The 72089-nt window shown below is 44.4% G+C and overlaps 1 protein-coding gene across 1 annotated transcript; it reads left to right on the top strand.

The window, feature by feature from the left end:
• Positions 1-33213: 33213 nt before the first annotated feature.
• LOC122941923 (oocyte zinc finger protein XlCOF22-like) lies at positions 33214-71487 on the top strand. The gene is made up of 3 exons (XM_044299422.1): positions 33214-34052; positions 69052-69256; positions 70595-71487. The coding sequence occupies exons 1-3, from the start codon at positions 33261-33263 to the stop codon at positions 71371-71373; spliced, it is 1776 nt and encodes a 591-aa protein (XP_044155357.1). The 5' UTR covers positions 33214-33260; the 3' UTR covers positions 71374-71487.
• Positions 71488-72089: the final 602 nt, after the last annotated feature.

The raw sequence follows: 72089 nt of genomic DNA, 5'->3' as shown, positions 1-72089 counted from the left end.
TAAAATGTGGGCAACTCTGCTGTCGTTGCGCAGGCACTGCAGCATGTAGTCGCTCATGTGTGCCAGGCTGCCCAGGGATAAGGACAAGCTGTCCTCTGTGGGAGGCGTATCGTCATCGTCCTGCCTTTCCCCCCAGCCACGCACCAGTGATGGACCCGAGCTGCGTTGGGTGCCACCCCGCTGTGACCATGCTTCATCCTCATCCTCCTCCACCTCCTCCTCATCCTCGTCCTCCTCGTCCTCCAGTAGTGGGCCCTGGCTGGCCACATTTGTACCTGGCCTCTGCTGTTGCCAAAAACCTCCCTCTGAGTCACTTCGAAGAGACTGGCCTGAAAGTGCTAAAAATGACCCCTCTTCCTCCTCCTCCTCCTCCTCCTCCTGGGCCACCTCCTCTTCCATCATCGCCCTAAGTGTTTTCTCAAGGAGACATAGAAGTGGTATTGTAACGCTGATAACGGTGTCATCGCCACTGGCCATGTTGGTGGAGTACTCGAAACAGCGCAACAGGGCACACAGGTCTCGCATGGAGGCCCAGTCATTGGTGGTGAAGTGGTGCTGTTCTGTAGTGCGACTGACCCGTGCGTGCTGCAGCTGAAACTCCACTATGGCCTGCTGCTGCTCGCACAGTCTGTCCAGCATGTGCAAGGTGGAGTTCCACCTGGTGGGCACGTCGCATATGAGGCGGTGAGCGGGAAGGCCGAAGTTACGCTGTAGCGCAGACAGGCGAGCAGCAGCAGGATGTGAACGCCGGAAGCGCGAACAGACGGCCCGCACTTTATGCAGCAGCTCTGACATGTCGGGGTAGTTGTGAATGAACTTCTGCACCACCAAATTCAGCACATGCGCCAAGCAAGGGATGTGCGTCAAATTGGCTAGTCCCAGAGCTGCAACGAGATTTCGCCCATTATCACACACCACCAGGCCGGGCTTGAGGCTCACCGGCAGCAACCACTCGTCGGTCTGTTGTTCTATACCCCGCCACAACTCCTGTGCGGTGTGGGGCCTGTCCCCCAAACATATGAGTTTCAGAATGGCCTGCTGACGTTTACCCCGGGCTGTGCTGAAGTTGGTGGTGAAGGTGTGTGGCTGACTGGATGAGCAGGTGGAAGAAGAGGAGGAGGAAGCCGAGAAGGAGGAGGTGGCAACAGGAGGCAAAGAATGTTGCCCTGCGATCCTTGGCGGCGGAAGGACGTGCGCCAAACAGCTCTCCGCCTGGGGCCCAGCTGCCACTACATTTACCCAGTGTGCAGTTAGGGAGATATAGCGTCCCTGGCCGTGCTTACTGGTCCACGTATCTGTGGTTAGGTGGACCTTGCCACAGATGGCGTTGCGCAGTGCACACTTGATTTTATCGGATACTTGGTTGTGCAGGGAAGGCACGGCTCTCTTGGAGAAGTAGTGCCGGCTGGGAACAACATACTGTGGGACAGCAAGCGACATGAGCTGTTTGAAGCTGTCTGTGTCCACCAGCCTAAATGACAGCATTTCATAGGCCAGTAGTTTAGAAATGCTGGCATTCAGGGCCAGGGATCGAGGGTGGCTAGGTGGGAATTTACGCTTTCTATCAAATGTTTGTGAGATGGAGAGCTGAACGCTGGCGTGTGACATGGTTGAGACGCTTGGTGACGGAGGTGGTGGTGGTGGTGTTGGTGGTACATCCCCTGTTTGCTGGGCGGCAGGTGCCAACGTTCCTCCAGAGGCGGAGGAAGAGGCCGAGGCGGCAGCAGCAGAATAGGCCGAGGCGGCAGCAGCAGAAGAGGTAGCAGGGGGAGCCTGAGTGACTTCCTTGGTTTTAAGGTGTTTACTCCACTGCAGTTCATGCTTTGCATGCAGGTGCCTGGTCATGCAGGTTGTGCTCAGGTTCAGAACGTTAATGCCTCGCTTCAGGCTCTGATGGCACAGCGTGCAAACCACTCGGGTCTTGTCGTCAGCACATTGTTTAAAGAAGTGCCATGCCAGGGAACTCCTTGAAGCTGCCTTTGGGGTGCTCGGTCCCAGATGGCGGCGGTCAGTAGCAGGCGGAGTCTCTTGGCGGCGGGTGTTCTGCTTTTGCCCACTGCTCCCTCTTTTGCTACGCTGTTGGCTCGGTCTCACCACTGCCTCTTCCTCCGAACTGTGAAAGTCAGTGGCACGACCTTCATTCCATGTGGGGTCTAGGACCTCATCGTCCCCTGCATCGTCTTCCACCCAGTCTTGATCCCTGACCTCCTGTTCAGTCTGCACACTGCAGAAAGACGCAGCAGTTGGCACCTGTGTTTCGTCATCATCAGAGACATGCTGAGGTGGTATTCCCATGTCCTCATCATCAGGAAACATAAGTGGTTGTGCGTCAGTGCATTCTATGTCTTTCACCGCTGGGGAAGGGCTAGGTGGATGCCCTTGGGAAACCCTGCCAGCGGAGTCTTCAAACAGCATAAGAGACTGCTGCATAACTTGAGGCTGAGACAGTTTCCCTGGTATGCATGGGGGTGATGTGACAGACTGATGGGGTTGGTTTTCAGGCGCCATCTGTGCGCTTTCTGCAGAAGACTGGGTGGGAGATAATGTGAACGTGCTGGATCCACTGTCGGCCACCCAATTGACTAATGCCTGTACCTGCTCAGGCCTTACCATCCTTAGAACGGCATTGGGCCCCACCATATATCGCTGTAAATTCTGGCGGCTACTGGGACCTGAGGTAGTTGGTACACTAGGACGTGTGGATGTGGCAGAACGGCCACGTCCTCTCCCAGCACCAGAGGGTCCACTAACACCACCACGACCATGTCCACGTCCGCGTCCCTTACTAGATGTTTTTCTCATTGTTATGGTTCACCACAACAACAAATATATTATTTGGCCCAATGTATTGTATTCAAATTCAGCGGGATATAAATTTGAGGCCTAGTATTTAGGCGCTGGGTGACCGGTATGGATTTAGTGACAGAATTAGACTTGGAAATGCACAGAAGCGTGTGTGTGAAGTTATTCTGAATGACCCTATGTGCACCTTCAATATGATCTACCCTTTTAGGGATAGATTTCAAATAGCTCTGATATAGCAGAAACGACTAAATTATGAAATTGCTAAATTGGGAATTGTATTTCAACCCAGAACAAAAAATGTGCTTTGACGGACACTAAATAACTTTCCCAGCCACAACAGGACAGCGGTAACGAGAGATTTAGCGGGATATAAATTTGAGGCCTAGTATTTAGGCGCTGGGTGACAGGTATGGGTTTAGTGACAGAATTAGATTTGGAAATGCACAGTAGCGGGTGTGTGAAGTTATTCTGAATGACCCTATGTGCACCTTGAATATTATATACCCTTTTAGGGATAGATTTCAAATAGCTCTGATATAGCAGAAACCACTAAATTATGAAATTGCTAAATTGGGAATTGTATTTCAACCCAGAACAAGAAATGTGCTTGAACGGACACTAAATAACTCGCCCAGCTACAGCACTAGGGACAGATTTAGCGGGATATAAATTTGAGGCCTAGTATTTAGGCGCTGGGTGACAGGTATGGGTTTAGTGCCAGAATTAGACTTGGAAATACACAGTAGCGGGTGTGTGTGAAGTTATTCTGAATGACCCAATGTGCACCTTGAATATTATATACCCTTTTAGGGATAGATTTCAAATAGCTCTGATATAGCAGAAACCACTAAATTATGAAATTGCTAAATTGGGAATTGTATTTCAACCCAGAACAAGAAATGTGCTTGAACGGACACTAAATAACTCGCCCAGCTACAGCACTAGGGACAGATTTAGCGGGATATAAATTTGAGGCCTAGTATTTAGGCGCTGGGTGACAGGTATGGGTTTAGTGCCAGAATTAGACTTGGAAATACACAGTAGCGGGTGTGTGTGAAGTTATTCTGAATGACCCAATGTGCACCTTGAATATTATATACCCTTTTAGGGATAGATTTCAAATAGCTCTGATATAGCAGAAACCACTAAATTATGAAATTGCTAAATTGGGAATTGTATTTCAACCCAGAACAAGAAATGTGCTTGAACGGACACTAAATAACTCGCCCAGCTACAGCACTAAGGACAGATTTAGCGGGATATAAATTTGAGGCCTAGTATTTAGGCGCTGGGTGACAGGTATGGGTTTAGTGCCAGAATTAGACTTGGAAATACACAGTAGCGGGTGTGTGTGAAGTTATTCTGAATGACCCAATGTGCACCTTCAATATGATCTACCCTTTTAGGGATAGATTTCAAATAGCTCTGATATAGCAGAAACGACTAAATTATGAAATTGCTAAATTGGGAATTGTATTTCAACCCAGAACAAAAAATGTGCTTTGACGGACACTAAATAACTTCCCAGCCACAACAGGACAGCGGTAACGAGAGATTTAGCGGGATATAAATTTGAGGCCTAGTATTTAGGCGCTGGGTGACAGGTATGGGTTTAGTGACAGAATTAGATTTGGAAATGCACAGTAGCGGGTGTGTGAAGTTATTCTGAATGACCCTATGTGCACCTTGAATATTATATACCCTTTTAGGGATAGATTTCAAATAGCTCTGATATAGCAGAAACCACTAAATTATGAAATTGCTAAATTGGGAATTGTATTTCAACCCAGAACAAGAAATGTGCTTGAACGGACACTAAATAACTCGCCCAGCTACAGCACTAGGGACAGATTTAGCGGGATATAAATTTGAGGCCTAGTATTTAGGCGCTGGGTGACAGGTATGGGTTTAGTGCCAGAATTAGACTTGGAAATACACAGTAGCGGGTGTGTGTGAAGTTATTCTGAATGACCCAATGTGCACCTTGAATATTATATACCCTTTTAGGGATAGATTTCAAATAGCTCTGATATAGCAGAAACCACTAAATTATGAAATTGCTAAATTGGGAATTGTATTTCAACCCAGAACAAGAAATGTGCTTGAACGGACACTAAATAACTCGCCCAGCTACAGCACTAGGGACAGATTTAGCGGGATATAAATTTGAGGCCTAGTATTTAGGCGCTGGGTGACAGGTATGGGTTTAGTGCCAGAATTAGACTTGGAAATACACAGTAGCGGGTGTGTGTGAAGTTATTCTGAATGACCCAATGTGCACCTTGAATATTATATACCCTTTTAGGGATAGATTTCAAATAGCTCTGATATAGCAGAAACCACTAAATTATGAAATTGCTAAATTGGGAATTGTATTTCAACCCAGAACAAGAAATGTGCTTGAACGGACACTAAATAACTCGCCCAGCTACAGCACTAAGGACAGATTTAGCGGGATATAAATTTGAGGCCTAGTATTTAGGCGCTGGGTGACAGGTATGGGTTTAGTGCCAGAATTAGACTTGGAAATACACAGTAGCGGGTGTGTGTGAAGTTATTCTGAATGACCCAATGTGCACCTTGAATATTATATACCCTTTTAGGGATAGATTTCAAATAGCTCTGATATAGCAGAAACCACTAAATTATGAAATTGCTAAATTGGGAATTGTATTTCAACCCAGAACAAGAAATGTGCTTGAACGGACACTAAATAACTCGCCCAGCTACAGCACTAAGGACAGATTTAGCGGGATATAAATTTGAGGCCTAGTATTTAGGCGCTGGGTGACAGGTATGGGTTTAGTGCCAGAATTAGACTTGGAAATACACAGTAGCGGGTGTGTGTGAAGTTATTCTGAATGACCCAATGTGCACCTTGAATATTATATACCCTTTTAGGGATAGATTTCAAATAGCTCTGATATAGCAGAAACCACTAAATTATGAAATTGCTAAATTGGGAATTGTATTTCAACCCAGAACAAGAAATGTGCTTGAACGGACACTAAATAACTCGCCCAGCTACAGCACTAGGGACAGATTTAGCGGGATATAAATTTGAGGCCTAGTATTTAGGCGCTGGGTGACAGGTATGGGTTTAGTGCCAGAATTAGACTTGGAAATACACAGTAGCGGGTGTGTGTGAAGTTATTCTGAATGACCCAATGTGCACCTTGAATATTATATACCCTTTTAGGGATAGATTTCAAATAGCTCTGATATAGCAGAAACCACTAAATTATGAAATTGCTAAATTGGGAATTGTATTTCAACCCAGAACAAGAAATGTGCTTGAACGGACACTAAATAACTCGCCCAGCTACAGCACTAGGGACAGATTTAGCGGGATATAAATTTGAGGCCTAGTATTTAGGCGCTGGGTGACAGGTATGGGTTTAGTGCCAGAATTAGACTTGGAAATACACAGTAGCGGGTGTGTGTGAAGTTATTCTGAATGACCCAATGTGCACCTTGAATATTATATACCCTTTTAGGGATAGATTTCAAATAGCTCTGATATAGCAGAAACCACTAAATTATGAAATTGCTAAATTGGGAATTGTATTTCAACCCAGAACAAGAAATGTGCTTGAACGGACACTAAATAACTCGCCCAGCTACAGCACTAGGGACAGATTTAGCGGGATATAAATTTGAGGCCTAGTATTTAGGCGCTGGGTGACAGGTATGGGTTTAGTGCCAGAATTAGACTTGGAAATACACAGTAGCGGGTGTGTGTGAAGTTATTCTGAATGACCCAATGTGCACCTTGAATATTATATACCCTTTTAGGGATAGATTTCAAATAGCTCTGATATAGCAGAAACCACTAAATTATGAAATTGCTAAATTGGGAATTGTATTTCAACCCAGAACAAGAAATGTGCTTGAACGGACACTAAATAACTCGCCCAGCTACAGCACTAAGGACATATTTAGCGGGATATAAATTTGAGGCCTAGTATTTAGGCGCTGGGTGACAGGTATGGGTTTAGTGCCAGAATTAGACTTGGAAATACACAGTAGCGGGTGTGTGTGAAGTTATTCTGAATGACCCAATGTGCACCTTGAATATTATATACCCTTTTAGGGATAGATTTCAAATAGCTCTGATATAGCAGAAACCACTAAATTATGAAATTGCTAAATTGGGAATTGTATTTCAACCCAGAACAAGAAATGTGCTTGAACGGACACTAAATAACTCGCCCAGCTACAGCACTAAGGACAGATTTAGCGGGATATAAATTTGAGGCCTAGTATTTAGGCGCTGGGTGACAGGTATGGGTTTAGTGCCAGAATTAGACTTGGAAATACACAGTAGCGGGTGTGTGTGAAGTTATTCTGAATGACCCAATGTGCACCTTGAATATTATATACCCTTTTAGGGATAGATTTCAAATAGCTCTGATATAGCAGAAACCACTAAATTATGAAATTGCTAAATTGGGAATTGTATTTCAACCCAGAACAAGAAATGTGCTTGAACGGACACTAAATAACTCGCCCAGCTACAGCACTAAGGACAGATTTAGCGGGATATAAATTTGAGGCCTAGTATTTAGGCGCTGGGTGACAGGTATGGGTTTAGTGCCAGAATTAGACTTGGAAATACACAGTAGCGGGTGTGTGTGAAGTTATTCTGAATGACCCAATGTGCACCTTGAATATTATATACCCTTTTAGGGATAGATTTCAAATAGCTCTGATATAGCAGAAACCACTAAATTATGAAATTGCTAAATTGGGAATTGTATTTCAACCCAGAACAAGAAATGTGCTTGAACGGACACTAAATAACTCGCCCAGCTACAGCACTAAGGACAGATTTAGCGGGATATAAATTTGAGGCCTAGTATTTAGGCGCTGGGTGACAGGTATGGGTTTAGTGCCAGAATTAGACTTGGAAATACACAGTAGCGGGTGTGTGTGAAGTTATTCTGAATGACCCAATGTGCACCTTGAATATTATATACCCTTTTAGGGATAGATTTCAAATAGCTCTGATATAGCAGAAACCACTAAATTATGAAATTGCTAAATTGGGAATTGTATTTCAACCCAGAACAAGAAATGTGCTTGAACGGACACTAAATAACTCGCCCAGCTACAGCACTAGGGACAGATTTAGCGGGATATAAATTTGAGGCCTAGTATTTAGGCGCTGCGTGACAGGTATGGGTTTAGTGCCAGAATTAGACTTGGAAATACACAGTAGCGGGTGTGTGTGAAGTTATTCTGAATGACCCAATGTGCACCTTGAATATTATATACCCTTTTAGGGATAGATTTCAAATAGCTCTGATATAGCAGAAACCACTAAATTATGAAATTGCTAAATTGGGAATTGTATTTCAACCCAGAACAAGAAATGTGCTTGAACGGACACTAAATAACTCGCCCAGCTACAGCACTAGGGACAGATTTAGCTGGATATAAATTTGAGGCCTAGTATTTAGGCGCTGGGTGACCGGTATGGATTTAGTGACAGAATTAGACTGGGATATGGCCAAAAAATAAACAGACTATTGCTGGTTAAATGCACTTGGTGTGACAGCTTCACCCTGATGTAGGCTTTAGCCAAAAAACAACCACACCATTGAGGGTTAAATGCACTTGGTGACAGGCGCAGCTTGCCCCTGATTTAGTATATGGCCAAAAAATGAACAGACTATTGCTGGTTAAATGCACTTGGTGTGACAGCTTCACCCTGATGTAGGCTTTAGCCAAAAAACAACCACACCATTGAGGGTTAAATGCACTTGGTGACAGGCGCAGCTTGCCCCTGATTTTGTATATGGCCAAAAAATGAACAGACTATTGCTGGTTAAATGCACTTGGTGTGACAGCTTCACCCTGATGTAGGCTTTAGCCAAAAAACAACCACACCATTGAGGGTTAAATGCACTTGGTCGCAGCTTGTGCTGGCGCACCACAAGACACAAAATGGCCGCCGATCACCCCAGAAAAATGTGACTGACAAACGGTCTGTGCAGCCTAAAAACAGTGAGCAATTGAGGATCAGCAGCTCAATGATCCACAGCTGCAGATCGATCAGTTAATCAAGTCCTTTGGAGGAGTTAATCTGCCTAATCTCGCCCTACTGTCGCAGCCGCAACCTCTCCCTACGCTAATCAGAGCAGAGTGACGGGCGGCGCTATGTGACTCCAGCTTAAATAGAGGCTGGGTCACATGGTGCTCTGGCCAATCACAGCCATGCCAATAGTAGGCATGGCTGTGATGGCCTCTTGGGGCAAGTAGTATGACGCTTGTTGATTGGCTGCTTTGCAGCCTTTCAAAAAGCGCCAAGAAAGCGTCACAAAAGCGCGAAGAAAGCGACGAACACCGAACCCGAACCCGGACTTTTACGAAAATGTCCGGGTTCGGGTCCGTGTCACGGACACCCCAAAATTCGGTACGAACCCGAACTATACAGTTCGAGTTCGCTCATCCCTAGTCATAATGCCCTGGTACTTAAGGACACATGATGTACGTCATGTGTATTTACGATCACCCCCCGTATCGGTAATTGCAGCAAACCGGAGGTCAATTCAGACCTGTGGTTTGCTGCGTTTCTGGTTTATTCGGGTCTCTGTTGACCCGATAACCCGGAATAGGATGGTGATCGGTGGTGTGATAATACACCACCAATAACCATCCTTAGATCCTGAGAGGTGGTGGTGACATCACCTCTCAGGATCGCATCCTATTGGCAGGACGGGCGGTAGGTGGTTAACTTCCCCCAGCTCTGCTCTCCTTGTACATTCTGCGTCCAGGAGCGAGGAGCGAGAGCAGCTTGCAATGGATCTGACCCAGCACCCCCATCTGTGCCCAGCACCCCCCTTCTGACCCTCCACAGTGCCATCTGGCACTAAAAGGTACTTTAGGGACAGGTTAGGGAAAGGTTAGGTTAGGCAGGGATATTCAGGGAAAGTTTAGGGGGGAAAAAAAACAAGTTATACTGTTGCATCACCCTGATTGGGTGTCTGGGGTCCACAGCACAGCTGTGTGACCCTAGACCCCCCCCCAGGGGTGCTGCAGTTTACCCCCCTTCCCACCCCCACCACACACATTTTTGGGGGCATAAGCGTTGTTTTTTTTTGCGTACGCTGACTGTGGCCAGCACTCTTAGTGTCCGGCCACTGTTAGCACAGCGCTGATAAGCAAGTTTGAATCTTTTTTTTTTTGCTTTCTTTTGGGTTTTCACTTTTTTTATTTAGTTTTTTTTTTCTGTTAAGTTTAGGGCAAAGTCTGCGAACACCCGTGCCCCCACACACGCACACGAAATAAAGTTGTTGACGCACACACACACTCCCCTATGGCCCGTTGGATGTTCTCGGCCGAGGAGGCATATGCCCAGCTGGCCTCCGACTCAGAGAGCCCTAGTGAGGACGAGGATGACCCCACTTTCCTCTTGTCATCCACGTCCTCCTCATCATCTAGCGATGATGATGAGCCCCCAAGGCAAAGGAGCAAGGGGACCGCCATGCCAGGGGCCCTGTGGCCCACACTAGTGCGAGCAGCTCTGGGGCTCATACTAGTTTTACGACCCACCAGATAAGTCCACCTGAGCCCCCTACCGGTGAACTTGCAGAGGATTTTGAGCCTGTGATTCCTGATTTTGTTGGCCAACCAGGAATCCAGATTTCCACAGTGGGCTTCACTGAATATGATTATTTTAGTCTTTTTTTCAGTGACCACTTTGTGAATCTGATGGTGGAACAAACAAACTTGTACACCCAACAGTTCATTGCTCAACACCCGGGCTCCTTTTTGGCAAGGTCCGGTGGCTAGACTCCGGTCAGTGCAGCCAAGATGAGGACGTTTTGGGGCCTCGTGCTGGACATGGGCCTAGTCAAAAAACCTAGTGTCAGGCATTACTGGAGTGGGGACAGTCCTCTACCAGACCCCACTTTACAGTACGGCCATGACACGCTCCCGGTTTGAGGCCATCCGGAAATGCCTGCATTATGCAGATAATGCAGCATGTCCCCCCCTAGGTGATCCTGCCTATGACCGCCTGTACAAAAATTGTGAGAGTACCTCAGGGTACACTTACAAGTTTCATGTGTACGAGGGGCGAGATTCCCGTATTAAACCCCCAGAATGTCCCCCCACTCTGGGTGTTCGCAGGAAACTTGTGTGGGACCTTATGCACCCACTGCTAAATAAGGGTTACCCCCTGTACATGGATAACTTTTATACTAGTATCCCCTTGTTCCAGTCCCTCGCCGCCAGATCCACGTCTGCTTGTAGGATCATGCGGAAAAATCAATGCGGCCTTCCTACCCTTCCCCTCCAGGTACCTATTCCCAGGGGTGAGACCTGTGCCCTTCCCAGTGGAAACCTGTTGCTGGTCAGATATAAGGACAAGAGGGATGTCCTTGTACTGTCCACAATTCACCGTAACGGCATCACCCCTGTCCCTGTGCGAGGTACCGCGGCAACGGTCCTCAAGCTCGATTGTATCGTTGACTACAATCGGTATATGGGAGGAGTTGATCTCTCTGATCAAGTCCTCAAGCCATATAACGCCATGCGCAAAACCCGGGCATGGTACAAAAAAGTTGAGGTCTACTTGGTACAGGTTGCCTTGTACATATCTTTTGTGCTATTCCACAGAGCTGGCAACACAGGGAAATTCCTTCAGTTCTATGAAGCAGTCCTTAAGGACCTGATCTTTTCTGACCGGGAAAGAGCAGGCCGGAGTACCTTGGGAACTGGAGGCGCCCGGATCGTCCCTGGCCAATACTTTTCAGGTGTGGTCTCCCATACTGGAAAGAAAGGACGGACCCCAAAAAAATTGCAGAGTGTGTCACAGGAGGGGGATATGGAAGGACACCACCACTCAGTGTGACACGTGCCCCGATCATCCAGGCCTCTGCATTATTGGTTGCTTCAGGAAGTACCACACTTCCATGGAGTACTAAATTTATAATCCTCTTCCCCAATTTTAATTCCATTTAGCCACTGACAATCGGAAAAAAACTATGGTTCTCAGACTTGAGACAGCAAAAAAAAAATGTAATTTGTAAAACTAAAATAAATAAAAAAGTAGACTTATTAGGTATCGCCGCGTCCGTAAGAATCTGCTCTATAAAAATTCCCCATGACCTAACCCCTCAGATGAACACGGTCAAAAAAATAAAATAAAAACGGTGCAAAAAAAGGTATTTTTTGTCACCTTACATCACAAAAAGTGTAATAGTAAGCGATCAAAAAGTCATAAGCCCCCTAAAATAGTGCCAATAAAACCGTCCTCTCATCCCTAAAAAAATTTGCCTATAGCTAAGACAATCGGCTAAAACCTAAAAAAAAATGACTCTCAGACTATGGTGATACTAAATTGTCTTTTTTTGTTTAAAAAAGGATAATATAGTGTAAAACCTAAATAAATTTCAAAAAATTTGACATATTAGGTATTGCCGCATCCGTAGGAATCTTCTATATAAAAATACACCATGACCTAACCCCTCAGGTGAACACTGTTCAAAAAATTTAATAAAAACTGTGCAAAAAAAAGTTTCATTTTTATCCATTTTTTCCAGTAAAAAAGCAAGGGTTAACAGCCAAACAAAACTTAATATTTATTACCCTGATTCTGAAGTTTACAGAAACACCCCATATGTGGTCGTAAACTGCTGTATGACCAAACGGCAAGGCGCAGAAGGAAAGGAACGCCATATGGTTTCTGGAAGGCGGATTTTGATGGCAATTTTTTGGGGCACCATGTCCCATTTGAAGAACCCCTGATGCACCCCTAGAGTAGAAACTCCATAAAATTGACCCCATCTAAGAAACTAAACCCATCAAGGTATTCAAAACAAACTGATTTTACTAACTTTATTAACCCTTTAGGTGTTCCTCAACAGTTTATGGAAAATGGAGATTAATTTTCAGAATTTCTATTTTTGGTAGCCTTGCCTCACAAAAATGTAATATAAAGCAACCAAAAATCATATGTACCCTAAAAATAGTCCCAAGAAAACTGCCACCTTATCCCGTAGTTTCCAAAATGGGGTCACTTTTATGGAGTTTCTACTCTAGGGGGGCTTCAAATGGGACATGGTGTAACTGAACCAGCCCAGCAAAATCTGCCTTCCAAAAACCACACGGCGCTCCTTTCCCTCTTCGCCCTACCGTGTGCTCGTACAGTAGTTTACGACCACATATGGGGTGTTTCTAAAAACTACAGAATCAGGGCAATAAATATTGAGTTTTGATTGGCTGTTAACCTTGCTTTGTTATTGGAAAAAAATGGATTAAAATGGAAAATTTGGCAAAAAATCTAAATTCTGAAATTTTATCTCCATTTGCCATTAAATCTTGAGGAACACCTAAAGGGTAAATGACGTTTGTAAAATCAGTTTTGAATACCTTGAGGGGTGTAGTTTCTAGAATGGCTTAATGTTTGGGTAGTTTCTATTATGTAAGGCTCACAAAGTGACTTCAGACCTGAACTAGTCCTTAAAAAGTGGGTTTTGGAAAATTTCTGAAAAATTTCAAGATTTCCTTCTAAACTTCTAAGCCTTCTAAATCCCCAAAAAATGAAATGGCATTCCCAAATTGATCCAAACATGAAGTAGACATATGGGGAATGTAAAGTAATAACTATTTTTGGAGTTATTACTATTAGAGTTGAGCGGACACCTGGATGTTCGGGTTCGAGAAGTTCGGCCGAACTTCCCGGAAATGTTCGGGTTCGGGATCCGAACCCGATCCGAACTTCGTCCCGAACCCGAACCCCTTTGAAGTCAATGGGGACCCGAACTTTTCGGCACTAAAAAGGCTGTAAAACAGCCCAGGAAAGGGCTAGAGGGCTGCAAAAGGCAGCAACATGTAGGTAAATCCCATGCAAACAAATGTGGATAGGGAAATGAATTAAAATAAAAATAAAATAAATAAAAATTAACCAATATCAATTGGAGAGAGGTCCCATAGCAGAGAATCAGGCTTCACGTCAGCCACCACTGCAACAGTCCATTGTCAGATATTTAGGCCCAGCACCCAGGCAGAGGAGAGAGGTCCCATAACAGAGAATCTGTCTTCATGTCAGCAGAGAATCAGTCTGCATGTCATAGCAGAGAATGAGGCTTCACGTCAGCCACCAGTGCAACAGTCCATTGTCATATATTTAGGCCCAGCACCCAGGCAGAGGAGAGAGGTCCCGTAACAGAGGATCTGGCTTCATGTCAGCAGAGAATCAGTCTGCATGTCATAGCAGAGAATCAGGCTTCACGTCAGCCACCACTGCAACAGTCCATTGGCATATATTTAGGCCCAGCACCCAGGCAGAGGAGAGAGGTCCCGTAACAGAGGATCTGGCTTCATGTCAGCAGAGAATCAGTCTGCATGTCATAGCAGAGAATCAGGCTTCACGTCAGCCACCACTGCAACAGTCCATTGGCATATATTTAGGCCCAGCACACAGGCAGAGGAGAGAGGTCCCGTAACAGAGAATCTGTCTTCATGTCAGCAGAGAATTAGTCTGCATGTCATAGCAGAGAATCAGGCTTCACGTCAGCCACCACTGCAACAGTCCATTGGCATATATTTAGGCCCAGCACACAGGCAGAGGAGAGAGGTCCCGTAACAGAGAATCTGTCTTCATGTCAGCAGAGAATTAGTCTGCATGTCATAGCAGAGAATCAGGCTTCACGTCAGCCACCACTGCAACAGTCCATTGTCAGATATTTAGGCCCAGCACCCAGGCAGAGGAGAGAGGTCCCGTAACAGAGAATCTGGCTTCATGTCAGCAGAGAATCAGTCTGCATGTCATAGCAGAGAATCAGGCTTCACGTCACCCACCACTGTAACAGTCCATTGTCATATATTTAGGCCCAGCACCCAGGCAGAGGAGAGAGGTCCCGTAACAGAGGATCTGGCTTCATGTCAGCAGAGAATCAGTATGCATGTCATAGCAGAGAATCGGGCTTCACGTCAGCCACCACTGCAACAGTCCATTGTCAGATATTTAGGCCCAGCACCCAGGCAGAGGAGAGAGGTCCCGTAACAGAGGATCTGGCTTCATGTCAGCAGAGAATCAGTCTGCATGTCATAGCAGAGAATCAAATAGAAGTGATGGCTGGCACTCCACTAAATGGTATCTTCGGTGCTCAGTGATGGAGATTACCTCCGATAATATCATAGAATAATTCACGGCACTCGAATTGAAATGAATGAAATAATAATATTTATTATATAGAATTTTGCCACCAATAGACGTCAGTTATATGGGCCAACGTTTCGGTCCTCCCGGACCTTGGTCACGGCCTATTAATTATAATAGCATACAATCAGTACAATATGGAAATAATTTTAAAAAAAATAATATTAGAAAATTTTGACTAAAGAGAAAATATATATATACATCTAGGGGCAAGTCTTACGTATATCTATATGCATAGTATAATACAATACTGATATAATAATCAAAGCTGCAACTGCATATAAAGAATCAATCGATCAATGAACTGATAGTGGGATAGTACTCACAGAAATTAATCAATGAATAGTCTATTTCAAGAACATTAAGGACCATCAAAGTGGTAAAAGCAAGTACATGAAACCACTGAAATTAACATCAGAGATATTCACAATAAAGATATAGTATGGTTATGGATGTATTGAATATAGTATCAGGTATAGAAGCTCCATGGAACAATCACAATCTAAACATTTGTATATAAGGAAAACAGAGAAGCTGCAAATTAAATCATTACGTCTATATGGGTGTCAGTACAACAATAGTATAACCTGCTAGACGAAAACTGATTCAGTAATTGATTTATGAAGGAAAAAGTACTGAACCCACATAGAGAATAATTCACAAAATAAACTGCATACGTACATATCACTTACATACCTTGAGATAAACTGGTTAGAGGAGAGTGGCATTGCGCTGGGTGGCCTGCGCATGTCCGATATTTGTACTGTGTCTGGTCTCGCGATACTGGGAGGACGTCATAGAACTGGAAGTCCGCATTCGCGATCGGAATAACGGAAGTCCGGTTATCGGAAAAAATTCGCAAAAAAATTCGCAAAGGAGAAAAATTCGCAACTGCATAAAATTCGCAGGTAAGAAAAAATCGCAATTGGTAAAAATTCGCAAATAGTGAAAAATCGCAATATATGAAAAAATCGCAAATATATATAATTTTTTGAAACATCCAAAAAAAAAAAAAAAAAGGAAGAGGTCGGGTCAAAAAAACAAGACCATCGACTCCTAATGCGAGAATTACACAAAGTTCATTTAGAATACTCGGTCAAAATATATATAATTAGATATCAACCCAGCATCGGAGGGCAGACTACAGACATAATCAGTAAATCAGTAGACAAATAATAATAATTATTACAGACATATAGTTATATTGATATATTAGTATATTAGATGTTCATATTTGAAATATATTAATTGACATTAATATTAATAGATTAGTTAATTAAATCAAACGAGCATGATCAAGAAACTGTAGTTCCATAAAAAATAATAGATAATAATCCTACCTTCGGACATTATCATTTAGTCTGCAATAGTCATATAGAAAAGAAAGAAAAGAAAATGTTATAATTCATTGTATATAAAATTCAAAATCACGATTTAAACCTAAGGGAGCTAGTGTCTTTAATTCATGGATCCAATATGATTCACGATTTTGAAGTGTCAGTTTGCGATTTCCGCCTCGACGTGATAAGGGAATATGTTCGATAATTTGGAATCTGAGTTGACTTATGTGATGACCGGCCTGAATAAAATGATGAGGTATCGGAAGTTCTGTTTTCCTACAGCGAATATCAGATTTATGTTTACTGATGCGATCTCTCGCACATTGGGATGTCTCCCCAACGTAAGCGAGGCCACATGGGCATTTGATGAGATAAATAACAAAGGATATAGCACATGTGAAAAAGCCTGTTATCTTATATGTCTTGCCCGTATGTGGATGCGTGAAGGTACTCCCCTTCATGACATGTGTACACTGTGCACAATTTAAACAGGGAAAAGTGCCCATTTTTGGACTGGACAACATAGTCTGTCTTAATGGCTTCTTCTCAGGGCCAATATCCGCTTTAATAAGAGTATCGCGTAAGTTTTTTGGACGCTTGTAACACATTCTAAATGGATTATTGAATTCCTTAATATCAGGGTAGAATTTACTCAATAGCGGCCAGTGTTTCTGTATAATCCGCTGAATTTTTGGTACAAATGGATGATATGTCACTACCAGTGGAATTCTAGGTGTACAATGTTGTGTTCTTTGAGGTCTCAACTCCTGGGTCCCCTGGGTAATCAATTTAATCTCCTTCTCTAGGAGGCCACGAGGATACCCACGTGCTTTAAACTTATCCGACATCTCTATCAAACGTTGTTTTTGCACTATTGGATCACTAACTATTCTTGACACCCTAGTAAACTGTGACCGAGGTAATGAGGCTTTCGTGTTCCTAGGATGACAACTGCATGTCATAGCAGAGAATCAGGCTTCACGTCAGCCACCACTGCAACAGTCCATTGGCATATATTTAGGCCCAGGCACCCAGGCAGAGGAGAGAGGTACCGTAACAGAGGATCTGGCTTCATGTCAGCAGAGAATCAGTCTGCATGTCATAGCAGAGAATCAGGCTTCACGTCAGCCACCACTGCAACAGTCCATTGGCATATATTTAGGCCCAGGCACCCAGGCAGAGGAGAGAGGTACCGTAACAGAGGATCTGGCTTCATGTCAGCAGAGAATCAGTCTGCATGTCATAGCAGAGAATGAGGCTTCACGTCAGCCACCACTGCAACAGTCCATTGGCATATATTTAGGCCCAGCACACAGGCAGAGGAGAGAGGTCCCGTAACAGAGAATCTGGCTTCATGTCAGCAGAGAATCAGTCTGCATGTCATAGCAGAGAATCAGGCTTCACGTCAGCCACCACTGCAACAGTCCATTGTCATATATTTAGGCCCAGCACCCAGGCAGAGGAGAGAGGTCCCGTAACAGAGAATCTGGCTTCATGTCAGCAGAGAATCAGTCTGCATGTCATAGCAGAGAATCAGGCTTCACGTCAGCCACCACTGCAACAGTCCATTGGCATATATTTAGGCCCAGCACACAGGCAGAGGAGAGAGGTCCCGTAACAGAGAATCTGGCTTCATGTCAGCAGAGAATCAGTCTGCATGTCATAGCAGAGAATCAGGCTTCACGTCAGCCACCACTGCAACAGTCCATTGTCATATATTTAGGCCCAGCACCCAGGCAGAGGAGAGAGGTCCCGTAACAGAGAATCTGGCTTCATGTCAGCAGAGAATCAGTCTGCATGTCATAGCAGAGAATCAGGCTTCATGTCAGCCACCAGTGCAATAGTCCATTGGCATATATTTAGGCCCAGCACACAGGCAGAGGAGAGAGGTCCCGTAACAGAGAATCTGTCTTCATGTCAGCAGAGAATTAGTCTGCATGTCATAGCAGAGAATCAGGCTTCACGTCACCCAACATTGGAACAGTCCATTGTCATATTTAGGCCCCGGCACCCAGACAGAGGAGAGGTTCATTCAACTTTGGGTAGCCTCGCAATATAATGGTAAAATAAAAATAGGATTGATTGAGGAAGTGCCCTGGAGTACAATAATATATGGTTAAGGGGAGGTAGTTAATGTCTAATCTGCACAAGGGACGGACAGGTCCTGTGGGATCCATGCCTGGTTCATTTTTATGAACGTCAGCTTGTCCACATTGGCTGTAGACAGGCGGCTGCGTTTGTCTGTAATGACGCCCCCTGCCGTGCTGAATACACGTTCAGACAAAACGCTGGCCGCCGGGCAGGCCAGCACCTCCAAGGCATAAAAGGCTAGCTCTGGCCACGTGGACAATTTAGAGACCCAGAAGTTGAATGGGGCCGAACCATCAGTCAGTACGTGGAGGGGTGTGCACACGTACTGTTCCACCATGTTAGTGAAATGTTGCCTCCTGCTAACACGTTGCGTATCAGGTGGTGGTGCAGTTAGCTGTGGCGTGTTGACAAAACTTTTCCATATCTCTGCCATGCTAACCCTGCCCTTAGAGGAGCTGGCCGTGACACAGCTGCCTTGGCGACCTCTTGCTCCTCCTCTGCCTTGGCCTTGGGCTTCCACTTGTTCCCCTGTGACATTTGGGAATGCTCTCAGTAGCGCGTCTACCAACGTGCGCGTGTACTCGCGCATCTTCCTATCACGCTCCAGTGCAGGAAGTAAGGTGGGCACATTGTCTTTGTACCGTGGATCCAGCAGGGTGGCAACCCAGTAGTCCGCACACGTTAAAATGTGGGCAACTCTGCTGTCGTTGCGCAGGCACTGCAGCATGTAGTCGCTCATGTGTGCCAGGCTGCCCAGGGGTAAGGACAAGCTGTCCACTGTCGAGGCGTATCTTCATCGTCCTGCCTTTCCCCCAGCCACGCACCAGTGATGGGCCCGAGCTGCGTTGGGTGCCACCCCGCTGTGACCATGCTTCATCCTCATCCTCCTCCACCTCCTCCTCATCCTCGTCCTCCAGTAGTGGGCCCTGGCTGGCCACATTTGTACCTGGCCTCTGCTGTTGCAAAAAACCTCCCTCTGAGTCACTTCGAAGAGACTGGCCTGAAAGTGCTAAAAATGACCCCTCTTCCTCCTCCTCCTCCTCCTCCTGGGCCACCTCCTCTTCCATCATCGCCCTAAGTGTTTTCTCAAGGAGACATAGAAGTGGTATTGTAACGCTGATAACGGCGTCATCGCCACTGGCCATGTTGGTGGAGTACTCGAAACAGCGCAACAGGGCACACAGGTCTCGCATGGAGGCCCAATCATTGGTGGTGAAGTGGTGCTGTTCCGCAGTGCGACTGACCCGTGCGTGCTGCAGCTGAAACTCCACTATGGCCTGCTGCTGCTCGCACAGTCTGTCCAGCATGTGCAAGGTGGAGTTCCACCTGGTGGGCACGTCGCATATGAGGCGGTGAGCGGGAAGGCCAAAGTTACGCTGTAGCACAGACAGGCGAGCAGCGGCAGAATGTGAACGCCGGAAGCGCGAACAGACGGCCCGCACTTTATGCAGCAGCTCTGACATGTCGGGGTAGTTGTGAATGAACTTCTGCACCACCAAATTCAGCACATGCGCCAGGCAAGGGATGTGCGTCAAACCGGCTAGTCCCAGAGCTGCAACGAGATTTCGCCCATTATCGCACACCACCAGGCCGCTTGTTTGAGGCTCACCGGCAGCAACCACTCGTCGGTCTGTTGTTCTATACCACGGCACAACTCCTGTGCGGTGTGGGGCCTGTCCCCCAAACATATGAGTTTCAGAATGGCCTGCTGACGTTTACCCCGGGCTGTGCTGAAGTTGGTGGTGAAGGTGTGTGGCTGACTGGATGAGCAGGTGGAAGAAGAGGAGGAGGAAGCCGAGAAGGAGGAGGTGGCAACAGGAGGCAAAGAATGTTGCCCTGCGATCCTTGGCGGCGGAAGGACGTGCGCCAAACAGCTCTCTGCCTGGGGCCCAGCTGCCACTACATTTACCCAGTGTGCAGTTAGGGAGATATAGCGTCCCTGGCCGTGCTTACTGGTCCACGTATCTGTGGTTAGGTGGACCTTGCTACAGATGGCGTTGCGCAGTGCACACTTGATTTTATCGGATACTTGGTTGTGCAGGGAAGGCACGGCTCTCTTGGAGAAGTAGTGGCGGCTGGGAACAACATACTGTGGGACAGCAAGCGACATGAGCTGTTTGAAGCTGTCTGTGTCCACCAGCCTAAATGACAGCATTTCATAGGCCAGTAGTTTAGAAATGCTGGCATTCAGGGCCAGGGATCGAGGGTGGCTAGGTGGGAATTTACGCTTTCTCTCAAATGTTTGTGAGCTGGAGAGCTGAACGCTGCCGTGTGACATGGTTGAGATGCTTGGTGACGGAGGTGGTGGTGGTGTTGGTGGTACATCCCCTGTTTGCTGGGCGGCAGGTGCCAACGTTCCTCCAGAGGCGGAGGAAGAGGCCGAGGCGGCAGCAGCAGAAGAGGCCGAGGCGGCAGCAGCAGAAGAGGTAGCAGGGGGAGCCTGAGTGACTTCCTTGTTTTTAAGGTGTTTACTCCACTGCAGTTCATGCTTTGCATGCAGGTGCCTGGTCATGCAGGTTGTGCTAAGGTTCAGAACGTTAATGCCTCGCTTCAGGCTCTGATGGCACAGCGTGCAAACCACTCGGGTCTTGTCGTCAGCACATTGTTTGAAGAAGTGCCATGCCAGGGAACTCCTTGAAGCTGCCTTTGGGGTGCTCGGTCCCAGATGGCGGCGGTCAGTAGCAGGCGGAGTCTCTTGGCGGCGGGTGTTCTGCTTTTGCCCACTGCTCCCTCTTTTGCTACGCTGTTGGCTCGGTCTCACCACTGCCTCTTCCTCCGAACTGTGAAAGTCAGTGGCACGACCTTCATTCCATGTGGGGTCTAGGACCTCATCGTCTTCCACCCAGTCTTGATCCCTGACCTCCTGTTCAGTCTGCACACTGCAGAAAGACGCAGCAGTTGGCACCTGTGTTTCGTCATCATCAGAGACTTGCTGAGGTCGTATTCTCATGTCCTCATCATCAGGAAACATAAGTGGTTGTGCGTCAGTGCATTCTATGTCTTCCACCGCTGGGGAAGGGCTAGGTGGATGCCCTTGGGAAACCCTGCCAGCAGAGTCTTCAAACAGCATAAGAGACTGCTGCATAACTTGAGGCTCAGACAGTTTCCCTGATATGCATGGGGGTGATGTGACAGACTGATGGGGTTGGTTTTCAGGCGCCATCTGTGCGCTTTCTGCAGAAGACTGGGTGGGAGATAATGTGAACGTGCTGGATCCACTGTCGGCCACCCAATTGACTAATGCCTGGACCTGCTCAGGCCTTACCATCCTTAGAACGGCATTGGGCCCCACCATATATCGCTGTAAATTCTGGCGGCTACTGGGACCTGAGGTAGTTGGTACACTAGGACGTGTGGATGTGGCAGAACGGCCACGTCCTCTCCCAGCACCAGAGGGTCCACTAACACCACCACGACAATGTCCACGTCCGCGTCCCTTAATAGATGTTTTCCTCATTGTTATCGTTCACCACAACAACAAAAATATTATTTGGCCCAATGTATTGTATTCAAATTCAGCTGAATATAAATTTGAGGCCTAGTATTTAGGCGCTGGGTGACAGGTATAGGTTTACTGACAGAATTAGACTTGGAAATGCACAGTAGCGGGTGTGTGAAGTTATTCAGAATGACCCTATGTGCACCTTGAATATGATATACCCTTTTAGGGATAGATTTCAAATAGCTCTGATACAGCAGAAACCACTAAATTATGAAATTGCTAAATTGGGAATTGTATTTCAACCCAGAACAAAAACTGTGCTTTGACGAACACTAAATAACTTGCCCAGCCACAACAGTACAGCAGTAACAACAGATTTAGCAGGATATAAATTTGAGGCCTAGTATTTAGGCGCTGGGTGACAGGTATAGGTTTACCGACAGAATTAGACTGGGATATGCACAGTAGCGTGTGTGTGAAGTTATTCAGAATGACCCTATCAGCACCTTGATTCTGATATACCTTTTTAGGGATGTATTTAAAGTAGGCCTGATACAGCAGAAACCACTAAATTAGGAAATTGCTAAATTGGGAATTGTATTTCAACCCAGAACAAAAACTGTGCTTTGACGGACACTAAATAACTTGCCCAGCCACAACAGTACAGCAGTAACGACAGATTTAGCAGGATATAAATTTGAGGCCTAGTATTTAGGCGCTGGGTGACAGGTATACGTTTACTGACAGAATTAGACTTGGAAATGCACTGTAGTGTGTGTGTGAAGTTATTCAGAATGACCCTATGTGCACCTTGAATATTATATACCCTTTTAGGGATAGATTTCAAATAGCTCTGATACAGCAGAAACCACTAAATTAGGAAATTGCTAAATTGGGAATTGTATTTCAACCCAGAACAAAAACTGTGCTTGGACGGACACCAAATAACTTGCCCAGCCACAGCAATAACCACAGATTTAGCTGGATATAAATTTGAGGCCTAGTATTTAGGCGCTGGGTGACAGGTATAGGTTTACTGACAGAATTAGACTTGGAAATGCACAGTAGCGGGTGTGTGAAGTTATTCTGAATGACCCTATGTGCACCTTGAATATGATATACCCTTTTAAGGATAGATTTCAAATAGCTCTGATACAGCAGAAACCACTAAATTATGAAATTGCTAAATTGGGAATTGTATATCAACCCAGAACAAAAAATGTGCTTTGACGGACACTAAATAACTTGACCAGCCACACCAGTAACGACAGATTTAGCTGGATATAAATTTGAGGCCTAGTATTTAGGCGCTGGGTGACAGGTATACGAAGAATTAGACTGGGATATGGCCAAAAAATAACCACACTATTGATGGTTAAATGCACTTGGTGTGACAGCTTGACCAACCACACTACTGAGGGTTAAATGCACTTGGTGACAGGCGCAGCTTGCCCCTGATGTAGTTTATGGCCAAAAAATAAACAGACTATTGCTGGTTAAATGCACTTGGTGTGACAGCTTCACCCTGATGTAGGCTTTAGCCAAAAAACAACCACACCATTGATGGTTAAATGCACTTGGTGACAGGCGCAGCTTGCCCCTGATGTAGTATATGGCCAAAAAATAAACAGACTATTGCTGGTTAAATGCACTTGGTGTGACAGCTTCACCCTGATGTAGGCTTTAGCCAAAAAACAACCACACCATTGAGGGTTAAATGCACTTGGTGACGGGCGCAGCTTGCCCCTGATGTAGTATATGGCCAAAAAATAAACAGACTATTGCTGGTTAAATGCACTTGGTGTGACAGCTTCACCCTGATGTAGGATTTAGCCAAAAAACAACCACACCATTGAGGGTTAAATGCACTTGGTCGCAGCTTGTGCTGGCACACCACAAGACACAAAATGGCCGCCGATCACCCCAGAAAAAAGTGACTGACAAACGGTCTGGGCAGCCTAAAAACAGTGAGCATTTGAATTTCAGCAGCTCAATGATCCACAGCTGCAGATCGATCAATTAATCAAGTCCTTTGGAGGAGTTAATCTGCCTAATCTCGCCCTACTGTCGCAGCCGCAACCTCTCCCTATGCTAATCAGAGCAGAGTGACGGGCGGCGCTATGTGACTCCAGCTTAAATAGAGGCTGGGTCACATGGTGCTCTGGCCAATCACAGCCATGCCAATAGTAGGCATGGCTGTGATGGCCTCTTGGGGCAAGTAGTATGACGCTTGTTGATTGGCTGCTTTGCAGCCTTTCAAAAAGCGCCAAGAAAGCGACGAACACCGAACCCGAACCCGGGTTCGCTCATCCCTAATTACTATGTATTATAGAAGTAGAGAAATTGAAACTTGGAAATTTGCAAATTTTCCCAAATTGTTGGTAAATTTGGTATTTTTTTTATAAATAATTTTTTTTTTTTTAACTCCATTTTACCAGTGTCATGAAGTACAATATGTGATGAAAAAAACTATCTCAGAATGGCCTGGATAAGTAAAAGCATATTAAAGTTATTCACACATAAAGTGACACTGGTCAGATTTTCAAAAAATGGCCTGGTCCTTAACCGCTCCAGGACCGCCTAACGCACGGATGCGTCCTGGAGGCGGTCGATTCATTCCTCCTGGACGCATCCGTGCGTCATCTCGCGAGAGGCGAGATTTCCTGTGAACGCGCGCACACAGGCGCGCGCGTTCACAGGATCGGCCGGTAAGAGACTGGATCTACAGTCTGCCAGAGGCGATTGTTCGCTGGCAGGCTTTAGATGCGATTTTTTTAAACCCCTAACAGGTATATTAGACGCTGTTTTGATAACAGCGTCTAATATACCTGCTACCTGGTCCTCTAAGGGTCCCTTTTGCTTGGATCGACCACCAGAGAACACAGGTAACATAGTAACATAGTACATAAGGCCGAAAAAAGACATTTGTCCATCCAGTTCGGCCTGTCATCCTGCAAGTTGATCCAGAGGAAGGCAAAAAAACCCTGTGAGGTAGAAGCCAATTTTCCTCACTTTAGGGGAATAAAAATTCCTTCCCGACTCCAATCAGGCAATCGGAATAACTCCCTGGATCAACGACCCCTCTCTAGTAGCTAAAGCCTGTAATATTATTACGCTCCAGAAATACATCCAGGCCCCTCTTGAATTCCTTTATTGTACTCACCATCACCACCTCCTCAGGCAGAGAGTTCCATAGTCTCACTACTCTTACCGTAAAGCATCCTCTTCTATGTTTGTGTTCAAACCTTCTTTATACATATTAATTAGATCTCCTCTCAGTCGTCTTTTTTCTAAAGTGAATAACCCTAATTTTGATAATCTTTCAGGGTACTGTAGTTGCCCCATTCCAGTTATTACTTTAGTTGCCCTCCTCTGCACCCTCTCCAGCTCTGCTATGTCTGCCTTGTTCACTGGAGCCCAGAACTGTACACAGTACTCCATGTGTGGTCTGACTAGCGACTTGTAAAGTGGTAGGACTATGTTCTCATCACGGGCATCTATGCCCCTTTTGATGCAACCCATTATCTTATTGGCCTTGGCAGCAGCTGCCTGACACTAGGTTTTTGCAGCTTAGTTTGCTGTTTATTAAAATTCCTAGATCTTTTTCCATGTCAGTGTTACCGAGTGTTATACCATTTAATAAGTACGGGTGACTTGCATTATTCCTTCCCATGTGCATAACTTTACATTTGTCAGTGTTAAACCTCATCTGCCACTTATCTGCCCAAGCCTGCAATCTATCCAGATCCCTCTGTAGCAGTATACTGTCCTCTTCAGTGTTAATTACTTTACACAGTTTAGTGTCATCTGCGAAAATTGATACTTTACTATGCAAGCCTTGTACAAGATCATTAATAAATATATTGAAGAGAATAGGGCCCAATACTGACCCCTGAGGTACTCCACTAGTGACAGTGACCCAATCTGAGTGTGTACCGTTAATAACCACCCTCTGTCTTCTATCATTGAGCCAGTTACTTACCCACTTACAGACGTTTTCTCCCAGTCCGAGCATTCTCATTTTATATACTAACCTTTTATGTGGTACAGTGTCAAATGCTTTGGAGAAGTCCAGATACACAACATCCATTGATTCGCCGCTGTCAAGTCTAGAACTTACCTCCTCATAGAAACTGATTAAATTTGTTTGACATGATCGATCCCTCACGAAGCCATGCTGATATGGCGTTATTTGCTTATTTCCGTTAAGATGCTCTAACATAGCATCTCTCAGAAAACCTTCAAACAGTTTACCTACAACAGATGTTAAACTTACCGGCCTATAGTTTCCAGGCTCTGTTTTTGGACCCTTTTTGAATATTGGCACCACATTTGCCATGCGCCAATCCTGTGGGACATTCCCTGTCAGTATAGAGTCAGCAAATATCAGAAATAAGGGTCTGGTTATGACATTACTTAATTCCCTTAGGATACGGGGGTGTATGCCATCCGGTCCTGGCGATTTGTAGCTCTGTAATATGGCACCAACCACCACTACACTACACTACACCCCCCCCATCACTTATTAACCCCTTATGAACCCCTGATCACCCCATATAGACTCCCTGATCACCCCCTCTCATTGATCACCCCCCTGTAAGGCTCCATTCAGATGTTCGTATGTGTTTTACGGATCCACGCATCCATGGATCGGATCCGCAAAACACATACAGACGTCTGAATGGAGCCTTACCAGGGGGGTGATCACCTCATATACACTCCATGATCACCCCCTGTCATTGATCACCCCCCTGCCATTGATCACCCCCCTGTAAGGCTCCATTCAGACGCCCGTATGTGTTTTACGGATCCACAGATCCATGGATCGGATCCGCAAAACACATACGGACGTCTGAATGGAGCCTTACAGGGGGGTGATCAATGACAGAGGGGTGATCACCCCATATACACTCCCTGATCACCCCCTGTCATTGATCATCCCCCTGTAAGGCTCCATTCAGACACCCATATGTGTTTCACGGATCCACGCATCCATACATCGGATCCGCAAAACACATACGGACGTCTGAATGGAGCCTTACAGGGGGTGATCAGGGAGTCTATATGGGATGATCACCCCCCGTAAGGCTCCATTCAGACGTCCGTATGTGTTTTACAGATCCACGCATCCATGGATCGGATCCGCAAAACACATACGGATGTCTGAATGGAGCCTTACCAGGGGGGTGATCACCCCATATACACTCCCTGATCACTTCCCTGTCATTGATCACCCCCCTGTCATTGATCACCTCCCTGTAAGGCTCCATTCAGACGTCCGTATGTGTTTTACGGATCCACGCATCCATGGATCGGATACGCAAAACACATACGGACGTCTGAATGGAGCCTTACAGGGGGGTGATCAATGACAGGGTGGTGATCACCCCATATAGACTCCCTGATCACCCCCCTGTCATTGATCACCCCCCTGTAAGGCTCCATTCAGACATTTTTTTGGCATAAGTTAGCGGAAATTGTTTTGTTTTTTAGTTTTTTCTTACAAAGTCTCATATTCCACTAACTTGTGTAAAAAAAAAAAATCTCACATGAACTCACCATACCCCTCACGGAATCCAAATGCGTAAAAAATTTTAGACATTTATATTCCAGACTTCTTCTCACGCTTTAGGGCCCCTAAAATGCCAGGGCAGTATAAATACCCCACATGTGACCCCATTTCGGAAAGAAGACACCCCAAGGTATTCCGTGAGGGGCATATTGAGTCCATGAAAGATTTACATTTTTGTCCCAAGTTAGCGGAAAGGGAGACTTTGTGAGAAAAACTTTTTCCACTAACTTGTGCCAAAAAAAATAAAAATTCTATGAACTTGCCATGCCCCTCATTGAATACCTTGGGGTGTCTTCTTTCCAAAATGGGGTCACATGTGGGGTATTTATACTGCCCTGGCTTTTTAGGGGTCCTAAAACGTGAGAAGAAGTCTGGGATCCAAATGTCTAAAAATGCCCTCCTAAAAGGAATTTGGGCCCCTTTGCGCATCTAGGCTGCAAAAAAGTGTCACACATGTGGCATCGCCGTACTCAGGAGAAGTTGGGGAATGTGTTTTGGGGTGTTATTTTACATATACCCATGCTGGGTGAGATAAATATCTTGGTCAAATGCCAACTTTGTATAAAAAAATGGGAAAAGTTGTCTTTTGCCGAGATATTTCTCTCACCCAGCATGGGTATATGTAAAATGACACCCCAAAACACATTCCCCAACTTCTTCTGGTACGGTGATACCACATGTGTGACACTTTTTTGCAGCCTAGGTGGGCAAAGGGGCCCACATTCCAAAGAGCACCTTTCGGATTTTACAGGGCATTTTTTACAGATTTTGATTTCAAACTACTTCTCACGCATTTGGGCACCTAAAATGCCAGCGCAGTATAACTACACCACAAGTGACCCCATTTTGGAAAGAAGAACCCCAAGGTATTCTGTGAGGGGCATGGCGAGTTCCTAGAATTTTTTATTTTTTGTCACAAGTTCGCGGAAAATTATGATTTTTTTTTTCTTACAAAGTCTCATATTCCACTAACTTGTGACAAAAAATAAAAACTTCCATGAACTCACTATACCCCTCACGGAATACCTTGGGGTGTCTTCTTTCCAAAATGGGGTCACTTGTGGTGTAGTTATACTGACCTAGCATTTTAGGGGCCCATATGCGTGAGAAGTAGTTTGCAATCAAAATCTGTAAAAAATGACCGGTGAAATCCGAAAGGTGCTCTTTGGAATGTGGGCCCCTTTGCCCACCTAGGCTGCAAAAAAGTGTCACACATGTGGTATCGCCATACTCAGGAGAAGTTGAGGAATATGTTTTGGGGTGTCATTTTACATATACCTATGCTGGGTGAGAGAAATATCTCGGCAAAAGACAACTTTTCCCCTTTTTTTATACAAAGTTGGCATTTGACCAAGATATTTATCTCACCCAGCATAGGTATATGTAAAATGACACCCCAAAACACATTCCCCAACTTCTCCTGAGCACAGCGATACCACATGTGTGACACTTTTTTGCAGCCTAGGTGGGCAAAGGGGCCCACATTCCAAAGAGCACCTTTCGGATTTCACCGGCCATTTTTTACAGATTTTGATTTCAAACTACTTCGCACGCATTTGGGCACCTAAAATGCCAGCGCAGTATAACTACACCACAAGTGACCCCATTTTGGAAAGAAGAACCCCAAGGTATTCCGTGAGGGGCATGGCGAGTTCCTAGAATTTTTTATTTTTTGTCACAAGTTTGCGGAAAATTATGATTTTTTTTTTCTTACAAAGTCTCATATTCCACTAACTTGTGACAAAAAATAAAAACTTCCATGAACTCACTATACCCCTCACGGAATACCTTGGGGTGTCTTCTTTCCAAAATGGGGTTACTTGTGGTGTAGTTATACTGACCTAGCATTTTAGGGGCCCATATGCGTGAGAAGTAGTTTGCAATCAAAATCTGTAAAAAATGACCGGTGAAATCCGAAAGGTGCTCTTTGGAATGTGGGCCCCTTTGCCCACCTAGGCTGCAAAAAAGTGTCACACATGTGGTATCGCCGTACTCAGGAGAAGTTGAGGAATATGTTTTGGGGTGTCATTTTACATATACCTATGCTGGGTGAGAGAAATATCTCGGCAAAAGACAACTTTTCCCCTTTTTTTATACAAAGTTGGCATTTGACCAAGATATTTATCTCACCCAGCATAGGTATATGTAAAATGACACCCCAAAACACATTCCCCAACTTCTCCTGAGCACAACGATACCACATGTGTGACACTTTTTTGCAGCCTAGGTGGGCAAAGGGGCCCACATTCCAAAGAGCACCTTTCGGATTTCACCGGCCATTTTTTACAGATTTTGATTTCAAACTACTTCGCACGCATTTGGGCACCTAAAATGCCAGCGCAGTATAACTACACCACAAGTGACCCCATTTTGGAAAGAAGAACCCCAAGGTATTCCGTGAGGGGCATGGCGAGTTCCTAGAATTTTTTATTTTTTGTCACAAGTTCGCGGAAAATTATGATTTTTTTTTTCTTACAAAGTCTCATATTCCACTAACTTGTGACAAAAAATAAAAACTTCCATGAACTCACTATACCCCTCACGGAATACCTTGGGGTGTCTTCTTTCCAAAATGGGGTCACTTGTGGTGTAGTTATACTGACCTGGCATTTTAGGGGCCCATATGCGTGAGAAGTAGTTTGCAATCAAAATCTGTAAAAAATGACCGGTGAAATCCGAAAGGTGCTCTTTGGAATGTGGGCCCCTTTGCCCACCTAGGCTGCAAAAAAGTGTCACACATGTGGTATCGCCGTACTCAGGAGAAGTTGAGGAATATGTTTTGGGGTGTCATTTTACATATACCTATGCTGGGTGAGAGAAATATCTCGGCAAAAGACAACTTTTCCCCTTTTTTTATACAAAGTTGGCATTTGACCAAGATATTTATCTCACCCAGCATAGGTATATGTAAAATGACACCCCAAAACACATTCCCCAACTTCTCTTGAGCACGGCGATACCACATGTGTGACACTTTTTTGCAGCCTAGGTGGGCAAAGGGGCCCACATTCCAAAGAGCACCTTTCGGATTTCACCGGCCATTTTTTACAGATTTTGATTTCAAACTACTTCGCACGCATTTGGGCCCCTAAAATGCCAGGGCAGTATAACTACCCCACAAGTGACCCCATTTTGGAAAGAAGACACCCCAAGGTATTTCATGATGGGCATAGTGAGTTCTTGGAAGTTTTAATTTTTTGTCACAAGTTAGTGGAATATGAGACTTTGTAAGGAAAAAAAAAACTTGTGACAAAAAATAAAAAGTTCTATGAACTCACTATGCCCATCAGCGAATACCTTAGGGTGTCTACTTTCCGAAATGGGGTTATTTGTGGGGCTTTTCTACTGTCTGGGCATTGTAGAACCTCAGGAAACATGACAGGTGCTCCGAAAGTCAGAGCTGCTTCAAAAAGCGGAAATTCACATTTTTGTACCATAGTTTGTAAACGCTATAACTTTTACCCAAACAATTATTTTTTTACCCAAACAATTATTTTTTATCAAAGACATGTAGAACAATACATTTTGCGAAAAATGTATATATGGATGTCGTTTTAAAAAAAAAAATTACAACTGAAAGTGAAAAATAATGAAATTTTAGCAAAAATTACAAATTTCGATTAATAACAAAAAAAGTTAAAATGTCAGCAGCAATGAAATACCACCAAATGAAAGCTCTATTAGTGAGAAGAAACAAGGTAAAATTCATTTGGGTGGTAAGTTGCATGACCGAGCAATAAACGGTGAAAGTAGTGTAGTGCCGAAGTGTAAAAAGTGGTCTGGTCATTAAGGGTGTTTAAGCTAGGGGGGCTGAAGTGGTTAAGGTGAAATATGGCCTTGTCCTTAAGGGGTTAAAGAGATTTTCTCCTCTATAAAAGAAGTGGAATAAACTGTGAAATAAAATATAACTTTTATTAATAACTATTAAAACAAAGTGGTGACCACTGCATGGAGACTAAAGTACCACTGAATAAATCAAATAAATATGGCACTTGTATGTCACATTGACAGATTGGTCCTCATCTATTTTGGGAGTGACCAAACCAAAAATACAGTAGGGTATTTTATGGTCACTTACTTGAGCACCACAGACTCTTTAAACAGCTGATTGGCGGGGGTGGTGGGAGTCAGAGGACTACCATTCAGATATTCTTACCTCTCCTGAGGATTAGTCATCAGCATTTTACTCCTGGAAACCCTCTTTAAGCTCTGTGTTCTGTCAGTTTTTTCAGCTGTATAGGTTTTTAATAAAACATTGCTGGGCTGAGAAATGACTAGAAAAAAAACTTACAACGGGACCTCCTTGAGTTTCTTGTGTAAGCGTCGGTGCACATTCACCTAGAGATGCTTTGGCCATGCCTGGAGCTTTTATGCTATTCCTATGTTTCCATGGGTTTCCTCCAAAGTTCAGGTCTGACAGCCTATTTAACCCCTTTTGGGGGCAGCCAATTTTTGGGCGTTAGTGACCAAGTAACTCCCCCTCCCCTTTTTATCATTGCATTTTAAGATTTCAAGAGCCACAGCTTATTTTTATTTTTCTGTTGATGTGGTCATATGAGAGCTTCCTTTTGTTCTGGGAAAAGTGTTGTTTTTAACTGTTTTTGAAAAAATAGAAAAAAAACAGCAACTCCAATTTTTTTTGTTTTCATTAGATCATTGGTTGCCATGTTATGACAATCCTGCCCATTAGAGCAGGAACCTGGCTATCACTATACAGCTGAGCACCCTCACTAAGGGGCTAAGGGGTAAAAATAAAATATAGAAAAAAATGCTAAAATTGCTAATCCAACCTTACATTTGCTCCAAAGCCACAATTTCATGGTCATGCTGGTTATCTCCTTTGGTAATTGCTGAAGTTCCTATAACTGGTGGGAATACATGAGATGGACACCCGCTAATAGCACTGATTTACAGATCATTTTATGATTATCAACTGAGCATTTAATAAAAAAGAATATGGTAGACACACTGAAAAGTGATTCTTTGCAGATGCTGGCTTCAACACAATAGTGGAAAACAACAGCCTAGTCTCCTTAGGCTACTTTCACACTTGCGGCAGAGAGATCCGGCAAGCAGTTCCATCGCCGGAACTGCCTGCCAGATCAGGCAAAATGTATGCTAACTGATGGCATTAGTAAGACTGATCAGGATCCTGATCAGTCTTAAAAATGCCTGATCAGTCGAAAAAATGCATTGAAATGCCGGATCCGTTGTTCCGGTGTCATTCTGCAAAACGGATCCGGCATTTATTTTTTTCACCTTTTTTTCAGTCTGCGCATGCGCATAACGGAACAACGGATCCGGCATTCCAGTATTCTGAACGCTGGATCCGGCACTAATACATCCCTATGGCGTTCAGGCAAGTCTTCAGTTTTTTTCACCGGAGATAAAACCGTAGCATGCTGCGGTTTTCTTTTTTGCCTGATCAGTCAAAACGACTGAACTGAAGACATCCTGATGCAAACTGAACGGATTGCTCTCCATTCAGAATGCATGGGGATATGCCTGATCAGTTCTTTTCCGGTATAGAGCCCCTGTGACGGAACTCTATGCCGGAAAAGAAAAACGCAAGTGTGAAAGTACCCTAACATTCTGATCTAATGGTTTTTGCTCTGAGATTAGATTAGATTAGGATCTGTTTTGCAAACCACTATCCTAGTCAGTAAAGAATAGAATTTTGCTACATTCCTTGCAATTTATATTTAAATGTTAAGATAGAAATGTTATAACATATTAATATTATTTAAGGTTATATTATTCAAAAATAATACAAATTTATTCTTGGCAGAAGACTGCACCAGGAGCTCAGAGGGATATGGGATATTTTCACAACATACTATGACTCAAGATGTATATAAACACCATGTCATAATCCCAGATGTATCTTCAGCCTTTCACAGCAAAGATCCATCATCTGATTATTTTCAATGGATCCGATCTTCTGATTTACCACAGACTGCTAAGCAAAACAAAGAACACAGAAGGGGTGAACATCAAATACGAGAGAAGCCATTTTCATGCTCAGAATGTGAGAAATGTTTTAATGCTAAATCAGAACTTGTTAGACATCAGAGAATTCACACAGGGGAGAAGCCATTTTCATGTTCAGAATGCGGGAAATATTTTACCCAGAAGCAAGAACTTGGTATACATCAGAGAATTCACACAGGGGAGAAGCGATTTTCATGCTCAGAATGTGGGAAATGTTTTAATCGGAAATCAAATCTTGTTATACATCAGAGAATTCACACAGGGGAGAAACCATTTTCATGTTCAGAATGTGGGAAATATTTTATCCAGAGGCAAGATTTTGTTATACATCAGAGAACTCACACAGGGGAGAAGCCATTTTCATGCTCAGAATGTGGGAAATCTTTTAATTCTAAATCATATCTTGTTAGACATCAGAGAATTCACACAGGGAAGAAGCCATATTCATGCTCAGAATGCGAGAAATGTTTTAATGCTAAATCAGATCTTGTTAGACATCAGAGAATTCACACAGGGGAGAAACCATTTTTATGCCCAGAATGTGGGAAATGTTTTAATCGGAAATCAAATCTTGTAATACATCAGAGAGTTCATACAGGGGAAAAGCCAAATCATTTAAGTTGTAGTCCAAGCAAGGGAAATTAATTTACAGCACTAAATGATGATTGACAAACTTATTTAATTACCAATAAATGTCTTATTTAAAAGCATATGGAAACTTATCACTTTGCTCTTAAAATGGTGCAGAAAACAACATGAAAATCACAATAAAAAAACGCACATTACTCAACACTCTGTATTGTAGATTTTGGTGTCGAATTTTTCATGAAACCACAACACAGCAATCGTGTATCCACACAAATAGTCACGCTCCAGTGATGGAATTAAGGATGGCACGTTGTCTTTGTAGGGAGGATCCAGCAGGGTGGCCACCCAGTAATCAGCACTGGTTAGAATGTGTGCAACTCGGCGGTCGTTGTGTAGGTACTGCAGCATGTAGTCTCTGATGTGTGCCAGGCTACCCAGAGGCAATGAAAAGCTGTTCTCTGTGGGAGGTGTATCGTCTGTGTCCTCTGTATCCCCCCAGGCACGCTCCAGATATGCCCATGAGCTGCTTTCGGTGCCATCCTGCTGTGAACAATGTTCCTCCTCCGCATCATCTTCCTCATGCTCCAGAACTGTGTCCTGGCTGGACAATTGTGTACCTGGCTTCTGTTAGTGTTCAGGAACCCACCCTCCGAACCACTTATAATTGACTGGCACGATAAACGTGGAAATGACCCCTCTTCCTCCTGTGCCACATCCTCTTCCATCATCACCCAAAGCCTTTTTTCAAGGAGACATAGAAGTGGGATAGTAACGCTGAGGATGGCATGATTGGCACTGGCCATTTTGGTGGACCACTCGAAACAGCGCAACACGGCACACACGTCCCGCATGGAGGCCCACTCGGTGGTGGTGAAGTGGTGCTGTTCCTCAGAGCGACCCATGCGTGCTGCAGCTGAAACTCCACTCTCGCCTGCTGCTGCTCACACAGTCTCTCCAGCATGTGCAAGGTGGAGTTAAACTTTGTTGGTATGTCACATATGAGGCGGGGAGTGGGAAGGCCGAAGTTAGGCTGCAGGGCAGACAAGCGAGCAGCGGTGAAAACGCAGAAAGCGCGCAGAGACGGCCTGCACTTTCTGCAGCAGCTTTGACATATCGGGGTAATTTTTTAGGAACCTCTGCACCACCTAATTCAGCACATGCACCAGGCAAGGGATGTGCATCAAACCGGCTAGGCCCAGAGCTGCTATGAGACTTTGCCCGTTATAGCACACCACCAGGCCATGCTTGAGGCTCAGTGGCACCAACCACTGATCGGTCTGTTGTTCCATGCCCATCCACAGCTCCTGCGCGGTGTGTGGTTTTTACCCAAAACAGATGAGTTTCAAAACAGCCTGCTGTCGTTTCCCCCTGGCTGTGATGAAGGTGGTGGTGCAGGTGTTATACTGACCGGATGAGGAAGCGGTAGAGGATGAAGCGAAGTAGGAGGCAACAGGAGGCAATGAGAAATTTCCTGCAATCTTCGGTGGCAGAAGGACATGTGCCAAATTGCTATCCGCCTCAGGCCCAGCCGCCACTGCATTTACCCAGTGTGCAGTTAGGAAGATATAACATTCCTGCCCCTGCTTACTGGTCCACGTATCGGTGGTTATGTTACCTTGCCACAGATGGCGTTGCGCAGTTCATACATGATTTTGTCTGCTACTTGGTTGTGCAGGGCAGGGATGGCTCACCTGGAAAAGTAGCGGCTGGGAACCACGTACTTTGGGTCAGCCACCGCCATAAGGTTTTTAAAGTCTCTGTCTCCACCAGACAGAATGACAGCATTTCAAAGGCCAGGAATTTTGAAATGCTGGCGTTCAGAGCCAGGGATCGCTGGTGGATAGGGGAGTACTTCCCATTTCTCTCCAGTGTTTGGGGAATGGACAGCTGAACACTTCATTGGGACAGTGTGGAGATGCTTGGTGATGGTGGTGGAGGTGGTGGTGTTGCTGCCACATCCTCTGTTTGCAAGGTGGCAGGTGCCACTGTCACTCCAAGGGGGAGGAAGAGGCCAGGACTGCAGCAGAAGAGGGAACAGGAGGATCCTGGGATATTTCGTGGTTTTTGAGATGTTTACTCTACTGCAGCTCCTGCTTTGCATTTAGATGCCTGGTGGTGGTGGTGGTGGTGATGAGCAGGTGGTGCTCAGGTTTAGAACATTTATGCCTCGCTTCAAGCTCCGATTGCACAACGTGAAAACCACTCGTGTCTTGTCGTCAGCACATGGTCTGAAGAACTGCTATGCCAGGGAACCCCTTGGAGCTGGCTTTGGTATGCTCAGTTCCAGGGTGCGGTGGGCAGTAGCAGATGTACTGGTTAGGGGACGGCCACTCTGCTTTTTTACCGTGCTCCGTCTTTTGCTGTGTGGCTGGCGATGTGTGACCACCACCTCTTCTTCCGAACTGCACATGTCACTCACATGACCTTGATTCCATTTGAGGTCTAGGACCTCATCATCCTCCACATCATTTGCCACCCACTCCTCACCCCTGCCCTCGTTGCTGGTCTGCACACTGCAGAAAGCCGCAGCAGTGGGCACCAGTGTTTTGTCATCATCAGAGACATGCTGCGTTGCTACTCCCATGCCCACATCCTGAAATATACGTGGTTCGGCTTCAGTGCACTCAATCTCTTCCACTTCTAGGGCAGGGCTAAGTGGAAAGGCCATGGAAATCCTGCCAGCAGAGTCATCAAAAAGCATAAGAGACTGCTGCATGACTTGGGGCTCAGGCTGCTTGCCTGATTTGCAAGGGGGTGAGGTGAAAGACAGATGCCCATTGGCTGCAGGTGCCAACTCTGCGCTTTCAGCAGGGGACCGGGTGGGAGACAATGTGCAGGAACTAGAGGCACTATAGGCCACCCAATCTACTACCGCCTCTATTTGTTCTGGCCTCACCATTCGTACACCGGTATTCGGGCCTACAAAATAACTCTGAACATTCTGTCGCCTACGTGCACCTGAAGAAGGCGTTTCATTTGTGTGTGTAGCTGGCACAGACCACGTCCTCTCCCTGCAACAGGAGCTCCACTAATACCAGCAGCACCACGACCAGGGCCACGTCCATCTCCTCATTCTTTGAGGTCACCCACAAAACTAACAGACGGATTAACTTTATTAATTTCCCTGTCACAGATGCAGTGCAAGTGTACCTCACACAAACAATTGGTATATGTCACCCACCGATGTAACAGACAGATTAACTATATAACTTTTTCTGTCACTTTTATGCAATACAGGTGTACCTAAAAAAAAATAATGGGTAAATGTCACCCAGCAAACTCACAGACGGAATAACTATATTACTTTCCCTGTCAAGTATGCAGTGCAGGTGTACCTCACACACAAACAAATGGGTATCTGTCACCAACCGATCTAAGAGATGGATTAACTATATTACTTTCTCTGTCATGTATGCAGTGCAGGTGTACCTCAAACAAAAAATGGGTATATGTCACCCACCGAACTAACAGACAGAATAAGTATTATAGTTTTGTGGCAGGGGTACAAAGATGGTGCATTTTACCGACAAATGATCGCTATAGGTCACCCACAGAATTAACAGCCAGATTAATTGTTATATTTCTATGTCAGGGGTGCAAAGCTGGTGTATTACACCCACAAAAAAAACATAATAGGCCACCTACAGAATAAATAGCCACATGAGATTCCTAACACTCTCCCTTACTTCAGCTGCCTGTTTCCTGTCCCTGCACTACTCAGATATGATGGGCAGTGCTACACGAGATCCAGCTTTTTTAGAGGCTGGGTCACATGATGCAACGGCCAATCACAGCCATGCCATTATTAGGCATGGCTGTAATGGCTTCTAAGTGCCCACAGCTTAAAAGCGTGTTGATTGGCTGCCCTGCAGCCTTTCAACCAGCTTTATTAAATGTCCGAACACCGAACTCGAGCCTGAACTTTTCCGGAAAAGTTTGGGTATGGGTCTGGGTAACTGAACACGCTCAACACTATCCATAAATATTGTACCCCCATTGCCACCTATGACCTTTGAGTATAATCTTAAAACACCAAATGATGTAAATAATAAAGTCACCACTGTGGAAATTAAATTCTTTTTTTGGTGTTGCAGACCAACCGTGTGATGTGGGCGATTTTCACAATCTCGTAAATTCAAAGGTAGTCGCGCTGCCAGGCACACTTCATAGCATCAGAGTGCAAAGTCAAGAAAAACAGCAGCTCTTTTTGTGTAGCTATGACACAGACATTCCACCAACAGGCAATCTCTATCGTGCGAGTTCCTCCTGTGGATTACAAAGTTGCGCCGCACATAGTGAAGTTCCACCAACCTTAATCTCTCAAATATTTTTTAATATACTCACAAGAGTCACTAAAATTCAGGCATTAAACAATAAAATCTGTAGCACCGCCCATCCCGGGTTTCACCAGAATAACTTTGTCAAGGGCGAATGTCCCAGCCTTCCTTGGGCTTTCTTTTATGCCACGGAGGGAGCCAAATAGCAAACCTCTTTCCTTATGTTAATTTGTTAGAATTTTAAAAGCCTTCTCCATAAATATTCCATACATTTTTCATACATAAAATTATAAACCAAAACACACCCTTATTTTAACAACCAGATGTTATATATTACACATATCTTTTTTCACCACTAACTCGATCCTATACACCACGTATACCTCCTTCCTTTCCTTACACTTATATCCCTATTCACACTGCGGCAGGAAACAACTATTCAAACAAACATGGTTTCAAGTCAAAATTGGCATTCAATCTGCTGGGTTGCAGTGAATCTAACCTGTAGATCCACTCAACCTTTCTGCGGTTAATGTTACTAACCGGATCTCCACCTCTCCACTTTTGAACCACCTTTTTCAAATCCATGTTTTCAATTTAAGTAGCCGTGTTTTCAATTTACGTAGTGTTCTCCCTACATACAAATAGTTGCAGGGACACTTTAGTAAATAAATAACCCCGGCATGTTCACAGCTTATCTCTCCTTTGATAGCAAGCAATGCAGAAACCGTACCATGTGAACTGGTTTTTCGTTCCTTTTTTCTTATATATAGGAATATAGCTGTGTATCAGTAAGTTACGTATATTAGGGGCCCTACGATACAAAATATTGGGTTTTTCTGGAATTACGTCCCCCCAAAATAGGATCATTTTTAGGACCTTCCAATTTTTTCTTGACATATTTTTCATTGGACCAGCAAGCGCACAAAATTGAGTGAAGAAAGTAAACCTAGAATCTTTTTCTTTATTCTTTACCTCTCTCTCCTTATTCTCCTTTCCTCGATTGGCTCCCACTTCCTCATATATTTATTGTATTTTTCTTTTATCATACCCCTTTTACTCAAACCGTTTTTTTATCAGTTTGCCCTGTTCCTCACAATCTTTTTTATCAATGCAATTCCTACAAATTCTCATCAGTTGGCCTTTTGGTATGTTTTCTAGCCAAGGTCCAAAGTGACAACTGGTTGTGTCAATGTAACCATTGACATCCGTGGGCTTGAAGTAGGTTTTAGTTTTCAGGGAGTTCCCTTCAATAGATATAGTTAGATCCAAGAAGTTAACCCTCTCCGCACTAATCTTACTAGTAAAAACTAGGTTCCAAGTGTTATTATTAAGATCTTTCATAAAATTCCTCAACCCCTCTTCCTCCCCTTCCCAGAAAATCAGGCATTTGTCTATAAATCTCTTCCATAAAATAAGCCTCCCTCGTATCTGCTTCGTTTGCAACTCAGGTTTAATTCTTTCTTCCTCCCATGCAGACATAGAAACATTAGCGTTCCGATCTCCTGCCTATAAAAAAAAACCCCTAAAACCAAAAATAATTATTACTCAGGCAAAAATCAAGACATTCAAAGATGAAAACCCCTTGTTCTTCTGTCATCTCCAGATCTTTAGTTAGCTGTTCCTTCACCGCTCAGATCCCTAGATCCCTGGGGATAATAGTATAGAGAGATTAAACATAGGCTGTAGCCAGCCATGTTTCATGTTGTACCGGACCAAAGTTTTAAATAATAATTTAAATACCTTTAAATAAGGTAAGAGGGGGAAAGCTATGCATACTTTTGTAAATAGAAAAATCTATGTACTCCGTCACCCTGCTGGTCAGGGATCCAATCCCTGATACGATTGGTCTCCCAGGTGGATTACACAGATCTTTATGTATTTTGGGGAGCTGGTATATTACAGGTGTCTTGGGGATTTTCACTTTAAGGTATTCAAGTTCTTTCTTATTGATTATACCCTTTTTGAAACCTTCCTGCAATATTTTTTCCAGTTTCTGTTTAAGCTCAATAGTTGGATATTTTTTCAGTATTTTATAGGTTCCCCTATCTGCTAATAATCTCAGCATTTCTTTGTTGTATTGATCCCTATCCAATATTACCACTCCTCCCCCTTTATATGCTGGTCTTATTATTATTTCAGCATTTTTGTTCCAATTTTTTTAGGGCCTTTTTTTCCTCTATTGTTAAATTATATTTTTGGGGTTTGTCATTCATCTTCTTTAAATCTTTTAGCAAACCTCTCTTGAAGGCCTCCACGCAGTCATTTACTTTGTTTACTGGAAAAAAATAGCTTTTTTCTTTTAGATTACTATGAATAATTTTTGCCGGGTCAGATGGTATTATTATTTGTTGGTTCATAATGTCCCCACAATTTTTTTGTTTATTTATCACATATTTTGCCATATAAAGTTTCTGAATATATTTATGAATGTCCAAAAATATGCCAAATTTGTTTGGCCTCTTAGTAGGGGAAAACTTTCCCTAAAACCACTTTCTCTATTTCGCCCCTGCCGAAGTTATTCTGGTGAAACCCGGGTCGGGCGGTGCTACAGATTTTATTGTTTAATGCCTGAATTTTAGTGACTCTTGTGAGTATATTAAAAAGTATTTGAGAGATTAAGATTGGTGGAACTTCACTATGTGCGGTGCAACTTTGTAATCCACAGGAGGAACTCGCACGATAGAGATTGCTTGTTGGTGGAAGTCTGTGTCATTGCTACACAACAAGAGCTGCTGTTTTTCTTGACTTTGCACTCTGACGCTTTGAAGTGTGCCTGGCAGCGTGACTACCTTTGAATTTACTGAGACTTATTGTGAAAATCACCCACATCACACGGTTGGTCTGCGACGCCAAAGAAGATTTGAATTTCCACAGTGGTGACTTTATTATTTGCATCATTTGACACTTTAAGATTATATTTTAGAAGTGGGTTGTTACATCTGTTGAAAAATGATTGATTTCTTTGATTTTAGAGATAATTTTAAGTGTGACATCCAATCTGTGTTCCCTTCAGTGTGCGAGAAACAGAAACTTGATAACCTAGAGGTTTTTATCATTGAGCTTAAGTGAGATCTAATTCAGGAGGCGAAAACCACCTGGGATATCATAGCTCTGTAAAAGTACCTTGTTGAAGGAAAAATACCTGAGGGCTTGAGATGGCAATTGCCACTGAGCTCAGAGGAAAATAATGATTTGGAGAAATGGGAAACAGTAATAAATGAATGTAGCAAGAAGGTGCTGAGATTTATCATAGAGAAAAAGAAAAGAACATTGAGATGTATTAATGAAAAGATAGAACAACATAAATTGTCTTTGGAGCCTTCTAAAGATCAGAAGACATATGTTGAGCTATCGAAAAGATGTCAAAAACATATCATAAAAACGAAAAAGAAAGTAAAGGATTAAAAGCACAATAAATATATGAAATAATGGGGATGTAGCTTTACCCAAACAGGGAGATAACACAGCAAATAAAGAAAATGGATTAACATCAGCTGCACAAGAGAGGAACCCTATAAATCAGAAACCAAGATAGAAAAATTACCGAGGAAATACACCATATAGACCACCATTTAATGGGAGAAATGGAGGAGGATACTATAGACATGATCGATATTCAAATAGTTATTATCCTAGATATAGGAATGGACAGTATAGATACTACAGGCAGAATTATTATTAAAATAGTTATTATGGGCAATCAAAGAAAGACAAGGTTAAAACACAGGAACAAACGCCACGGGAAAATGACCAGCAAAATTTTCCCCAATTGGTTATAAAGGGGATACAGAGAGAATCAATAATAGAAACACCCCAAAAAATGACAACTCCGGTAATAATAAATGTACGAGAGGAAGGAGAGGAAATAGGAAGAAACAGCCAGAAATCGAAGAGAAGTCGGGAAATATAATGGGGATATACAATCCTAGTTCCTATCAGCTTACAGAAATAGAGAAAGTGGTTTTGAGGAAAGGGCTGAAATTTGCCCCTACTAAGAGGCCAAACAAATTTGGCATATTTTTGGACATTCATAAATATATTCGGAAACTTAATATGTAAAAATATGCGATAAATAAACAAAAAACTTGTGGGGACATTATGAACCAACAAATAATAATACCATCTGACCTGGCAAAAATAATTCATAGTAATCTAAATGAAAAAAGCTATTTTTTTCCAGTAAACAAAGAAAATGACTGCGTGGAGGCCTTCAAGAGAGGTTTGCTAAAAGATTTAAAGAAGATGAATGACAAACCCCAAAAATATAATTTAACAATAGAGGAAAAAAATGCTGAAATAATAATAAAACCCGTAGATAAAGGGGGAGGAGTGGTCATATTAGATCAGGATCAATACAACAAAGAAATACTGAGATTATTAGCAGATAGGGAAACCTTTAAAATACTGAAAAAAGATCCGACTATTGAGTTAAAACAGAAACTGGAAAAAATATTGCAGGAAGGTTTCAAAAAGGGTATAATCAATAAGAAAGAACTTGAATACCTTAAAGTAAAATTCCCCAAGACACCTGAAATATACCAGCTCCCCAAAATACATAAAGATCTGTGTAATCCGCCCGGGAGACCAATAGTATCGGGGATTGTATCCCTGACCAGCAGGGTGACGGAGTACATAGATTTGAATTTACAAAAGTATGCACAGCTTTCCCCCTCTTACCTAAAGGACACTGGGAGTGTGCTGGAGATTTTTAAAACCTTTGGTCCAGTACAACATGAAACATGGCTGGCTACAGCCGATGTCTCATCTCTCTATACTATTATCCCCAGGGATCTAGGGATCTGAGCGGTGAAGGAACAGCTAACTAAAGATCTGGAGATGACAGAAGAACAAGGGGTTTTCATCTTTGAATGTCTTGATTTTTGCCTGAGTAATAATTATTTTTTGTTTTAGGTTTTTTTTTTATAGGCAGGAGATCGGAACGCTAATGTTTTTATGTCTGCATGGGAGGGAGAAAGAATTAAACCTGAGTTGCAAAGGAAGCAGATAGGAGGGAGGCTTATTTTATGGAAGAGATTTTTTAGACGATTGCCTGAATTTTCTGGGAAGGGGAGGAGATGGTTGAGGAATTTTATGAAAGATCTTAATAATAACACTTGGAACCTAGTTTTTACTAGTGAGATTAGTGCAGAGAGGGTTAACTTCTTGGATCTAACTATATATATATATATATATATATAAGGAAAGGAAGGAGGTATATGTGGTGTATAGGATCGAGTTAGTGGTGAAAAAAGATATGTGTGATATATAACATCTGGTTGTTAAAATAAGGGGGTATTTTAGTTTATAATTTTATGTATGAAAAATTAATGGAATATTTATGGAGAATTTTGTGGAGAAGGTTTTTAAAATTCTAATGAATTAACATAGAGGTGTGCTATTTGGCTCCCTCCGTGGTATAAAGGAACTCACAAGGAAGGGTGGGACATTTGCCCCTGATGAAGCTATTCTGGCGAAACCCGAGTCGGGTGGTGCTACAGATTTTATTGTTCAATGCCTGAATTTTAGTGACTCTTGTAAGTGTATTTAAAAGTATTTGAGAGATTAAGATTGGTGGAACTTCACTATGTGCGGCGCAACTTTGTAATCCACAGGAGGAACTCGCACGATAGAGATTGCCTGTTGGTGGAAGTCTGTCATAGCTACACAAAAAGAGCTGCTGTTTTTCCTTGACTTTGCACTCTGACACTTTGAAGTGTGCCTGGCAGCGTGACTACCTATAAATTTAGTCTGACCTTTGAGTGACTGACCACCGCTGAGACAAGTAATTAACTGCAGTGGTGCAGGTGACCCCATTAATGCAGGAAGATTATATAAGGCGACCAAAAGTGAAGTGAAGATGGTACGAGACTCAGAGAGTCGGAGCCTAGCAGTTGGGAACAGGCAAGTATACTTACCTTCACAGGTCATTTTTTTTTGTTTAGCGCTAATAAATGAAGCTTTATTCTGCACGATGCTGGTTATGTTTATCTTTAATTGGGAAAGATGGTAATTTGATTTTCACTCATTTTATAATAAAAAAGAAATGAAAAAGATAACACACACATATTAGGTATTGCTGTGTCCTTAACGTCCAGCTCTATAAATATATCACATAATCTACCCTGTCAGATAAACACCATAAAAAATGAAAAAATAAATACAGTGCCAAAAAAGCCATTTTTTCTCACCTTAACAACAAAAAGTGCTACACCAATCGATCAAAAAGACGTATGCAGCCCAACATAGTACCAATCAAACCGTCAACTCATCCTGCAAAAAATTAGCCCCTTCATAAAAAAAAAGTATGGCTCTCAGAATATTGAGACACTAAATTATGATCTTTTTGTTTCAAAATGCTTTTAAATAAGAAAAAGTATTGCCACGTCCGTAATGACCTGCTCTATAAAATTATCCCAGGACTTATTCCCACAGGTGAACCCTGTCAGATAAACACCATCAAAAATGAAAAAATAAATACAGTGCCAAAAAAGCCATTTTTTCTCACCTTAACAACAAAAAGTGCTACACCTATCGATCAAAAAGACGTATGCAGCCCAACATAGTACCAATCAAACCGTCAACTCATCCTGCAAAAAATGAGCCCCTTCATAAGACAGAAAAAAAAGTATGGCTCTCAGAATATTGAGACACTAAATTATGATCTTTTTGTTTCAAAATGCTTTTAAATAAGAAAAAGTATTGCCATGTCCGTAATGACCTGCTCTATAAAATTATCCCAGGACTTATTCCCACAGGTGAACGCTGTATAAAAACCTAAATAAAAACTGCCAAAACAACCAATTTTTTGATCACCTTGCTCCATAAAGTGTAATATTAAATGATCAAAAAATTATGTGTACCCAAAAATGGTACCGATAAAAACAACAACTCTTCCTGCAAAAAACGAGCACAAGATGATTGACAAAAAAGATATGGCGTTCAGAAAATGGAGACACAAAAACATCTTTTTTTTTTCAAAAATGTTTTATGTAAAACTGAAACAAACAAAAAAGTAGACATATTTTATATTGTCACGTCCATAACAATAGCACATGATCAAACCAGTCAGATAGACATTGTAAAAACAAAAAATAAAAATGGTGCCAAAACAGCCATTTTGTGGTTACCTTGCCTCACAAAAATCATATGTACCCCAAAATTGTATCAATAAAACTGTCACCTTATCCTGTAGTTTCCAAAATAAGGGTAACTTTTCTACAGGGGTCTTTAAATGGGACATGGTGTTGAAATACCAGTCCAACAAAATCTGCCTTCCTAAAACCATGTGGCGCTCCTTTTCTTGTGCACCTGGCTGTGTGCCCATACAACAGTTTACGACCCCATATGAGGTGTTTCTGTAAACTACATAACTAGGGTAATAGATTTTGAGTTTTGATTGGCTGTTAACCCATGATGTGTTACAGAAAATTTTTTTATTCAAATTAGTGTTGGGCGCAAATATTCAAATTGCGAATTTTAATTGCGAATATCGCCAATTCGAGAATTTGCAAAGGTTTAGAATATAGTGCTTTATATTCGTATTCACAAATATTCCAGATTTATTTTCATCTGAACCCATAATTAGAGTTGAGCGAACACCTGGATGTTCGGGTTCGAGAAGTTCGGCCGAACATCCCGGAAATGTTCGGGTTCGGGATCCGAACCCGATCCGAACTTCGTCCCGAACCCGAACCCCATTGAAGTCAATGGGGACCCGAACTTTTCGGCACTAAAACGGCTGTAAAACAGCCCAGGAAAGGGCTAGAGGGCTGCAAAAGGCAGCAACATGTAGGTAAATCCCCTGCAAACAAATGTGGATAGGGAAATTAATTAAAATAAAAATTAAATAAATAAAAATTAACCAAAATCAATTGGAGAGAGGTTCCATAGCAGAGAATCTGGCTTCCCGTCACCCACCACTGGAACAGTCCATTCTCAGATATTTAGGCCCCGGCACCCAGGCAGAGGAGAGAGGTCCCGTAACAGACAATCTGGCTTCATGTCAGCAGAGAATCAGTCTTCATGTCATAGCAGAGAATCAGGCTTCACGTCACCCACCACTGTAATAGTCCATTTTCATAAATTTAGGCCCAGCACCCAGGCAGAGGAGAGAGGTCCCGTAACAGACAATCTGGCTTCATGTCAGCAGAGAATCAGTCTTCATATCATAGCAGAGAATCTGGCTTCCCGTTACCCACCACTGGAACAGTCCATTCTCAGATATTTAGGCCCCGGCACCCAGGCAGAGGAGAGAGGTCCCGTAACAGACAATCTGGCTTCATGTCAGCAGAGAATCAGTCTTCATATCATAGCAGAGAATCAGGCTTCACGTCAGCCACCACTGCAACAGTCCATTGTCATAAATTCAGGCCCAGCACCCAGGCAGAGGAGAGAGGTCCCGTAACAGACAATCTGGCTTCATGTCAGCAGAGAATCAGTCTGCATGTCATAGCAGAGAATGAGGCTTCACGTCACCCACCACTGCAACAGTCCATTTTCATAAATTTAGGCCCAGCACCCAGGCAGAGGAGAGAGGTCCCGTAACAGAGGATCTGGCTTCATGTCACCAGAGAATCAGTCTGCATGTCATAGCAGAGAATCAGGCTTCACGTCACCCACCACTGCAACAGTCCATTTTCATAAATTTAGGCCCAGCACCCAGGCAGAGGAGAGAGGTCCCGTAACAGAGGATCTGGCTTCATGTCACCAGAGAATCAGTCTGCATGTCATAGCAGAGAATCAGGCTTCACGTCAGCCACCACTGCAACAATCCATTGGCATATATTTAGGCCTAGCACACAGGCAGAGGAGAGAGGTCCCGTAACAGACAATCTGGCTTCATGTCAGCAGAGAATCAGTCTTCATATCATAGCAGAGAATCAGGCTTCACGTCAGCCACCAATGCAACAGTCCATTGTCAGATATTTAGGCCCAGCACCCAGGCAGAGGAGAGAGGTCCCGTAACAGAGGATCTGGCTTCATGTCACCAGAGAATCAGTCTGCATGTCATAGCAGAGAATCAGGCTTCACGTCAGCCACCACTGCAACAATCCATTGGCATATATTTAGGCCTAGCACACAGGCAGAGGAGAGAGGTCCCGTAACAGACAATCTGGCTTCATGTCAGCAGAGAATCAGTCTGCATGTCATAGCAGAGAATGAGGCTTCACGTCACCCACCACTGCAACAGTCCATTTTCATAAATTTAGGCCCAGCACCCAGGCAGAGGAGAGAGGTCCCGTAACAGAGGATCTGGCTTCATGTCACCAGAGAATCAGTCTGCATGTCATAGCAGAGAATCAGGCTTCACGTCACCCACCACTGCAACAGTCCATTTTCATATATTTAGGCCCAGCACCCAGGCAGAGGAGAGAGGTCCCGTAACAGAGGATCTGGCTTCATGTCACCAGAGAATCAGTCTGCATGTCATAGCAGAGAATCAGGCTTCACGTCAGCCACCACTGCAACAATCCATTGGCATATATTTAGGCCTAGCACACAGGCAGAGGAGAGAGGTCCCGTAACAGACAATCTGGCTTCATGTCAGCAGAGAATCAGTCTTCATATCATAGCAGAGAATCAGGCTTCACGTCAGCCACCAATGCAACAGTCCATTGTCAGATATTTAGGCCCAGCACCCAGGCAGAGGAGAGAGGTCCCGTAACAGAGGATCTGGCTTCATGTCAGCAGAGAATCAGTCTTCATGTCATAGCAGAGAATCAGGCTTCACGTCACCCACCACTGCAACAGTCCATTTTCATAAATTTAGGCCCAGCACCCAGGCAGAGGAGAGAGGTCCCGTAACAGAGGATCTGGCTTCATGTCAGCAGAGAATCAGTCTTCATGTCATAGCAGAGAATCAGGCTTCACGTCACCCACCACTGTAAGAGTCCATTTTCATAAATTTAGGCCCAGCACCCAGGCAGAGGAGAGAGGTCCCGTAACAGACAATCTGGCTTCATGTCAGCAGAGAATCAGTCTTCATATCATAGCAGAGAATCAGGCTTCACGTCAGCCACCAATGCAACAGTCCATTGTCAGATATTTAGGCCCAGCACCCAGGCAGAGGAGAGAGGTCCCGTAACAGAGGATCTGGCTTCATGTCAGCAGAGAATCAGTCTTCATGTCATAGCAGAGAATCAGGCTTCACGTCACCCACCACTGTAAGAGTCCATTTTCATAAATTTAGGCCCAGCACCCAGGCAGAGGAGAGAGGTCCCGTAACAGACAATCTGGCTTCATGTCAGCAGAGAATCAGTCTTCATATCATAGCAGAGAATCAGGCTTCACGTCACCCACCACTGTAACAGTCCATTTTCATAAATTTAGGCCCAGCACCCAGGCAGAGGAGAGAGGTCCCGTAACAGACAATCTGGCTTCATGTCAGGAGAGAATCAGTCTTCATGTCATAGCAGAGAATCAGGCTTCACGTCACCCACCACTGCAACAGTCCATTTTCATAAATTTAGGCCCAGCACCCAGGCAGAGGAGAGAGGTCCCGTAACAGACAATCTGGCTTCATGTCAGCAGAGAATTAGTCTGCATGTCATAGCAGAGAATCAGGCTTCACGTCAGCCACCAATGCAACAGTCCATTGTCAGATATTTAGGCCCAGCACCCAGGCAGAGGAGAGAGGTCCCGTAACAGAGGATCTGGCTTCATGTCACCAGAGAATCAGTCTGCATGTCATAGCAGAGAATCAGGCTTCACGTCACCCACCACTGCAACAGTCCATTTTCATAAATTCAGGCCCAGCACCCAGGCAGAGGAGAGAGGTCCCGTAACAGACAATCTGGCTTCATGTCACCAGAGAATCAGTCTGCATGTCATAGCAGAGAATGAGGCTTCACGTCAGCCACCACTGCAACAATCCATTGGCATATATTTAGGCCTAGCACACAGGCAGAGGAGAGGTTCATTCAACTTTGGGTAGCCTTGCAATATAATGGTAAAATGAAAATAAAAATAGGATTGAATGAGGAAGTGCCCTGGAGTCCAATAATATATGGTTATGGGGAGGTAGTTAATGTCTAATCTGGACAAGGGACGGACAGGTCCGGGCAGGCCAGCACCTCCAAGGCATAAAAGGCTAGCTCTGGCCACGTGGACAATTTAGAGACCCAGAAGTTGAATGGGGCCGAACCATCAGTCAGTACGTGGAGGGGTGTGCACACGTACTGTTCCACCATGTTAGTGAAATGTTGCCTCCTGCTAACACGTTGCGTATCAGGTGGTGGTGCAGTTAGCTGTGGCGTGTTGACAAAAGTTTTCCACATCTCTGCCATGCTAACCCTGCCCTCAGAGGAGCTGGCCGTGACACAGCTGCCTTGGCGACCTCTTGCTCCTCCTCTGCCTTGGCCTTGGGCTTCCACTTGTTCCCCTGTGACATTTGGGAATGCTCTCAGTAGCGCGTCTACCAACGTGCGCTTGTACTCGCGCATCTTCCTATCACGCTCCAGTGCAGGAAGTAAGGTGGGCACATTGTCTTTGTAGCGTAGATCCAGCAGGGTGGCAACCCAGTAGTCCGCACAGGTTAAAATGTGGGCAACTCTGCTGTCGTTGCGCAGGCACTGCAGCATGTAGTCGCTCATGTGTGCCAGGCTGCCCAGGGGTAAGGACAAGCTGTCCTCTGTGGGAGGCGTATCGTCATCGTCCTGCCTTTCCCCCCAGCCACGCACCAGTGATGGACCCGAGCTGCGTTGGGTGCCACCCCGCTGTGACCATGCTTCATCCTCATCCTCCTCCACCTCCTCCTCATCCTCGTCCTCCTCGTCCTCCAGTAGTGGGCCCTGGCTGGCCACATTTGTACCTGGCCTCTGCTGTTGCCAAAAACCTCCCTCTGAGTCACTTCGAAGAGACTGGCCTGAAAGTGCTAAAAATGACCCCTCTTCCTCCTCCTCCTCCTCCTCCTGGGCCACCTCCTCTTCCATCATCGCCCTAAGTGTTTTCTCAAGGAGACATAGAAGTGGTATTGTAACGCTGATAACGGTGTCATCGCCACTGGCCATGTTGGTGGAGTACTCGAAACAGCGCAACAGGGCACACAGGTCTCGCATGGAGGCCCAGTCATTGGTGGTGAAGTGGTGCTGTTCTGTAGTGCGACTGACCCGTGCGTGCTGCAGCTGAAACTCCACTATGGCCTGCTGCTGCTCGCACAGTCTGTCCAGCATGTGCAAGGTGGAGTTCCACCTGGTGGGCACGTCGCATATGAGGCGGTGAGCGGGAAGGCCGAAGTTACGCTGTAGCGCAGACAGGCGAGCAGCAGCAGGATGTGAACGCCGGAAGCGCGAACAGACGGCCCGCACTTTATGCAGCAGCTCTGACATGTCGGGGTAGTTGTGAATGAACTTCTGCACCACCAAATTCAGCACATGCGCCAAGCAAGGGATGTGCGTCAAATTGGCTAGTCCCAGAGCTGCAACGAGATTTCGCCCATTATCACACACCACCAGGCCGGGCTTGAGGCTCACCGGCAGCAACCACTCGTCGGTCTGTTGTTCTATACCCCGCCACAACTCCTGTGCGGTGTGGGGCCTGTCCCCCAAACATATGAGTTTCAGAATGGCCTGCTGACGTTTACCCCGGGCTGTGCTGAAGTTGGTGGTGAAGGTGTGTGGCTGACTGGATGAGCAGGTGGAAGAAGAGGAGGAGGAAGCCGAGAAGGAGGAGGTGGCAACAGGAGGCAAAGAATGTTGCCCTGCGATCCTTGGCGGCGGAAGGACGTGCGCCAAACAGCTCTCCGCCTGGGGCCCAGCTGCCACTACATTTACCCAGTGTGCAGTTAGGGAGATATAGCGTCCCTGGCCGTGCTTACTGGTCCACGTATCTGTGGTTAGGTGGACCTTGCCACAGATGGCGTTGCGCAGTGCACACTTGATTTTATCGGATACTTGGTTGTGCAGGGAAGGCACGGCTCTCTTGGAGAAGTAGTGCCGGCTGGGAACAACATACTGTGGGACAGCAAGCGACATGAGCTGTTTGAAGCTGTCTGTGTCCACCAGCCTAAATGACAGCATTTCATAGGCCAGTAGTTTAGAAATGCTGGCATTCAGGGCCAGGGATCGAGGGTGGCTAGGTGGGAATTTACGCTTTCTATCAAATGTTTGTGAGATGGAGAGCTGAACGCTGGCGTGTGACATGGTTGAGACGCTTGGTGACGGAGGTGGTGTTGGTGGTACATCCCCTGTTTGCTGGGCGGCAGGTGCCAACGTTCCTCCAGAGGCGGAGGAAGAGGCCGAGGCGGCAGCAGCAGAATAGGCCGAGGCGGCAGCAGCAGCAGAAGAGGTAGCAGGGGGAGCCTGAGTGACTTCCTTGGTTTTAAGGTGTTTACTCCACTGCAGTTCATGCTTTGCATGCAGGTGCCTGGTCATGCAGGTTGTGCTCAGGTTCAGAACGTTAATGCCTCGCTTCAGGCTCTGATGGCACAGCGTGCAAACCACTCGGGTCTTGTCGTCAGCACATTGTTTGAAGAAGTGCCATGCCAGGGAACTTCTTGAAGCTGCCTTTGGGGTGCTCGGTCCCAGATGGCGGCGGTCAGTAGCAGGCGGAGTCTCTTGGCGGCGGGTGTTCTGCTTTTGCCCACTGCTCCCTCTTTTGCTACGCTGTTGGCTCGGTCTCACCACTGCCTCTTCCTCCGAACTGTGAAAGTCAGTGGCACGACCTTCATTCCATGTGGGGTCTAGGACCTCATCGTCCCCTGCATCGTCTTCCACCCAGTCTTGATCCCTGACCTCCTGTTCAGTCTGCACACTGCAGAAAGACGCAGCAGTTGGCACCTGTGTTTCGTCATCATCAGAGACATGCTGAGGTGGTATTCCCATGTCCTCATCATCAGGAAACATAAGTGGTTGTGCGTCAGTGCATTCTATGTCTTTCACCGCTGGGGAAGGGCTAGGTGGATGCCCTTGGGAAACCCTGCCAGCGGAGTCTTCAAACAGCATAAGAGACTGCTGCATAACTTGAGGCTGAGACAGTTTCCCTGGTATGCATGGGGGTGATGTGACAGACTGATGGGGTTGGTTTTCAGGCGCCATCTGTGCGCTTTCTGCAGAAGACTGGGTGGGAGATAATGTGAACGTGCTGGATCCACTGTCGGCCACCCAATTGACTAATGCCTGTACCTGCTCAGGCCTTACCATCCTTAGAACGGCATTGGGCCCCACCATATATCGCTGTAAATTCTGGCGGCTACTGGGACCTGAGGTAGTTGGTACACTAGGACGTGTGGATGTGGCAGAACGGCCACGTCCTCTCCCAGCACCAGAGGGTCCACTAACACCACCACGACCATGTCCACGTCCGCGTCCCTTACTAGATGTTTTTCTCATTGTTATGGTTCACCACAACAACAAATATATTATTTGGCCCAATGTATTGTATTCAAATTCAGCGGGATATAAATTTGAGGCCTAGTATTTAGGCGCTGGGTGACCGGTATGGATTTAGTGACAGAATTAGACTTGGAAATGCACAGAAGCGTGTGTGTGAAGTTATTCTGAATGACCCTATGTGCACCTTCAATATGATCTACCCTTTTAGGGATAGATTTCAAATAGCTCTGATATAGCAGAAACGACTAAATTATGAAATTGCTAAATTGGGAATTGTATTTCAACCCAGAACAAAAAATGTGCTTTGACGGACACTAAATAACTTTCCCAGCCACAACAGGACAGCGGTAACGAGAGATTTAGCGGGATATAAATTTGAGGCCTAGTATTTAGGCGCTGGGTGACAGGTATGGGTTTAGTGACAGAATTAGATTTGGAAATGCACAGTAGCGGGTGTGTGAAGTTATTCTGAATGACCCTATGTGCACCTTGAATATTATATACCCTTTTAGGGATAGATTTCAAATAGCTCTGATATAGCAGAAACCACTAAATTATGAAATTGCTAAATTGGGAATTGTATTTCAACCCAGAACAAGAAATGTGCTTGAACGGACACTAAATAACTCGCCCAGCTACAGCACTAGGGACAGATTTAGCGGGATATAAATTTGAGGCCTAGTATTTAGGCGCTGGGTGACAGGTATGGGTTTAGTGACAGAATTAGACTTGGAAATACACAGTAGCGGGTGTGTGTGAAGTTATTCTGAATGACCCAATGTGCACCTTGAATATTATATACCCTTTTAGGGATAGATTTCAAATAGCTCTGATATAGCAGAAACCACTAAATTATGAAATTGCTAAATTGGGAATTGTATTTCAACCCAGAACAAAAAATGTGCTTTGACGGACACTAAATATCTTGCCCAGCAACAACAGTACAGCGGTAACGAGAGATTTAGCAGGATATAAATTTGAGGCCTAGTATTTAGGCGCTGGGTGACAGGTATGGGTTTAGTGACAGAATTAGACTTGAAAATACACAGTAGCGGGTGTGTGTGAAGTTATTCTGAATGACCCAATGTGCACCTTGAATATTATATACCCTTTTAGGGATAGATTTCAAATAGCTCTGATATAGCAGAAACCACTAAATTATGAAATTGCTAAATTGGGAATTGTATTTCAACCCAGAACAAAAAATGTGCTTTGACGGACACTAAATATCTTGCCCAGCAACAACAGTACAGCGGTAACGAGAGATTTAGCAGGATATAAATTTGAGGCCTAGTATTTAGGCGCTGGGTGACAGGTATGGGTTTAGTGACAGAATTAGACTTGAAAATACACAGTAGCGGGTGTGTGTGAAGTTATTCTGAATGACCCAATGTGCACCTTGAATATTATATACCCTTTTAGGGATAGATTTCAAATAGCTCTGATATAGCAGAAACCACTAAATTATGAAATTGCTAAATTGGGAATTGTACTTCAACCCAGAACAAAAAATGTGCTTTGACGGACACTAAATATCTTTCCAAGCAACAACAGTACAGCGGTAACGAGAGATTTAGCAGGATATAAATTTGAGGCCTAGTATTTAGGCGCTGGGTGACAGGTATGGGTTTAGTGACAGAATTAGACTTGAAAATACACAGTAGCGGGTGTGTGTGAAGTTATTCTGAATGACCCAATGTGCACCTTGAATATTATATACCCTTTTAGGGATAGATTTCAAATAGCTCTGATATAGCAGAAACCACTAAATTATGAAATTGCTAAATTGGGAATTGTACTTCAACCCAGAACAAAAAATGTGCTTTGACGGACACTAAATAACTTTCCCAGCTACAACAGGACAGCGGTAACGAGAGATTTAGCGGGATATAAATTTGAGGCCTAGTATTTAGGCGCTGGGTGACAGGTATGGGTTTAGTGACAGAATTAGACTTGGAAATACACAGTAGCGGGTGTGTGTGAAGTTATTCTGAATGACCCTATGTGCACCTTCAATATGATCTACCCTTTTAGGGATAGATTTCAAATAGCTCTGATATAGCAGAAACCACTAAATTATGAAATTGCTAAATTGGGAATTGTATTTCAACCCAGAAGAAAAAATGTGCTTTGACGGACACTAAATAACTTTCCCAGCTACAACAGGACAGCGGTAACGAGAGATTTAGCAGGATATAAATTTGAGGCCTAGTATTTAGGCGCTGGGTGACAGGTATGGGTTTAGTGACAGAATTAGACTTGGAAATACACAGTAGCGGGTGTGTGTGAAGTTATTCTGAATGACCCAATGTGCACCTTGAATATTATATACCCTTTTAGGGATAGATTTCAAATAGCTCTGATATAGCAGAAACCACTAAATTATGAAATTGCTAAATTGGGAATTGTACTTCAACCCAGAACAAAAAATGTGCTTTGACGGACACTAAATATCTTTCCAAGCAACAACAGTACAGCGGTAACGAGAGATTTAGCAGGATATAAATTTGAGGCCTAGTATTTAGGCGCTGGGTGACAGGTATGGGTTTAGTGACAGAATTAGACTTGGAAATACACAGTAGCGGGTGTGTGTGAAGTTATTCTGAATGACCCAATGTGCACCTTGAATATTATATACCCTTTTAGGGATAGATTTCAAATAGCTCTGATATAGCAGAAACCACTAAATTATGAAATTGCTAAATTGGGAATTGTACTTCAACCCAGAACAAAAAATGTGCTTTGACGGACACTAAATAACTTTCCCAGCTACAACAGGACAGCGGTAACGAGAGATTTAGCGGGATATAAATTTGAGGCCTAGTATTTAGGCGCTGGGTGACAGGTATGGGTTTAGTGACAGAATTAGACTTGGAAATACACAGTAGCGGGTGTGTGTGAAGTTATTCTGAATGACCCTATGTGCACCTTCAATATGATCTACCCTTTTAGGGATAGATTTCAAATAGCTCTGATATAGCAGAAACCACTAAATTATGAAATTGCTAAATTGGGAATTGTATTTCAACCCAGAACAAAAAATGTGCTTTGACGGACACTAAATAACTTTCCCAGCTACAACAGGACAGCGGTAACGAGAGATTTAGCAGGATATAAATTTGAGGCCTAGTATTTAGGCGCTGGGTGACAGGTATGGGTTTAGTGACAGAATTAGACTTGGAAATACACAGTAGCGGGTGTGTGTGAAGTTATTCTGAATGACCCAATGTGCACCTTGAATATTATATACCCTTTTAGGGATAGATTTCAAATAGCTCTGATATAGCAGAAACCACTAAATTATGAAATTGCTAAATTGGGAATTGTACTTCAACCCAGAACAAAAAATGTGCTTTGACGGACACTAAATAACTTTCCCAGCTACAACAGGACAGCGGTAACGAGAGATTTAGCAGGATATAAATTTGAGGCCTAGTATTTAGGCGCTGGGTGACAGGTATGGGTTTAGTGACAGAATTAGACTTGAAAATACACAGTAGCGGGTGTGTGTGAAGTTATTCTGAATGACCCAATGTGCACCTTGAATATTATATACCCTTTTAGGGATAGATTTCAAATAGCTCTGATATAGCAGAAACCACTAAATTATGAAATTGCTAAATTGGGAATTGTACTTCAACCCAGAACAAAAAATGTGCTTTGACGGACACTAAATAACTTTCCCAGCTACAACAGGACAGCGGTAACGAGAGATTTAGCGGGATATAAATTTGAGGCCTAGTATTTAGGCGCTGGGTGACCGGTATGGATTTAGTGACAGAATTAGACTGGGATATGGCCAAAAAATAACCACACTATTGCTGGTTAAATGCACTTGGTGACGGGCGCAGCTTGCCCCTGATGTAGTATATGGCCAAAAAATGAACAGACTATTGCTGGTTAAATGCACTTGGTGTCACAGCTTGACCAACCACACTACTGAGGGTTAAATGCACTTGGTGACGGGCGCAGCTTGCCCCTGATGTAGTATATGGCCAAAAAATAAACAGACTATTGCTGGTTAAATGCACTTGGTGTGACAGCTTCACCCTGATGTAGGCTTTAGCCAGAAAACAACCACACCATTGAGGGTTAAATGCACTTGGTGACAGGCGCAGCTTGCCCCTGATTTTGTATATGGCCAAAAAATGAACAGACTATTGCTGGTTAAATGCACTTGGTGTGACAGCTTCACCCTGATGTAGGCTTTAGCCAAAAAACAACCACACCATTGAGGGTTAAATGCACTTGGTGACAGGCGCAGCTTGCCCCTGATTTTGTATATGGCCAAAAAATGAACAGACTATTGCTGGTTAAATGCACTTGGTGTGACAGCTTCACCCTGATGTAGGCTTTAGCCAAAAAACAACCACACCATTGAGGGTTAAATGCACTTGGTGACAGGCGCAGCTTGCCCCTGATTTTGTATATGGCCAAAAAATGAACAGACTATTGCTGGTTAAATGCACTTGGTGTGACAGCTTCACCCTGATGTAGGCTTTAGCCAAAAAACAACCACACCATTGAGGGTTAAATGCACTTGGTGACAGGCGCAGCTTGCCCCTGATTTTGTATATGGCCAAAAAATGAACAGACTATTGCTGGTTAAATGCACTTGGTGTGACAGCTTCACCCTGATGTAGGCTTTAGCCAAAAAACAACCACACCATTGAGGGTTAAATGCACTTGGTCGCAGCTTGTGCTGGCGCACCACAAGACACAAAATGGCCGCCGATCACCCCAGAAAAATGTGACTGACAAACGGTCTGGGCAGCCTAAAAACAGTGAGCAATTGAGGATCAGCAGCTCAATGATCCACAGCTGCAGATCGATCAGTTAATCAAGTCCTTTGGAGGAGTTAATCTGCCTAATCTCGCCCTACTGTCGCAGCCGCAATCTCTCCCTACGCTAATCAGAGCAGAGTGACGGGCGGCGCTATGTGACTCCAGCTTAAATAGAGGCTGGGTCACATGGTGCTCTGGCCAATCACAGCCATGCCAATAGTAGGCATGGCTGTGATGGCCTCTTGGGGCAAGTAGTATGACGCTTGTTGATTGGCTGCTTTGCAGCCTTTCAAAAAGCGCCAAGAAAGCGTCACAAAAGCGCCAAGAAAGCGACGAACACCGAACCCGAACCCGGACTTTTACGAAAATGTCCGGGTTCGGGTCCGTGTCACGGACACCCCAAAATTCGGTACGAACCCGAACTATACAGTTCGAGTTCGCTCATCCCTACCCATAATCCCTCACTGCTTCTTGCTTGTGGGCCAATGAGAAGGCTGCAATGTCTTTGTCTGAGTTTAGCAACATCCCTAGCGACCAATAGGAAAGTTGCCTACCCCTTACTATATAAGTACCTCCCCAGCAACCATTTTCTGCAGTTGTTTGAAGTTCTGGGGAAGACAGCAGTGACATTGCTGTGCTCTGTGCTTTGCTGTGTCATTACATTAGATAGTTAATTAGTTAGTTAGCTTATATACAAAATACAGATAGTTAGTGGGAGATAGTCAGTGTAGGTTAGATTGTGATATAGTCTAGCTCTAGTTCCAGTCAGTGGCGTACCTACCATATAGGCAGACCACGCAGCTGCTATGGGGCCCGTGAGGAAGGGGAGCCCGCAGTGGAGGAGAGTCCCCGCCCCCATCTATCTTCCTAACTGTCTCCCGTCTGATAGCCCCGCCTCCTAGCTCTGCCTCCCGCCGGCTAGCTCCGCCTCCCGCCTGTTAGCTCCATTATGCCCGATTCCTATTTCCTCTGGATTGCCAGTAATGAAGTAAGTGACCACTTGTGTAGGTGCGGACAGTGCAGAGGTGTGTGTGTGTGTCACTCAGCTTTCCCAGGCTATTCCTCTTCACATATGCCATTCAGAACAGGAGGAAAGCTGGGTGCTATTATGTAATGTGACTCGGCTTTCCTGATGTGCTGCATGGCACAAGTGCAGAGGCATGAGAAGATATGAGTGGAGGTGGGAGCTGTGTCACTCAGCTTTCTCAGACTATTCTCATGTCTCTCCACATGTGCCATGCAGGACAGCAGAAAAGCTGGGTGCTGTTACATCATGCAATGTCCCTCAGATTTCCTGCTATCCTGCAAGGCATAAATGCGGATAATAAGAACATGGAAAGGCAGGGGGGGGGGGTGTCACTCAGCTTTCCCTGAGACTCCTGTCTCTGCACATGTGTCATGCAGGATAGCGAGTAATGACAGTGTCTCCCAGCTGTCCTGCATGACACAGAGGATGGGGGAGGGGGGCACTCGCTTCCTCAAACTTTTCTCATGTCTATGCGCATGTGCCATGCTGGACAGCAGGAAAGTTGGGTGCTATTACATCATGTAACGCCCCAAATTCTTGTCAATATATGCTGAACACCGCCGGGACCTACCAGATCCCATTCTCTATAAGGCTACTTTCACACTTGCGGCAGGACGGATCCGACAGGCTGTTCACCATGTCGGATCCATCCTGCGGCTATTTAGCGCGACTGCCGCTCCGTCCCCATTGACTATAACGGGGGCAGAGCTCTGGTGCAGCATGGCGGTGCACTGCGAAAGCCGCCGGACTAAAAGGTACTGCATGTCTGACTTTTTAGTCCGGCGACTTTCGCCGTGCACCATGAAGTCAATGGGGACGGAGCGGAGGCACGGCGAAATAGCCGCAGGATGGATCCGACATGGTGAACAGCCTGTCGGATCTGTCCTGCCGCAAGTGTGAAAGTAGCCTAATGGGTCTGTTGGGTTCCGGCATGAGTACTGCTATTTTGTAGAACAAAATACTTCTGCATGAGGTGGGGCAGGGGAGAAGTTAGGGAGGGTAGTGAGAGGAGCCAGGGAGCATAGTGGGAGAGACTAGGAACGGGCATGGGGGCCCAATTTAAATTCTTGCTATGGGGCCCAATGATTTCTGTGTACGCCCCTGGTTCCAGTACAGGTAGTGTGATAGGTTCTGCTGTCCATACATACATGCTACGGACATAGTGCTGTGATGTCACAAGTTCACAATACTTAGTGCACCGATCTGTAATATGCAGTCAGACCTGCTAAAATGTGAAGTTGCACGTATTGCGCCAAAATATGCTCATCATTAAGTGCTGATTTGCACAATCGCGAATATATTGGAGCACTCTATCTGCATATAAATCTATTGTAATGTTCTGCCGTGCCAACCATTTTCTCCAGTCTCAGGAAACTTTTAACAGCTTGGAAAATGTAGCAAAAGTTACATATTATATTGCCGATTTTCGCAATCAGGAAAATAATGGCGAATTCTCGAACTCGCGAATTTATGACGAATATTCGCCCAAATATTCATGAAATATCGCGAAATCATAATATATCCCCTGCTGCTCATCACTACTTAAAATGGAAAATCTGCCAAAAAAGTGAAATTTTGAAATCTCATCAACCTTTTCCTTTCATACTTGTGGAACACCTAAAGGGTTAACAAAGTTAGTAAAATCAGTTTTGAATAACTTGGGGTGTAGTCTCTAAAATGGGGTCATTTATGGGTGGTTTCTAGTACATAAGCCCCACCAAGTGACTAACTGAACCGGTCCTTAAAAAATGGGTTTTAGTAATTTTTCTTAAAAACTTAAAGAATTGCTTTTAAAATTGTAATCCATCTAGCGTTTAAAGAAATAAAATGACATTTTCAATATGATGGCAACATAAAGTAGACATATAAGAAATGTTAAGTAATAACTATTTTATGCGGTATGACTTTATTTTAAAAGCAGTGAAATAACAATTTTGAAAATTGATAATTTTTCAAAATTTGGGGTAAATTTGGGATTTTTTCATAAATAAAGGTGAAATATATTAACTCAAATTTATTACTATTATGAAGTATAATTTGTCATGAGAAAATAATTAAGTTATTACCATATTGTCACGGGACGCCGAGGCGCTCGCTCTCCTCAGCGGCGTCGGCGTACCTTTGCTGTACAGGAGGGAGGACGCGCCCAGCGCCCTCATCTCCTAGGTAACAGGGGGCGGGACGGACCGGCCACGCATATCTCCTCTGCACGGCCGGCGTCCTCAGTTCCCCTAGTAACCAGGGGAAGTCTGAGCAATGAGCTGGACACTCGGTGCTCGGCTGTTCTCCCTGGTGCAGGTCATGTGGCGCTGGCCACGTCACATGACCTCAGCCTGCTGGCTAATTAGGTATCTGGCATTTGTTTGGTTTCTTGCCTACTTACCTGATCCTGCGTTCCCTGACGGTTCTCTGCCTGCTCCTCCTGTACTGCGCATGTCTCCTGGTATTCTGACCCCGGCTTCTACCTGACGATGCTTTGCGGACTCCTGTTGTACTTCGTTTCTCTCCTGGTATTTGACCTCGGCTTTTCCTGACTATTCTCTGCTCATTCCTTAGTACTGCGTAGCTCTCTAGGTATTGACCCGGTCCGTTCACGTTCCGTTATTTGTCTTGTCTGTCCTTTCCGCACGTATCCTAAGTTAGGGACTGCCGTCCAGTTGTCCCTTGTGATCAGGACTCATGTGGCAAGTAGGCAGGGCCAGGGGTGAGGGTGGAGTGCAGTAGTCACTATCCGCCCCCTGTGTGTGTGTGTGTACGTGACCGTTACACATATAAAGTGACAAAAGCAGATTTGAAAAAAATGCCCCGGGCAGAAAGGCAAAAACTGGGGTAGAAGGGGTTAATATAATTTTTAGTACCCTTAGGGGAAGTGTATATGTAATCACTTGTACTACTCACTGCAATAGAAGATTATTGCAGTCTATGGTATCTTTGCAGACTGCCTGTCAAGCTGTGTTTCAGGCTTAAAGGGAACCAGTTACCAGGATTTTGGGTATAGAGCTGAGGACATGGGTTGCTAGATCGCCACTAGCACATCCGCATGCTCTAGCTCGCGCATCGCGAGATTACGGCGCTCTAGCTTTCTGATGTCAGGGAGTAAGGAAGAGATTCGGAGGATACGGGGCGGTGCTGGGCTCCTTCACGCTGGACTCATCTCAGGGACAGGACTCATCTCAGGTTCATTTTCATATGTATCAAATCGTTTTTTTACACAATAAAAGCACACAGAGCTATGGGGACTGGGTATTGTTGGTGTGCCAGTGGCGATCTAGCAGCCCATGTCCTCAGCTCTATACACAAAATCCAGGTTCCCTTTAACTTTGCAGGCAGTTCACTATGACAGGCCTAGGAGTCTACACAAGGCACCAGGCTGTCATAGCAACCGATGATTGGAGCCCCATGATTTTGCCACAGGGGCTCTGATCAGAGAAAACCCCTACCTCTGTCTAACCTCACAGATGCCGCAGTCGCTATGGACAGCGGTATCTGATGGGTTAAATGACTGGGATCAGAGTCATCTCCATTCCCAGATTGTCATCTGTGTAATACATCCGGCACCTGCCATAGAGAGATCAGTGCCTGAGCCCGCTCCATACAAGCTCTGAAAGCTTCTGGTTATCAGCACCATTCACAACCAGCACAGCAAGATTCCTGAGCACCTGACTCCTCCCACATATAATCACATGATGATGACATCATGAAAGGTCCTTTATCTCCTCACCTCGAATCTGACCCCTCCCACACATAATCACATAGTGATGACTTTACCTCCTCCAGCAGCACAGCCTGGAGACTGACTCCTCCCACACACAGTCACATGGTCATGTCATTAGCACAGGTCCGTTACCTCCTTCAGCAGCACAGCCTGACTCCTCCCACACACAGTCACATGGTCATGTCATTAGCACAGGTCCGTTACCTCCTCCAGCAGCACAGCCTGACTCCTCCCACACACAGTCACATGGTCATGTCATTAGCACAGGTCCTTTACCTCCTCCAGCAGCACAGCCTGACTCCTCCCACACATAGTCACATGGTCATGTCATTAGCACAGGTCCTTTACCTCCTCCAGCAGCACAGCCTGACTCCTCCCACACACAGTCACATGGTCATGTCATTAGCACAGGTCCGTTACCTCCTTCAGCAGCACAGCCTGACTCCTCCCACACACAGTCACATGGTCATGTCATTAGCACAGGTCCGTTACCTCCTCCAGCAGCACAGCCTGACTCCTCCCACACACAGTCACATGGTCATGTCATTAGCACAGGTCCGTTACCTCCTCCAGCAGCACAGCCTGACTCCTCCCACACATAGTCACATGGTCATGACATCATGAAAGGTCCTTTAGCCCACTAGTCTCTCCCTCCCCCATACATGTAGTGTCCAGCGGTGCAGCCGGAGGTATGTGTCCGGTCACTGCTGACAGAAGGGGTTGTTATTTTCCGGGCTGACTTGTATTTTTTAATGGAACCGTTACATTAAGTTATTCGGGGTGGAATGGTGAAATATGCAATTGCGCCATTGTTTTCTGAGGTCTATTTTTATATCTCTTATTAGGCAGTAGGAATGATGTTATCTTTTTTCTGCTGGTCACTATTTTTTTTTGTAGCCTTTTGTGCCAATTTTTTCTTACACTTTGGCATCTTTTTCATGGGTTGACAGAGCCACAACTCCTTTAACTACCTCAGGACCGCCCTACGCAGGATTGCGTCCTGGCGGCGGCCCTGCTTTTCTGGGTGGACGCATATACGCGTCCTCCCGCGAGAGCCGAGATTTACTGTGAACGCGCGCGTGCACCCAGGAACGGAAGGTAAGCGAGTGGATCTCTAGCCTGCCAGCGGCGATCGCTCGCTGGCAGGCTGGAGATATGATTTTTTTAACCCCTAACAGGTATATTAGACGCTGTTTTGATAACAGCGTCTAATATACCTGCTACCTGGTCCTCTGGTGGTCCCTTTTGTTTGGATCGACCACCAGAGGACACAGGCAGCTCAATAAAGTAGCACCAAACACCACACTACACTACCCCCCCCCCCCCCCCGTCACTTATTAACCCTTTATGAACCACTGATCACCCCATATAGACTCCCTGATCACCCCCCTGTCATTGATCACCCCCCTGTAAGGCTCCATTCAGACGTCCGTATGATTTTTACGGATCCACGGATACATGGATCGGATCCGCAAAACACATGCGGACGTCTGAATGGAGCCTTACAGGGGGGTGATCAATGACAAGGGGGTGATCACGCATATAGACTTCCTGATCACTTCCCTGTCATTGATCACCACCCTGTCATTGATCACCCCCCTGTAAGGCTCCATTCAGACGTCCGTATGATTTTTACGGATCCATGGATACATGGATCGGATCCGCAAAACTCCATTCAGACGTCCGTATGATTTTTACGGATCCGTGGATCCGTAAAAATCATACGGACGTCTGAATGGAGCCTTACCAGGGGGGTGATCAATGACAGGGGGGTGATCAGGTAGTGTATATGGGTGATCACCCCCCTGTCATTGATCACCCCCCTGTAAGGCTCCATTCAGACGTCCGTATGATTTTTACGGATACATGGATCGGATCCGCAAAACACATGCGGACGTCTGAATGGAGCCTTACAGGGGGGTGATCAGGGAGTGTATATGGGTGATCACCCCCCTGTCATTGATCACCCCCCCTGTAAGGCTCCATTCAGACATTTTTTAGGCCCAAGTTAGCGGAAATATATATATTTTTTTGTTTTGTTTTTTCTTACAAAGTCTCATATTCCACTAACTTGTGTCAAAAAAGAAAATCTCACATGACCCCATTTTGGAAAGAAGACCCCCCAAGGTATTCCGTGAGGGGCACGGCGAGTTCCTAGAATTTTTTATTTTTTGTCACAAGTTAGCGGAAAATGATGATTTTTTTTTTTCTTACAAAGTCTCATATTCCACTAACTTGTGACAAAAAATAAAAAATTCTAGGAACTCGCCATGCCCCTCACGGAATACCTTGGGGTGTCTTCTTTCCAAAATGGGGTCACTTGTGGCGTAGTTATACTGCCCTGGCAATTTAGGGGCCCAAATGTGTGAGAAGAACTTTGCAATCAAAATGTGTAAAAAATGGCCTGCGAAATATGTGCCCCTTTGCCCACCTTGGCTGCAAAAAAGTGTCACACATCTGGTATCGCCGTACTCAGGAGAAGTTGGGGAATGTGTTTTGGGGTGTTATTTTACATATACCCATGCTGGGTGAGAGAAATATCTTGGTCAAATGCCAACTGTGTATAAAAAAATTGGAAAAGTTGTTTTTTGCCAAGATATTTATCTCACCCAGCATGGGTATATGTAAAATAACACCTCAAAACACATTCCCCAACTTCTCCTGAGTACGGCGATACCAGATGTGTGACACTTTTTTGCAGCCAAGGTGGGCAAAGGGGCACATATTTCAAAGTGCACCTTTTGGATTTCACCAGCCATTTTTTACACATTTTGATTGCAAAGTTCTTCTCACACATTTGGGCCCCTAAATTGCCAGGGCAGTATAACTACGCCACAAGTGACCCCATTTTGGAAAGAAGACACCCCAAGGTATTCCGTGAGGGGCATGGCGAGTTTCTAGAATTTTTTATTTTTTGTCGCAAGTTAGTGGAATATGAGACTTTGTAAGAAAAAAAAAAAAAAAATCATCATTTTCCGCTAACTTGTGGTGACCCCATTTTGGAAAGAAGACACCCCAAGGTATTTCATGATGGGCATAGTGAGTTCTTGGAAGTTTTAATTTTTTGTCACAAGTTAGTGGAATATGAGACTTTGTAAGGAAAAAAAAAACTTGTGACAAAAAATAAAAAGTTCTATGAACTCACTATGCCCATCAGCGAATACCTTAGGGTGTCTACTTTCCAAAATGGGGTCATTTGTGGGGGTTTTCTACTGTCTGGGCATTGTAGAACCTCACGAAACATGACAGGTGCTCAGAAAGTCAGAGCTGCTTCAAAAAGCGGAAATTCCCATTTTTGTACCATAGTTTGTAAACGCTATAACTTTTACCCAAACCATTTTTTTTCCCCCAAACATCTTTTTTTTATCAAAGACATGTAGAACAATAAATTTAGCGAAAAATTTATATATGGATGTCGTTTTTTTTGCAAAATTTTACAGCTGAAAGTGAAAAATTTCATTTTTTTCCAAAAAAATCGTTAAATTTCGATTAATAACAAAAAAAGTAAAAATGTCAGCAGCAATTAAATACCACCAAATGAAAGCTCTATTAGTGAGAAGAAAAGGAGGTAAAATTCATTTGGGTGGTAAGTTGCATGACCGAGCAATAAACGGTGAAAGTAGTGTAGTGCAGAAGTGTAAAAAGTGGCCTGGTCATTAAGGGGGTTTTAGCTAGCGGGGTTGAAGTGGTTAAGGAGCCTGTTGGGTAATGGGTATTGACTGGAGCTCTCCTCTTGGAATGTGTATCCCTCAAGAGTCCTGTTCTTTTCCTTTATCTCTCGAGAATCTGCAGTCGGAGGACTGAAGGGGGTTTTCATCTAAACAGCGTACACTAACCCTTAACAACGTGGACCTATTGCAATCTATGTGACTGTGTCACCAACCAATAATAATAATTAAAAAAAAAAGATAACACAGCGCCATAATTGTATATTACACAGAAATAATGCGCCTTTACGGATAGGTAACTAAAAACACATATAAAATCACCACCTCCCCAATAAGTATAGATCAGCACAACCGCCACCTCCCCAATATGTATCAACGAGGACAATCACCACTTCCCCCATAAGTATAGAGGAGAACAACCACTACCTCCAAATAGGTATCGACCAGCACAACCGCCACCTCTCCAATAACTATCGACCAGCACAACCGCCACCACCTCAAAAAGTATCAACAAGGACAACCACCACTCTTCCCATAGGTATAGATCAGCACAACCGCCACCTCCCCAATAGGTATCGACCAGCACAACCGCCACCTCTCCAATAAGCTTAGACCAGCACAACCGCCACTTCCCCCCATAAGTATAGACCAGCACAACCGCCACCTCCCCAATAAGTATCGACCAGCACAACCACCACTTCCCCTATAAGTATCGGCCAGCACAACCACCACCTGCCCCATAAGTATAGACAAGCACAACCGCCACCTCTCCAATAAGCTTAGACCAGCACAACCGCCACTTCCTCTATAAGTATCGACCAGCACAACCACCACCTGCCCCATAAGTATAGACCAGCACAACCGCCACCTCCCCAATAAGTATCGACCAGCACAACCGCCACCTCCCCAATAAGTATAGACCAGCACAACCACCACCTGTCCCATAAGTATAGACCAGCACAACCGCCACCTCCCCAATAAGTATCGACCAGCACAACCACCACTTCCCCTATAAGTATCGACCCGCACAACCACCACCTGCCCCATAAGTATAGACCAGCACAACCGCCACCTTCCCCAAAATTATAGACCAGCACAACCGCCACCTTCCCCAAAATGATAGACCATCACAACCGCCACCTCCCCAATAAGTATAGACCAGTACAATCGCCACCTCCACTACGTATGGTTTCTTCCGGGGCATGAGGTGTGGATGTTACATAGTGTATTTTATTCACAGAGAGAGAATAGCAGCTCACCTTTGAGCGGTGGAGAGCACGGACATGCTAAGGCTGCACCAAGTAGATAACCAACGAAAAAAGCCAGGAATAGAAAGTATTTGTCAGACATCCCACATGCTCAAACACATTTCTCAAAGTTGATACCGCCACGTGTTATACAAGGGATTCAGCGTGTCACTGGGGGTTAGAATTATTCCATCATACCAGGAAAAATACATAGAATTCAATCTAAAGAAAAGATGAAAGGTGTCCACAGCCTTACTGATCCCCATCCCCAGTAATCCTGACAGACAATGGCAGTGACTGTACACATACCTCCACCTGCACCGCTGGACACTACATGTATGGGGGAGGGGGAGACTAGTGGGCCACTATATAAGTACTTTCCACTATATAGTGGGAGGTAGGGTAAAAAAGAGTTTCCTAATATACTTTATAAAAAAAATCTGAATGGTAATGTTTTTATAATGAGCCCCCTCAGCCCCGCTCTGCGTGCAGCCATTCGTCCATGGCTGCACACGACATGAAGAGCTTTAGAGAAAGCTCGTCCATGGCTTTATTCTTACTGAACATGCGCTGCTTTTCCAAATTAGAGCAGAACATGCCTAGTCAGCCCCTGCCACTGGCGCGCTCCCTGCTCAGACTCTGTCTCTACAACCGGCTTTTTCGTGTCAGAGTTCGGAGCGGGAATAAAAGTACAAGCCCTTTAAGGACCTTTCATAATGTCATGACCATGTGTGGGAGGAGTCCTCCAGGCTGTGCTGTTGGAGGAGGTAAAGGACCTGTGATGATGCAATGAACATGTGACTATGTATGGGAGGAGTCTGGAATCACATGACTGGGTGCTATTCAGTGTATTCATTTGTTGTGATGGTTGTGATCGGTGCTGGATGACCTGAAGTGTTGCATCGGGATGTAGTTACAGAGTGTATGCAGTGGAGCTGTCTCTGTCTCTCCTACAATATAGGATCCGCTCAGTGGAGTTCTTCTATATCAGATCCTTCTCCTGATTGACCTATCAAGAATGGACAGGGACAAGATGGCGGAGAGTATAATAAATCTCACCCTAGAGATCCTCTTCCGGCTTACTGGAGAGGTGAGAGATTCTGATGATGTCACATTACATCATCTTATCTAATCTTATCTAATGTATGGAGTGATATTTATTACTGTGTCTCTCCAAACCAGGACTACACAGTAGTGAAGAAGACCTCTAGAGAGCGCTGTCAGGACCCTGTGTCTGAAGGATGGGGAAGAACCCTGAGCCCAAACATGGGGCCTCCACCTCATCCCCTGATACATGAGGAAATCAATAGAGAGAAGATCCTAGAGCTCACCAACAAGATGATTGAGCTGCTGACTGGAGAGGTGACACTGCTAGGAATGCTGGGACATTATACAGGAACGCTATGAAGGGATTTGGGTGGTGACTGTATCATTGTGTTGTCAGGTTCCTATAAGGTACCAGGATGTCACCATCTATTTCTCCATGGAGGAGTGGGAGTATTTAGAAGGAAACAAAGATCTCTACAAGGACGTCATGATGGAGGATCACTGGCCCCTCACATCACCAGGTAATAGACATGACTAAATACACACGTCCTCTCATTATCTGTATGTAAGGAATTAATTCAGTCACTGGATGTGTTTCCAACAGTTAAGGAAGAGAGAAGAACACAAGAGAGATGTCCCAGTCCTCTTCTTCCACAGGATGGTACAGAAGAACATCACAATATCCCACATGAAGATCAGGTAGATGGAGATAAGGTCTCATGAAATGTCCCCTATGATCTGTAGAAGGCTGTGAAGATCTTGTTTTATCCACAAGTATTCTATGTTTTATCCTTGTATAATGAGAAAGGTAGAGATGGCAGAATTACAGCTGACCATAGACATTACATGTAGTCTGGATCTTCTCACAATGTTCTAGTTATGGAGACTGCTGGTTGGAATAAAGAACTAATAGGTTGGATTAGTATAGGAGACATGCAGATATTTGGGTCAGATAACTCCTGCTGTCCTATCATTTATGGTTGTCATTCTAATTACTGATCTTCCACACGACTTCTCCAACCTTCTGATGACTTCTATAATATTTGTTTCACAGTTTGTTAATCCAGGTGAAGATCTGAACAATATTAATCCTACAGAGACAGATGTGAGGGGTGATGAGCAGAGTATAGAGGACATTCCTACAGATAACCGCCCAGGTGAGTAGTAACCACTAAATAAAGCAGAGAAAACCCACAGATTCTACTCCTTCACTAGATACTTTTAAAGAGGTTTTCTCCTCTATAGAAGAAGTGGAATAAACTGTGAATAAAATAAAATTTTTATTAATAACTATTAAAACAAAGAGGTGACCACTGCATGGAGACTAAAGTGCCACTGAATAAATAAAATAAATATGGCACTCGTATGTCGCATTGGCAGATTGGTCCTCATTAGTGTTGATCACAAATATTCGAATTGTGAATTTTAATGACGAATATCGGCACTTCGAGAATTCGCAAATATTTAGAATATCGCAAAATATATTTGTAATCGCGAATATTAGATTTTTTTTAAAATACCAGTTCAAGCGAATATTTTATGCGAATTTTCGCAATCATATTCTTACCTCTTCTGAGGATTAGTCATCAGTAATTTACTCCTGGAATCCCCCTTTTAGCTCTGTGTTCTGTCAGTTTTTTTAGCTGCATAGGTTTTTAATAAAACATTGCTGCGCTGAGAAATAACTAGAAAAAAAAATTACAATGAGACCTCCCTGAGTTTCTTGTATAAGGGTCCGTGCGCATTCACCTGCAGATGCTTTGGTCATGCCTGGAGCTTTTATGTTCTTCCTATGTTTCCATGGGTTTCCTCCGAAGGTCATATCTGACAGCCTATTTAACCCCATTGGGGGCAGCCAATTTTTGGGCGTTAGTGACCAAGTAACTCCCCCCCCCCCCCCCCCCCCCTTTTTTATCATTGCATTTTAAGAGCCACAGCTTATTTTTATTTTTCTGTTGATGTGGTCATATTAGAGCTTGCTTTTGTTCTGGGAAAAGTGTTGTTTTTAACTGTTTTTAAAAAGAATAGAAAAAGAATTCCCAGCAACTCCGCAATGTTTTTGTTTTCATTAGACCATTGGTTGCCATGTTAGAGCAGGAACTTGGCTATCATTATACAGCTGAGCCCCCTCACCCTCTGTTATGGACACCAGCTAATAGCACTTTCTTACAGGTCATTTTATGATTATCAAATGAGCATTTAACTAGAAAAGAATATGGTAGACACACTGAAAAGTGAACCTTTGAATATACTGGTTTCAACACAAAAGTGAAAAACTACAGCCTAGTGACCTAACATTCTGAACTAATGGTTCTTGCTCTGAGAATAGATTAGATTAGGATCTGTTTTGCAAACCACTGTCCTACTCAGTGAAGAATTTAATTTTGCTACATTCCTTGCAATTTATATTTAAGTGTTGAGATAGAAATGTTATAGCATATTAATATTATTTAAGGTTATATTATTAAAAAATAATACAAATTTATTATTGGCAGAAGACTGCACCAGGAGCTCAGAGGGACATGGGATATCGTCACAACATACTTTGACTCAAGATGTATACGAACAGCACGTCATTATCCCAGATGTATCCTCAGACTTTCGCAGCAAAGATCCATCATCTGAATCTTTTCAATATATCCGATCTTCTGATTTATCACATTTATCATTTATAAAGCAAAACAAAGAACACAGAAGTAGTGTACATCAAAGACGAGAGAAGCCATTTTCATGCTCAGAATGTGAGAAATGTTTTAGTGCTAAATCATATCTTGTTAGACATCAGAGAATTCACACAGGGGAGAAGCCATTTTCATGTTCAGAATGTGGGAAATATTTTACCCAGAAGCAAGAACTTGGTATACATCAGAGAATTCACACAGGGGAGAAGCCATTTTCATGCTCAGAATGTGGGAAATGTTTTAATTGGAAATCAAATCTTGTTATACATCAGAGAATTCACACAGGGGAGAAACCATTTTTATGTTCAGAATGTGGGAAATCTTTTATCCAGAAGCAAGATCTTGTTATACATCAGAGAACTCACACAGGGGAGAAGCCATTTTCATGCTCAGAATGCGAGAAATGTTTTAATGCTAAAACAGATCTTGTCAGACATCAGAGAATTCACACAGGGGAGAAGCCATTTTCATGCTCGGATTGTGGGAAATGTTTTAATCGGAAAACAAATCTTGGTTTCCATCAGAAAACTCATACAGGGGAAAAGCCAAAGCTTTCAAGTTGTAGTCCAAGAAAGGGAAATAAATGTAAATGATGATTGAGAAATTTATGTAATTACGAATAAATCTCTTATTTAAAAGCATATAGAAACTTCTTTGCGAAATCACTTTGCTTTTAAGATGGTGCAGAAAACATGAAAATCACAATAAAAAACACACATTACTCAACACTATGTATTGTAGATTTTGGTGTGAAATTTTTGATGAAACAACAATACAGCAATCGTGGATCCACACAAATAATCATGCTCCAGTGACGGAATTAAGGACACCACGTTGTCTTTGTAGTGGGGATCCAGCAGGGTGGCCACCCAGTAATCAGCACTTGTTAGAATGTGGGCAACTCGGCGATCGTTGCGTAGGCACTGCAGCATGTAGTCTCTCATGTGTGCCAGGCTGCCCAGAGGCAATGAAAAGCTGTTCTCTGTAGGAGGTGTATCATCTGTGTCCTCTGTATCCCCCCAGCCACGCTCCAGTGATGCCCCTAAGCTGCTTTCGGTGTCATCCTGCTGTAAACACTGTTTCTCCTCATCATCATCCAAAACTGTGTGCTGGCTGGACAGTTGTGTACCTGGCCTCTGTTAGTGTTCAGGAACCCACCCTCCGAACCACTTATAATTAACTGGCCTGATAACCGTGGAAATGACGCCTCTTCTTCCTCCTGTGCCACATCCTCTTCCATCATGGCCCGAAGGATTTTTTCAAGGAGACATAGAAGTGGGTAAGTAACGCTGAGCATGGCGTCATCGGC

The sequence above is a fragment of the Bufo gargarizans genome, chromosome 6 (genome assembly GCF_014858855.1).
Source record: "Bufo gargarizans isolate SCDJY-AF-19 chromosome 6, ASM1485885v1, whole genome shotgun sequence".
Classification (NCBI taxonomy): domain Eukaryota; kingdom Metazoa; phylum Chordata; class Amphibia; order Anura; family Bufonidae; genus Bufo; species Bufo gargarizans.
The sequence above is the reverse complement of the archived record's forward strand: the minus strand, read 5'-3'. Positions and strand labels throughout refer to the sequence as shown.

Coding starts and splice junctions, on each gene's coding strand:
- LOC122941923 (XM_044299422.1), top strand. CDS start 33,261: ATGACTCAAGATGTATATAAACACCATGTCATAATCCCAGATGTATCT. Junction 34,053..69,051: donor GTTGTAGTCCAAGCAAGGGA/AATTAATTTACA, acceptor TATTTGGGTCAG/ATAACTCCTGCTGTCCTATC. Junction 69,257..70,594: donor TCCTACAGATAACCGCCCAG/GTGAGTAGTAAC, acceptor TATTATTGGCAG/AAGACTGCACCAGGAGCTCA.